The sequence below is a fragment of the Diachasma alloeum genome, unplaced genomic scaffold (genome assembly GCF_001412515.2).
Source record: "Diachasma alloeum isolate Michigan unplaced genomic scaffold, Dall2.0 Dall_scaffold_00651, whole genome shotgun sequence".
NCBI classification, from domain to species: Eukaryota; Metazoa; Arthropoda; class Insecta; order Hymenoptera; family Braconidae; genus Diachasma; species Diachasma alloeum.
The window spans coordinates 564878-636966 of NW_021680783.1; the positions used below are offsets into that span (position 1 = coordinate 564878).

Below are 72089 nucleotides of genomic sequence, written 5' to 3' on the forward strand. Positions count from 1 at the left end.
AAAAAAAAAGATTCAATTCCATCGATTCATTAGCGAGAAATTGAAGAAAAAGTTTGAAAAAATTTGTTACATACATACACACATACGTACGGGCGACGTTTAAAAATTGCATTTTCGGACTTTCTGGATTATAATAAGTCGATATAACACAAAATATCGAAAACTTTTTTTTGAACAATTACAATGCTTCCATTCGGAAGCAAAAATGGTATAAATTGCCAGATTTCGTATTTTTTTCATTTATATCATTGAAGAAAAAGTAATACTTCCGAGTGGAGGATTTAGCTGCTCTCCAATCGCACACTAGATCAATTTATTTTCATTGCAGTACCTCCATAAACCGTTTTACCAAAAGCTTGGTTCATTCTCGACGAGAGAATCTGGTGGTTGAAATTCCACGTGGGGATGCAACTTCAGACATTTGCCGCCATTACATTCGTTTGAAAAATAACTGCAATTTTAGTGAAGAACGACGGAATTTATTATTAATAATCCCCTGCTCCTAATGAAAACAACTCCACGTCATCTGGAAGTATAATTTCCGGTCTTTATGTTGATATTTTTTCAGCTCAATCGAGACAAACATTGTTTTTTAATTAAATTTTGAAAAAGACAATTTTGGGGCATTTTCAGGATTTTAACATTTTTTTTCTCAGAAACTAGGGCATTGCGAGAGATTTGGCCACCGGATTTCCAATCTGCGTGAAAAAATCTTTCAAATGGTGGCAGTCTCATCCATGTGCCAGAACAAGTTCAGATTTTGTAGGACTGTGTAATTTCCAAGTTTACTTATGAAATGTCAGACGAATTGATGCACATCAATTGATATAATTGATATAATGATGATTAATGTGAGAAAACCACCCAGCAGTTTTTAGTTCCCCTTATATTCAGTTGGCACGAGCGAAATTAATTCGTGTGTTCTGATTGCCCACGATCTGAGGACTTCTCTTGCCATCCGATGCTCAATGTGAGAACACAATCCAGAAATCTAGTTTCTATAAATCAGTTTTTTTATTGTAATTAACATATGAGACCAATCAGGGTGCTCATCCTCCAGGGAGAAGGAGTCCTCCCCTGGAGAAGTCATTATGCGACCTTTTGGCTCAAATTCGGAAAAAATTTGAAAATCTCCGTTGAAATAATGAAAAAAAAATGTCCCCAAAAGTTATGCTCAGATGATTCAAAATCATCTGAAACGTAGAGATTCACTCTCCCCTGGAGAGATCATTATGCGACCTTTTGGCTCAAATTCGAAAAAAATTTGAAAATCTCCCTTGAAAAAATGAAAAAAAAAATTTCCTCAAAAGTTATGCTCAGATGATTCAAAATCATCTGAAACGTGGAGATTCACTCTCCCCTGGAGAGGTCATTATCAGACCGTTTGGCCCTTTGGAAAAAATTCAAAAATCCCCCTTGAAAAAATGAAAAAAAATGTCCCCAAAAGTTATGCTCAGATGATTCAGAATCATCTGAAACGTGGAGATTCACTCTCCCTTGGAGAGGTCAATATATGACCTTTTGGCACAAATTTTCGGGAACATACAAAAATTTGTCACACGCTCATTCCTGACACTCTGACTATACGGTGACGTCACACGCAAGCGCATTGAGTCAGAGAGAGGCTGGTGTGCGTGCGAGCGGCGCTGACATATACTCATTATGTTCTCTCGCACCAGGGGTTCTCCGTCAGAACCTACCTACGAAAAGAAAGCCGGCAGAATTACTCACCATGTGTATACATACCTGGACGCAACTCAAAAACTGCATCATCGAACTTTTTAGACTATATCTAGTTAATCTGACAGAAAAGAAATAAACTTAAATTGAAAATATGTGGACGTCCGCATGAAAAGGAACCACTTTGTCGATAGGAAGTTATGTATGTTCTGATATTATTGATAACATTCCTCACATTTTAAGCCCAAAATGATCCTCTTAGAGTAAAAAATAACGTTCCTAAAGGAGATGAAAAAACCAATTTAACATTGGTGTAAATGGGAGTTGGTGAAACGCGAATATCTCGGAAACTAAAATCGACAAAAGCGGTCTTTTTATGTGGACATCTGCATATATAATCTTTCAATTCGGAAGGGAAAAACCCCAATACTAACACTAGTTGAGAAATGGAGTTTATGACACAATTGAAATTTTATATTAGTGCATTGGGAAGACGGCGGCTTCCACGTATGGAAAAAAATAATAGAAAAACCTTGCGAATTAGTTGAACAATTCTATTGGATTTCTATACAACTTTCCATTTATTTTTGACTGAATCTATTGAAATATTCAATGGAAAATATTCTGTAGAAAAATTCAATAGAATTCGATTTTTTATACAACGTATTCTATTGAGATATTTTCTGTAGAATTTCCTCAGCTCAAGTTTTTTGCGTTTGATATTCTCGATGAAATGAGAAGAAAAATATAACGAAAAAAGCGTAAACAATTTGAGCCGAGGAAATTTTGTAGAAAATATTTCAATAGAATTAGTTGTACAGAAAAATCCAATTCTAGTGACTTTTTTTATAGAATATTTTTTATTGAACATTTCAATAGAATCGGCCAAAAACTAGGGTTTTCCATTAAATCTTTTCTCGCGTGTCGACAGGAAGCGTTGACTCCAAGTTTTCCCACGTTTATCTCCTTTGACCCTTACATCATTACGACCTTGGAATCACTACGCTCGACTCGTCCGTTTGAGAGGGTTTTTTCATTCAACTCTGAAAAATTATGACATGGGACATTCAATTACATCCAATGTCATTGGATATCCCATAATATTCCTACAATACATCTATTGGTTTATCACTAATTATTTACTTTTAAATCATCTTCAACTGAAATTCATTCCTTCGAGGTGCACAGGTTTTTCATATCAATTTTACTCATCGCTAACTTAACACCTTAAATATATGGAAAATTTGGAAGGTGAAAATCTTAATTATGAGGTAAAAGATAATTTCCGCAACAGAAACGGATTTATTCTCCCTGACGTTTATGATTCCTTCAAAACAGAGGCTACTTTAAGTACTAAAACATACTCAATAAACGATGTGGTTCAGAAGAAAGTTATTATTTAGCAGGGAATGTGAAATATTTACAATAAACTTGGTTCTTCGAAGCTTCGACTAGGTGATTTTCTTCTCTGCCGCGATAATACTCGCGGAAACCCTGGAAAATAAATATTTATAAAAGACTTACATTCACAAGCGAATATTCAATTTATGTAGATTCTCATAATGTACAAATATTTGTTAAACTTCAAATAGTTTTCTATTTTACAAAATATTAGAAATGAATATGGAAAAATGTCAACGTTATTGGAATAATGTTTTGTTCTCCAGACGAGAAACGGAATTTTTTTATGCGAAAAGAAATTGCCTCTTCTATGCAATCAAATAGAATGTAATGGATGTTCCACAATTCTCGTTCACCCTTTCAGTGGCTGAAAGAGGCTGAAATGCTGAATCGAAAATTCCTTCCCAATTTTCGGCGTTCGCTTTGGTATCAAGCGCGTCGGACGCGTAAGGGGAGACTACTGTGGGTTTTAAAAATTGCGGGCTATTGGAATGCGATTTCTGATGCAATGAAGATCGATTATATATGTCTAAAAATGAATAATTAGTGCAAAAAAGTGAATTGTTTATTGTTCGTTTGCACCACAGACGCGTAAAATATTAAAAATAGTCCGGGCCTCCAATTTTTGAGCTACAGAGGTTTCTTTTTCTTCAAAATTTTTGAAAAAATATGTGCAATAATAATTACGAACTAGTTTTACAAAATTCAACTCCTACACAGCTAATTTCATTTTAAAAATAAAAAATAACACTATTCGTGTAAAATCGCCCGAAAAATGTTTCTGGATGAAACGAGAATATATTTTAAATATTTTACATGAATGGTGCAAATTTTTATTTTAAACAAAACAAAATTAGCTGTGCAGGAGTCGAATTTCAAAAAAATTATTCGTAATTATTATTGCATACATTTTTTTGAAAAATCTTGAAAAAAAAGTAACCTCTGTAGTGCAAAAATTGGAGGTCCTGGACTATTTTCAACATTTTAAGCGTGCGCGGGGCAAATGAACGATAAACAATCAATTTTTTCGCACTAATTATTCATTTTTAGACATATATACTTGATCTTCAATGTATGAGAAATCTCACCCCCATCGTCCGCGACTTTTAAAACTCATAGTAGTCCCCTTAACATCACTCAAATCTGATCGCTTTTGAGGAATGGATAATGGTAAAACCGATATGTAATTGAACCTACAGTATCCCTTTTGCCAATGTTGTTTGTTTGGTTAAATTATTATCCAGTTTCGGAAATATGCAATTTCGAGAAGAGCTGTCTATTTAGACTAGGGTCGCTGTCTGGCAGGGACCCTGTATATTGAGAAAAAAACTTACTTTTGCCAAGTATATTTACTAACTACAAGAAAATTTACATATCTTATGCACATATTTATATACATTTACTTGTGACAAGTAAATATACTTAGCATAACGATTTTTTTCTCAGTGTACGTGAGGGGTTTATCCGACGACAATACCTCTCAAACGTTAGTTCCTATGGATTTCCGGAAAGAATTCTAAATGACTTAATTTATTGCATTCTCATAAGTTATTGAATTTTTATATCCTCACATGTTGTGGATGAAGTCAACAATAACTGTTTGAATCAAATAAAAACTGTTCTAACTGTTCTGAAATTATAGTAGCCCAGGGATTTCACGATTTTCACATAAGACCGTGAGAGGTAAATAATGGTTTTTGAACATTTTAATTTATAAAAACGAAAACGACGTGTAAATAGTAAAAAAATACGATTCAGAATCTCATCGGGTTTTTGGATAATTGTTTGTAGTTTATAATAATCTTGTGATGAATGACTTCCTAAGGGAAGAGGTACTTTAATAACTCGTTAACTAAGGTTCGACGTTCAAAATATAAGAGGAACTTTCGACTTAGAAATTCAACTGCAGCCCGGTGGCTTGGCGCAGTGGGTAAGTTCGTTGCCTCATATGCGAAAGGTTCCTAGTTCAAATCCCGGCCGGGTAGAATGGTGCGATCTAACCATTTAAAGTCTTGATGATTATCATCGCAGTATACCGTAACCGGGTCAAAGCGATGTAAAATAACGATAAAAAAAGAAAATTCAACTGCTTCACCTCCTAAAAGGAAGAACAGGAGTTCTGGGATATCGTGTAGAACAGAACACCATTGAGAATTAGAATGTAATCAACCAAGATTTTCAAAAAATTCTAACGACGCAAAAATACCGGAGAAGTCCATCACAATAATAAATAATGCTTCACTTACTTGGAAGTACAATGTTCTTTTGACCCTCTCTTGTTGATGAATACTTTTTCGATTTTCCTGAACGGTCCCTCGATGACCAATGCTACTATCAAGGATAACGAGAAGGTCAAAACTACGTCAGGCACGAAGTCCCAAAACTGTAGGTGAAGAAAAACGAAAAATGATGTGGTTTGAGATATTTCAACCATACGAGAGAGGACAAATTTACGTCTATCGCAATTTTGCGAATAATTTTTTATTCGGAATTTAACCCTGGTATGGTCACCATACGCAACCCTGCGACTATGGTCACACGGTCTCCGCGGGCATTTGCCGCGTGTTATTCAGACTCCAGCGTTGCCGAATTCACTCTACACTGTTCAGGCGCGTTTAGCGAGTTCTCGGTAACGTCGCGTAACGGGCAATTTCATTTAACATAAAAAAAAATTCATCTGTTGAAAATAATTTGTTCTCTTGAGAAATTTCCGGAATTATGTTGTTCTAAAAACTGCAAAAATTTTTTGGCCACTTCAATTGAATAAATAATTTTTTTTTCTAATTCTTGCGTTTAGATAGTCAGTGGCAATTGAAGAAAAATGACGCGCTGCGGCGGTTCTTAAATATGGTGACCAATTTAGGGTTAAGAAATGTTGCACCGCTGATATATATTTTCATTAATTCATTTGACCTTTTTGAGATTAAGGAATGGGACCATAACCACCAAGACAAACCCTTAGTATGAATTTTGGAATCTAAGAAGGAATTCGAATAAAAATTTACAGCCGGTAGTAGAATGTATATTTACGACACTAGGCTCGATAAATCGCGATTCTAACCTCGCTTAGCTCAGTTATAGCGCGCGATTTTCGAACCCAGTAGCTTAAAATATTGTACGTCATACGGTGATGAAAGTATTTTCGGCCGGGGATTGGTATTAGCTCTTCCCCAAACTCGTAAAAGTGAAAATCACTACGGAAAAATATTGTTCACGACTATTGCCATGGGGTTTTTTACTCGCATGGAGTTGGCGTCCAAGCCGAAGGCGAGGACTGGCCAACCACACGAGTAAAAAACCCCATGCCATGGCAGGCGGCCTGAATATACTATACGCCTGAAATATACTATACGCTGGTAGGAGATGAGAAAAGGCCCAGGGTAGGCCGAGGATGGCGCGGTGCTGGCCAATATTGGGCCAGCCTTGGCCAATCTCGGCCCATTCCCCATCTCCTACCAAGATATCTGATGACATAATGTACTATTTCGTCACAAGCCTGGAATAGTATATTGCAGGGCGAGTGCCATGGGGTTTTTTACTCGGGTGGTTGGCCAGTCCGAGCTAACTCGGAGTTGGCTCGGACTGGTCAACCACGCGAGTAAAAAAATCCCACGGCACTAGGCGTGAACGATATTTTTCCGTTGTGATTTTCAGTTGACGAGTTTGGGGAAGGATCAATACCAATCCCCAGACGAGGAAAAGTGAAAATCAGTACGGAAAAAATTTTTATGCCACTCATGCCTGAAACCGGCTGGATTACACACTCGACGCTTCGCGTCTCGTGTCTAATTCAGCCGGTTTCAGGCTTCGTGACATAAAATTTTGTTCAGTACTTGTTGGGAAATTTCGTCCTTAACGTGTGTGGTTACATCACTCGCCTTCGGCTCATGCTGTAAACCCCACACACGTTAAAGACGAAATTGCCCCACACGTGCTGAAATATACTATTTTGGACGAGTGTGAGAGCTGCAGATCGAAGCGAACTGAATACTGCAATCACACGAGTCAGAATAGTGTATTTCATCGAATGACGAAACTAATTCTCATTCTCACGTAGCGCGAGTAATTCTTCTGGAAAACTTGATGAATTCGTTTGAATGCTGGGAACCTTGAAGGAACTACCTGATTAACTTTGAAATTCAAGTGGTATTTCACGTATGAGAAAACTAAATTGAAAACCTTAGCGAATTCGCTAGAAAATTCTATTGAAATTCTCTGGAAATTCTATGAGGATTCTATTAAAATTCAAGGGAATTCTCGTTAAAATTCTATATTTGTTTTTTGCGCAGATTCTATTAGATATTTGATAGGAAAGAGAATTTTTCTCTTGAGATTTTTCTATTGAAATTGTTGGGTGCGGATTTTCCAAGTTTTTTGTGCTATATTTTGTTTTGTTTTGCATTACAGGATCCGAGTGAAAAAAAATTCGACGTATCGTGACGTAATTTGCAAAAATCAAGTTTTCCAACTTTTTTTTTCGAAAATTCGTTATTATGAGCATCTAGAGATGGAAAAAAAAATTTCCCTAAAAATATTTTTATAGACAGTAAAAAATGAAGAATTTTAACACTTAATAAATCAAAATCGAATGGGTACAACTCGAGTTATTGAATGAAAACGAAAAAGCGAAAAAAATCATATCTGCGAACTGGGCTGTCGAAAAAATGTGAAAATAATTTGAGAAATAGTTTATCAATCCCCCCCCCCCCCNCCCCCCCCCCCAATTGTAGAAAAAAGCGCCATCAAATTCCAAAAGGGTGAGGGTCAGTGCTTGACTTATTTGGCGTGGAGTCGCTCATATTTATATAGAAAAATTGAAATCTATTGACTTTTTCCTATTGAATATCTAATAAAATCTGCGCAAAAAACAATTACAATTTTGATGAGAATTCCCCAGAATTTTAATAGAATCTCCATAGAATTTTTAGAGAATTCCAATACTATTTTTTAGCAAACTCGTTAAGGTTTTCTATTGAATTTTTCCATGCGTGTATCTTGGTAAAACTTATTTTTTGCGTCAGTTGGCGGACAGTGTGATGAAACAGTTGTTTCATAATACGGCTGTGTGATATTTGTTAACATTTTACCAAGTAATTTATCATTTAATCACTACTAAAATGATTAATCATTTATTCATCCACAGACATCATCAATAATATATTTAAAAAAAAGCTTACCACATTGTGGAATGAGAATGTTCTCGCCTGTCTAATGACACCCACATCGTAAGACTGATTGATGTTGTGGATTAGATAAGCACCGTATGTTAATCTCGCTACGGGCTGGACCCAATGGCCTTTGAAGAAACTGTGGTAAAATTCTGTTCAAACAAAAAATTGAATAAAGATCCTGTCAATCGGATTAACGTTATTAGTCTCAAACTGCTCGGCCGGTTGCGCCTATCCAAAATGCCAACCTTCAATTTTGTAAGAGCTATAATCATACCAAACTTAAACTTGCTATCCTCGTTTTTTCTCATATCATTGTGCGTACAAGAATGAAAAAATTTTAAAAACGAAAAAACGGGAATATCGCGAAAACTTTATCTGAACGGATCTATCCATATATTTTCCGGACTGACCTTCACTTTTCCTCGTCCGGTGATTGGTATTGGTCCTTCTCCAAACTCGTAAAAGGGACAATTACTACGGAAAAATATCATTCACGACTAGTGTCATGGGGTTTTTTTACTCGCGTGGTTGGCCAGTCCTCGTCTTCGGCTCAGACGCCAAGTCCACGCGAGTAAAACCCCCATGGCATTCGCCCTGAAATATACTATTTTATCGATCCAGACAGTGGCTGCCGAGACGAATATTTTGAAAAATAAATGAAATCGATGCAGTAGTTTTTTAAATAGGTAGTAGCCCAGGGATAGTAAAAACGAAATGTAAACAAGTTGTTATATCTCAGGAACTACTAGGCCGATCGAGTTGAAACAACGCGCCAAAGTTGAACCCATTAATAGGTGCAAAGAGCCAAAATTTCAGATTTTTATCTACAAATTTCACCGTATTTATGTTGAATTTTCTAAAAATTAATCATCAAAAACCCATTGGTCAGATACATACTGTAATGATTAGGCTATAAAAAATGAAAAAGGGACGGATTTATTTATTTTTAAATACACGTGGTGATTAATATTTCCGTTCAGGCTTTAGAATAACATTTTATCATTCGAATAACGAAACAAAACACATACATGAATATATCAGGAAGACGGAAGAGGATCAATAAATTAAACATTCGATTCTGTTACAATACATACAGACATGGCTCCGAAAACATCATTTCTTCACGTCTCATAGCTTTCTAAATCATTTGCAGTCAAAAGTAGAAAATCTAAAAATCGGTCAAAAACAAAGCTTCCATTGGGAAACAAAAACGAAAAAAACTTGAGCGGAGAAAATTTTATAGAAAATATGTCAATAGAGTAAGTTGTATAAAAAAATCAAATTCTATCACGTACAAAAATGTTCATGGCCACGGCATGGTCTTTTGGCCGCTTCCCATGGCCTTTGACCTTTGTGCCCCTGCGACCTCCTGGGACCTTTAAGGTCATAAGGGCCATAAGGGTCACAAGGTACAACAAGATTACGAGGGTCGAGAGGGTCAAACTCCCTTACTTGATTATTTGATTATAAGTTTTTTGTTTTTCATGGCTATGCCATGGCAACGTCCCTCAGCAACTCCATGGCAAAGGCCATGGCAACGTCCCTCAGCAGCGCCATGGCAACGTCATAGCAACAGCAGTGCCATGGCAGGCGGCCAAAAGAGCATGGCCACGGCCATGGCGCCGTCATGGCCGTGGCCATAAACATTTTTGTACGTGATTGACTTTTTCGCTAAAATGTCTTCTATTAAACATATCAATAGAATCGGCCAAAAAATCATAGAAAGTTGAATAAAAATCCAATAGAATTGTCTAGCGAATTCGCTAGATTTTTCTACTAAAATTGTTTTGTGCGTAAATATGAATGACGGTAACCAATAATGGAGAACCCGGGCCAAAATTGCAATGGAGTATACTGAGAGAAAAATTTCTCAAGCGATTGATGAAAAATAACATTTCTCAAATAAATATGATTCAGATATTTGGAATTTTTTTCTCAGTGTATTTACAAAAATGAGAAAATATGGATGTGATGGGTGACCGGATTTTTTTCCCTCGGAAAAAATTTTCCCGTCAAAATTCCCCCGGAAAATTTTTCCCTTGGAAAAAAATCCTTAGCCTAAATATTTCCCCGGAATATTTTCTCCGGAAAAATTTCCCTGAATTTTTTCCCCGAATAATAGTGATGGACGCACTTTAGAAATGACAAATTAATTCGAATTATGTGAGGAAATTGTTTCGTACCCTTGACTATTTATTTTTTGTCGTAACGTATTTTATTTATGATTGAAAAAGTTGTATTGAATGCAGATTGTTCTCTGTGTCAGACAATTTTTTAAAGAATGATTGTTTGTCAATATTATTTCATTAATAAATTGGGATTTGGTTAAATGAGGATGATTTTTGGATTTTATGTGATTGAGTTGTGGTTCATCGATTTTGAAGGAAAACTGAATTGAAAAATTTTATTTTTTTTGTCATATGTTTTTGCCGATTGAGAGATATAATAAATTGAGTTGATATTGGTAATGTGTGTATGTGTAATCGTCATTTGAATCCATAAGGGGAATTAATTCCGGGAATTTACTTTCGAGAGGATTTTTTTCCGGAAAAATTTTTTCCAGGGAATTTTCTCCGGGGAATTTTTTCGGGGGGAAAAAAATCCGGGAACCGATGTGATGCGTCTAACATTCATTCCATCTTTCTTTCATTCAATAAACAGATTGACACAAGAATTTACCTAATCCTTCGCCGACTGTTAGCAACACGACAATCGCAACAATAGAAACGGCGAATGCAGGCCTATGCAGACTCGCATAAAGTGCACTCTCAATCGCAGACACATTTACATTCGGATCATAGTATTTATGACCCAAATTTTGTGATGTGACACCCAGCACTAGTACCAACAGCATGAACAACGTACTCGACCAGGACTGTGGAGAAGAATAGATCGTGTAAGCTTGTGAATTTAAATCAGTAGCCGTTAAATTTCAGGTTTTCGATTATTTACTTGAGAAAGTCTCCAGGGAGATCGGCCGTGATCATAGATAATAGCGCCAGCGAGAACACCGACGAAATACGCTGCAATACGCTCATGCGTTTTTACGTAATGGTCAGTGAAGTACGGATCTTCTCTCACCTCGTGCATGCTGGGAAAAAATTACAATCACCAATTTCAGGGTGAAATATGGAATTCTCAATTTGTTGAATTGCATTTTTCAATTTCGAAAAACAAATTTGTTGATTTGATAAACAGAAATATGCTCCTCCGAATACGAGACGGAGAGTGAGAGAGCAATAATAAGGAAATATATTTGAATAAATAATGAAGGAGAAAGAGCAGTTGCATGTCAACTGTTGTAAAAATGAAAAATTGCAATTTCACTCTAATCTAGAAATGTTATGCTCTAGTTATTCTAAATATTATTATGTCATAAATCCCTCATCTATTATGCGAAAGATGATTCAATGATCCTAACACTCAAGATCCATTCATAATTTTGCGGAATCACTTCGAAAGTTTTAAGTAGTGTGAACATACTCCTGTTGAATTGGTGAGTGTAACGAGGAACAATGGATTTAAAATACGAAGAAAAAAATTATACTATAGAAACTTAGTTTTCATTCATAATTTTTTTTATGAATTCTAACTGTGGTGAGTATAAAAAAATTGATCGATGATGTTAATTTTTTAACAATAGTCTCCGGTTTGACTAGGGTATTTCTCTCTCCATGGCGTGACGAGCGCTCAACCAGTGCAACGTTGCCATATTTACGTGATACGCCATTTCGGAGCATTCAGAAACAAATTATTTATGAGACAAATTTGATACTGTCGGTAAATTTCACATTGAACGTGGAAGTTTCGTTCATTTTTTCTGTTTTTTCAAGATTTATTCAAGATTTTAATCTTCGTCTTAACCTTGCAAACGTAATTTCATGCGCGAAAAAATTTAATCGAAAAACCTAGCAAATTTGCTAGACAAGTGTATGGATTTCTATTGATTTTTATATTAGCTTTTGGCTCATTCTGTTGAGATATTGTCGATAGAATCTCGTTGGCTGAAATTTTCCAAGTTCTTTTCATTCCATTTATCATTCCGTTTTATCTACAAAATTAAACAAAAAAACGTAAAAAATTCGAGCCGAGGAAAGTGTATGGAAAATTCAGTAGAATCAGTCGTACAGAAAAATCGAAATCTATTGACTTTTTCTATAGAATATTTTCCATTGAACATTTCAGTAGAATCGGCCAAAAGCTAACAGAAAAATCAATAGAAATCGAATAGAATTGTCTAGTAAATTCGCGAGGTTTTTCGATTAGTTTTTTTCGTGCGTGAATTTTTCCGAAACTCATGAGTATCAAAGATATTTTCAAGATAATCCACGAATCCATTCTCCCCTTATTGTTTCAGGACTTTAAAAAAAAATGGAAAAATTCCTTATCCACATTTGATTCATTTACTCACAAAGGCAATCCCAACCACATGGGCTGAATACTGTAAATATACGTTACGCAGAACGATATAACACAGCCGGCAACGATCATTGCAACGAGGAAAGGATATCCCAGTCTCCTTGGTAATTTCCAAAAAAAATAAACAGCAAAGAGCGCAATTATGTACAGGTGATAGTCGACAGCCACGTACCACGATTGGAACATGCACTATAAAAGAAAAATAAAGGAAAGAAAATGCAAGGGATTAAGTAATAAGAGAATTTTCCATTCCACATTAGCATTTTATTGCTGTTCATTGCGTTTGACTGACATTTTATTCACTCTTGTGCAAAACTCACCATTTTCTCCGTGTTAACGTAGTTATTGATGTAGAGAATATTGGTCCACCAATTTGCCGCACAACCTTCACTTTCTAAACCAATCTTGTGGGACCAGTAGGGACCAGTGCTCAAGTGTGGTAGAATTAGGGCGATAAATGCTATTATCGCAACATATGATGGCGTCAATCTGGAAAATGAAAAATTGTCAGTGAAATTTTTTTGAGTTTCTGTTTTCGAATGGAACCATTGCAATCGGTCAAATTATTTTATTCATTATTTGTTTATTGCATCAACTATATAATTAGGTTTTTGGCGTATATGAAAAAACAATTAGAGAAAAATTACCGAACAAGTCAAAGAATCGCGGAGCGAGTTTGATTTTCAGTAGTGATTCACCCTATATCGGGGAAAAAGTGCGAGACGAATAGTGAACTCTCCGTTGACCCGGAAAAATTTACCGAACGTGAGGGTAATTTATGCCGAAACTTTAAAATTCCCTGCATTCCATTAAAAATTACCCCAGTAAACGCGAATGATTGCTCAATATTGCGTATAATTTTTATGTAACGGAGAATGATTTTTTCAATGAAATTTTACTTCCATTCATACCCCTGACCTTCAGATGGGTACAAGAAAAGAATACACCAGGGAGCATTCGACAATTACGTCACGCTTTTTTTTAATATTTTGAACGACCTCTCGCTCCTCCTAGGCCAGTCAAATAACGACTTCTTCGGCCGAAATTAAGGATGATAGAAAAATGATAAAAACCATGAGATATCATGCAGAAGAATGATATGAAACACATACTAAGTTTTTGGGATTGTAGCAAACCGAGAAATTGTTTTAAAAAATTCAAAACTGCAAAATTAAGCGTCCACGCGACCTTTTTTGCTTTACGCCGACGAAACCGTGATAGATAGGATAAAAATGCATAGGACTCAATTTGTAGAGCATGAAATTTCCTACAAAAAAGGCAGTAGCGGCATTTTCGTAATTTCAACCATCCAGCCGCCAAGCGCGTTCAAAGTTGAACTACGAAAAAGTTGATTCGCCGCCAACGCCGAAAAGTCCATTTTAGTTGCAAAATGCAAATAATTTATGAAAAAGTTGATTAAGAAATGTTGACCCTTCCCAGAATGCCTCCAGGAGAGGAAATTTGTTTAAAAACCTTTTTCGATTTTTCAGGAGTCCCCATTTTTCTCTTTTTTTTTCATTTTTTAACCAAAATTTGCCATAACATAACTTTTGATCCAGTTATCTTATTAGAATAAGAACAAACGGTAATTTTTTCTCGTTCTCTCCTCTTCATTTTCACTTTTTTGACCTTTTCACTCAACTTTCATATTTAACTTATTATTTGTTGATAAACTAAAAAAATTGCTGTTTTTTCAATATATAATCTGACTGGAAAAATTTTTGATCAAGCTCGGTAGCTTTATCCCAAACTTGAGTCATTGTGATCAATCTTGAATTTTTTCATATTTTTCTTGGCATTTTTTAACGTAGATTTTTAATAATAAAAGGAAAATTTTTCGATTTTTGTCATTTTTTCAATGTCTAAAAATTCTTTGATTTTTTTTTAATTTTTTGATATCTTGGTATTTTTTCATATTTTCAATACTTAGTGAGCTATGAATTATTTTAGATTTAGGGAAATGTCGGGCGCGCCCCACTCCACACGCTTGATCTCCCCATTCTCCACATTCTCCGCATAGCGGAACTTCTGCAAACGTTTCCTTTGCTAATTTCCTCCAAAAATATGAAAAAATTACCAAAAAAATTTTTGTTAACAATCACATCCCGAGTGGGTTCAAATAATTTCTGATGATGCATCCGTAGAGAGTTCTTTCTTGTATAATAATTCCAAGGAAACTTTATCTAGCCCTGGCGCCTACAAATTTTGACTCTTGTTTAAATTCAAATTGAAAGATAAAAATTTTCATCAATCTAATTTCTCATCAAATTAGTACTATAAGTACAGAGGTGTAAAACAGAAGCTCCCATTGAGTTTGTGCACTATTGATTGTTAACCTTAGATTGGTCACCCTATGAGGAAACCCTGCCGCGCGTCGTTTTTCTTGAATTACAATGGACTGGCTAAACGGAAAAATTGAAAAAAAATTTGACTTTGTCAATTTAAGTGTCTAAAAAATTATAGTAATTTTTAAAACAAGATATTTCCCAAAATTCCCAAAGAAAACAAATTATTTCGAACAGATGAATCATTTTTTCTCATGTTAAATGAAATTGCCCATGACGCGACGTTGCCGGAACCTCGCTAAACGCGCCCGGGCAGTGTAGAGTGAATTCCGCAACGCTAAAGCCTAAATAACACGGCGGCGAATCCCCGCGGAGGTGACCAAGTCGCAGGGACACGTTAGGTGACCAGACTAGGGTTAACGAAAATTTTTTTGTAGTTTTTTCATATTTTTGGAGGAAATTAGCAAAGGAAACGTTTGCAGAAGTTCCGCTACGCGGAGAATGGGGAGAGTGGGGAGATCAAGCGCGTGGAGTGGGGCGCGCCCGACGACAACATTTCCGTAAATCTAAAATAATTCATAGCTCACTAAGTATTGAAAATATGAAAAAATACCAAAATATCAAAATTTTCCAAGAATTTTTAGACATTGAAAAAATTACAAAAATCGAAAATTTGTTCTTTTATTATTAAAAATCTACATTAACAAATGCCAAGAAAAATATGAAAAAATTCAAAATTGATCCCAATGACTCAAGTTTGGGATAAAGCTAACGAGCTTGATGAAAAATTTTTCCAGTCAGATTATGTATTAAAAAAACAACTATTTTTTTAGTTTATCAAGAAATAATAAGTTAAATATGAAAGTTGAGTGAAAAGGTCAAAAGAGTGAAAATGGAGAGGAGAAAATGAGAAAAAATCACCTTTTGTTCTTATTCCAATAAGATAACTGGATCAAAATTTATGTTATGGTAAATTTTGGTTGAAAAATGAAAAAAAAGAGAAAAATGGGGACTCCTGAAAAATCGAAAAATGTTTTTAAACAAATTTCCTCTCCTGGAGACATTCTGTGAAGGGTCAACATTTCTTAATCAACTTTTTTATAAATTATTTGCCTTTTGCAACTAAAATGGACTTTTCGGTGTTTTCGGCTTTTTCGTAGTTCAACTTTGAGCGCGCTTGGCGACTTGACGGTTGAACTTACGAAAATGCCGCCAGTGACTTTTTTGTAGCAAATTTCATGCTCTACAAATTGAGTGTTATGCATTTTTATCCTATCTATCACGGTTTCGTCGGCGTAAAGCAAAAAAAGTCGCGTGGACGCTTAATTTTGCAGTTTTTAATTTTTTTAAACAATTTTCCGGTTTGCTACAATCCCAAAAACTTAATATGTGTTTCACATCATTCTTCCGCGTGATATCCCATGGTTTTTATCCTTCTTCTATCATCCTTGATTTCCAAACCGTAATTTGACTGGCCTATCCGTCACGGGCGTATAACCCCCGTCAAATTGAAGATAATGCTATGTATGATGGCTCATTTTGAGGGGTTTTTCATGTTCTGTGAGTGTGCCAAACGGCGATTCGATGGCTTGAAACCCCGTTGAGATAATGGGGCCAATTTGAAAAAAAATCATTGACAAAAACTCGAAAGTTTCAAAAAATCATAACTCCCTCAATTATTAATATTTTTCAATTTTTTTAAAATTTTTGTCTAAACGCTATCTTTTCAGAAAAAATTGAGGCGAAAATCCCCAGCAGCTACTTTTTGCTTCCGAATGGAAGCTTTGTAATCGATCATTCTTACGATCTTGTAATTTTGCCTGGAAATGATGTATAATGTTATGCAACGCGAAAATATGATGTTTTTAAGAAATGTGTGTGTGTGTGTATGTCCGTATGTATGTGCGGATTTTTCGGATTTTTTGTTTTCAATTTCAACAAAACAAGCAGGGGTTCAAGCCTATTCGACAGAAGGGATGCGACCGTTACTTTTTGTCTTATAAGTCTTTTTCTTTCTTTTATTTCTACCAATTCCATTGGTAGTAAGCTTCCGAATGAATCCGTACCACTTCCCTGTTCCTAAGACAGGCATACATACGATCGAGATAGAAAAAATCGAGACGAATATTTTGGAAAAAAAAATTGAATCGGGTCAATGGTTGATGAGATATTAAGGATAAACGAAATTCAGATAAATTACTATATCTCAGGAACTACTTATCCGATTTAGCTCAAACACAATACCAAGCTGTAGGATTACAATAGCTAGCTATCCTACCAAATTTCAACTTCCTATCTCGATTTTTTCTCGAGCTAGCGTGCGTACAAGGTTTTTACGCAAAAAACAGAAAAACCGCAGTATCTCGAAAACTTAGTATGAACGGGTATACATATTTTGAGTGATCGAGATAGAAAAAATCGAGACAAATATTTTGAAAAAAAAAAAATTCGATCGGGTGAATAGTTCTCGAGATATTAAGGAAAAACGAAATTTCGATAAATGACTATATCTCAGAAACTACTGGACCGATTGACTTCAAATTGCACTCAAAAATTGCGCACTGATAGTACCTATTTTAATGCAAAACTGCAGATTTTTATGGATGAATTTCACGGTATTAATGTTATTTTTTCTAAAAAATAATCGACGAAAACTCAATCTGTCACACACAGATGTACAGACATTTTTTCTAAACATCATTTCTTTACGTTTTATAACATAGATTCTACCAATTCCATTGGTAGTAAGCTTCCGAATGAATCCGTACCATTTCCCTGTTCCTAAGACAGGCATACATACGATCGAGATAGAAAAAATCGAGACGAATATTTTGGAAAAAAAAATTGAATCGGGTCAATGGTTGATGAGATATTAAGGAAAAATGAAATTCAGATAAATTACTATATCTCAGGAACTACTTATCCGATTTAGCTCAAACACAATACCAAGCTGTAGGATTACAATAGCTAGCTATCCTACCAAATTTCAACTTCCTATCTCGATTTTTTCTCGAGCTAGCGTGCGTACAAGGTTTTTACGCAAAAAACAGAAAAACCGCAGTATCTCGAAAACTTAGTATGAACGGGTATACATATTTTGAGTGATCGAGATAGAAAAAATCGAGACAAATATTTTGAAAAAAAAAAAATTCGATCGGGTGAATAGTTCTCGAGATATTAAGGAAAAACGAATTTTCGATAAATGACTATATCTCAGAAACTACTGGACCGATTGACGTCAAATTGTGCTAAAAAATTGCGCATTGATAGTACCTATTTTGATGCAAAATTGCAGATTTTTATCGATGAATTTCACGGTATTAATGTTATTTTTTCTAAAAAATAATCGACGAAAACTCAATCTGTCACACACAGACGTACAGACATTTTTTCTAAACATCATTCCTTTATGTTTTATAACATTCTACATCATTTCCAGGCAAAATTAGAATATATAAAAATCGGTCAAATACAATGCTTCCATTCGGAAGCAAAAAGGAGTAAAGTTGAAGCTAAAAATTTGAAATTTTGTGGGATAATTGGCATTGTTTAGGAGCAAATCCAGACGAAATTTCAGCTCGATCGGTCGAGTAGTTTTTGAGATATAGCAGATTTTTAAAAAATCTTTTTTCCTCCATGTCTAAAATACTACGGGACTAAATTGAATTTAGTTGACGCCAAAATATTCTTTGTGATTATTTATATCAACTTATAATATCTCAACTTAACTACGGGCAACTAGGTAGTAATTGGCATTTTCCAATTTTTTGTATATTTTTTATAAAATCCTTGTAGTCGCGATAACTCGAGAAAAAATTGAAATAGGAAGCTGAAATTTTGTACGATTGTAGGTTCCATCATACTAAAGGATGGTATTTTGGCTGGGCCGAATCAGATGAGTAGTTTGGGAGATATTTAATTTTTTCAAATTTTTTTTGAAAAACTATTTTCCGCAATATCTCTTCAATGGCTGGTCGGATTTCAACTTTTTTTTTTAAATACTCGTCCCGATGTCCTCTATCAAAATCAATCATAGTACATTAGAGTACAAGGGCACAAATTTCGTTTTCAACGAATGTGTAGTTTACAGGCCGAGCCGAAGGCGAGGTACACACATTCGTTGAAAACGAAATTTATTACCGAGTGCTCTATAATATTTTATGTTAAGTCGTGCAGAAGTCGAGTTTTGAGCAGGCTGCGCGAAGCGCCGAGCCGAAGGCGAGGCCTATAATCACATTCGTCAGAAAATACTTTTGGACCGTGTAATGAATGCAATTTTTCGTCAGAAGGCCCGTAAACCGCGATCAAACCGAGCGAAGCGAGGTTAGAATCGCGGTTTACCGGGTCTTCTTACGAAAAAATATTAATAGCCTCCCTCACAAAGTTTTCGAGATATGAGCGTTTTTCTTTTTTTTCATATGAAAGGTTATTGTGACATAGCATATGACGCGTAGATGTTGGAATAAAAGTCTGAAATTTTGCCTACTTGATAGTATTATTGAGCCATACTTGCGTATAAAATGTGGGGCTGAATGATTCGATACTTCTTGGCATAGGGCAATTCATAAAAAAAAAATTTTTCTTAAATTATACATTGCAACTTTGTCGATGATTCCTGCATCGTAAAGGCTTAATTAGGCATGGGCAACGATAATTATGGTCTATTTTCCTGTTTTTCCGTCCTATATTCTCAATAGTTAATAAAATATTCTCATAATTGTGACAAAGATAAATTCGGAAGCTTACTACCAATGTGATTGGTAGAAATGAAAATAATAAAAAAAAATGAATATATGCCTTCTGTCGCATAGCCTCTGCCAGGCTGCTTGTTTAGCCTACAGATTTAGCGGGGATCTGCTCGAATATGGGTTAAATATTGATCTTTTTTTCATAATTTGCCAAATCAACGGATCAAATAGATAGTTCATAATTTTTTTTCTCATTTGGCATTGATATTTTCCGAAATGAATGATCAAGCAAATTGATATCGGGAGAATAGAAAACCTCTGCCATGTGCCAGTTTCTGCCAATTAGGAAGGCCAGTTGAGAAAGTTGACTTCCCTCAACATTAACAATAACGACATTTCGACAATGATCGAAAATTTCCAATCGAAAATAGTATATTTCAGGACGAATGCCATGGGGTTCTTTACTCGCGCGGAGTTGGCGTCCGAGCCGAAGGCGAGGACTGGCCAACCACACGAGTAAGAAAACTCTATGGCACTAGTCGTGAACAATATTTTTCCGTAGTAATTTTTACTTTTTCGAGTTGGGGAAGGGCCAATACCAATCCCCAAACTCGTAAAAGGGAAAATCACTACGGAAAAATATCGTTCACGACTAGTGACATGGGTTTTTTTTTACTGACGAGGCGAGGAAATGGAAACGGCGAGTGCGATAGGAAAAAGCCCATGACACTCACCTTGAAATATACTATTTCAATTTTTGTTTCAAGCATTTTTTGACGCGTTCCACACGACTGCAACAAATGTATGAAAAAAGTATGCGAATCTCTGTTGATGAAACGCATAACCATATTTTGTCATATGCAAATAATTTTTAGTTCACAGAAAAGCATCTATAACTTTGAATCCGAATTCGCGGGCAAGATTTAGTGGAATATCCCCTATAATTCTTTTTTTTAATGTAGTCTATGTGGATGAACTCTATCGATTGACATCAATTAAAATCAAATAATCATAGGGTTTCAGAGATATTCATATTTCCCCACAAATCAATTTTTCAACGATCACTCAACCACACTGAGAAAAAACATGATTTTTGCCAAATATGCATTTACTTGAGAGAAGTATTTATTTTTTCAATACCGTATGTCTCCAACCGAATCATTTCCAGGCAATTCTCATTAGGTTTCAATTATAACAATTATATTGCTCTAGAAGATGACCATGTTAGTTATGACCGTGAGGGAACTCCCTTAATGATTACAAACAGTAAAAAATTAATCGCAATTCTTCTCTGTAGAAAATAAGAAATTCAGAAAAAAAGAATAATCATTGGAGGAGTTCATGCAAGGTCATGTGCAACATAGTCATCCTCTAGAGCAACATGATTATCATAATTGAAATAATAAGGCTCACCTTGGAGTGATTCGATTGGAGAAATACGCCTTTGAAAAAATAAATGCTTCTCTCAAGTAAATCAATATTTACCAAACATCATTTTTTTTCTCAGCGCAATCATAATTGGAAAGTATCTAATTATGACTTGAAAAAATGATGTCAATGGCCTCTCCATTCTTTCGGAATATAATGAAAATGGCGCCATTCATTGTTGAGTTACAGCCTTTTGTTTGCAACTTTTGCCATCACCAGCAAAATCAATGGAATAACGGTTTGAAAAAATTGAAGAAATATTTTTTACTAATTACCTGATGTATCGAATGAGGATATTAGCAGTAAAATTGATTTTCCTCCCAGTGTCCAGTTCTTTTAATAAATAATAAGCTATCAGTAATCCTCCAACAGCGAAAAATCCATCGACAATAATTGGTCCGTTGTAAAGAAGTATCGAAGAAGGTACAGTGTAAGTCTAAAAAATAAAACCAAACATACGTGAATCATTGTATTTTGGTCGAAAATTTTCTCCATTTCAAAACAGTTCTCTTGATATTGCTTGATATTGTTCATCAATTATTAATTAATGAGCAATATTTGAAATAGTTGTAAATAAAAAAAAATTATTCACGTCCCAAACGTGAGACTAGAAATTTGAAATAAATTCATGCAAGTTCCTTATTGTAATATTTTGAGATGGACTTGGGCCAACTGAGAATGACGGGCCTGGAGAAATACGCCCCTAAAAAAATAAATTCTTCTCCCAAGAAAATAATTCATTGGCAAATTTTTTTTCTCACTGTAGATGGTATAAGACAATCTTCACGCAACTCGATGTGACGGGGGGATTTTCTAATCAAGTCGCCTTTCGACTCGAAGACTATATATGCCAACTAGTCTCGGTACGGGCTCACGGGGTCTTCGACCATTTAGAGATGTTCAGGAAGGGATTGTGTAAAATGTCTTTTTAATGACCGAACACCAGTTAAAAATAAGACGAATGTAATAGGGAACTGGTACGAGTTCACCGAGTATTTTTCCACGATACCCTCCCCCCCCCTAATGAACAATTAATTTTTTTGCATTAATTATTTGTTTTTAGACATATATAATCCATCTTCAATGCATGAGAAATCTCATTTCAATAGCCTGCGGCTTTTAAAACTGATAGTACACGGAAAAAAAAGAAACGGAAATACTGAAATCGCAGGTATTTCGCCTGAGATTCGTACGAAGAGGATGCTTCGACAGTAAAACGCTGGCGTTTCACCAATTTCCCACGTATATAAAAACACAACTGTTTTGTGAATTGAATCATATGGTGATCAGTACATGATTCACATTAAATAGGGAAAAGACAGGGGATTCTCAGTATAATTTATAAAAGACAGGGGAGTTTCAGTACAGTCAATAATACAATTGTTCAATCGTTGGCGAATCACCCCAACATCAGCAGACATTAGTGATGTAGGGAATAAGTATACCATGAAATCTAGATATATGTCTATAAAAACGAAATAGAAATTTTTTCTTTTCTATCCCAGTCCCCATTAATGTGTTCCTTTCGTTAGTTTTTCCGTCCGTGCAGAATAATGCCTTGCGTAAATGTGATAGTTTTTCCGAAATTCTCAAGCTTTTCATGGAACATTCGACTTCCCATTGAACTTCCTAATAATTAACGCTAAAGAACGGAATATTGTCTTGCGCTGCGCAAGGAAAACGACGAGATATATCTGGCGAAGCGGTCCGCTCATACGAATCTCCGGCTAAATACCTGTGATCTCAGGTTTTCCGCAGTTTCCTTTTTTTCCGTGTAGTCTCCCCTTAATGAAGGGCCATGAAAGGAAAATAAAAGGGGGAAAAATTAGTGCTAGCATGAGTTTCCGAGAAAGAATCGTCGGGGAAGCTGTTGGGCTCTGTTGGTCGAATGTGAGGAGAGAGGGGAGTTGCCGTTATCCATTGAATAAGGCCCTCATAAAGATTGGGTTAGGTTGGCTCGAGTCATTCTGTAATTGGTCCAGCGTTCGATCACCCGTGTGACGTCATTACCCACTTCAAAGCGTTTGATATCTTTAACTTTCAACAATCAATTATTAATTATCGAGCAATATTTCTAATGTTAGAGTCGAAACTTGAAGATGAGAAAATTTAAAAAAATTGATGCAAGTTCCCTATTAAATAAAACGAATAAATCAATACGATATCAAACTAATAATGGGTTCGGTTGTGCACTCGATTCTGTAGATTTTTAGCGAAGAGTGGACATTCCTTCGATTCCAACTCTTCCGGTACTCTCCCTAAAAGCCGTTGCTAGCCTAAAATGCTTGACAAGCATTCCCACGGTTTTGAGTCTCTAACACATTTTTATTTTGTCACTGACAATGTCTCTATACCAAAAAACATCTTCATCAGCAACGCTGGGTTTAGGTTTCACCGTAAGACTACTTGTATTTCATTTTGCAATTCTGCGGTGAATTCGTAAACTAGGATAAGTACATTTTTTTTGAAAATTCATTTTTTTCGTTAAATCGCTTCCCAACAATTTGAGGAAACCATTTGGCAAAAAAAATTTTTTTTTTTTAAATGCACTTTTTCTAGTTTACCAATTTACGACAGAACTCTTAACAAACAAAAATCACATCATTCAATATTTTAAAGCCATTATGAAATCGTCGTGTAAATATTTCCTATGACAACGATGTTTTTTTCATAAATGCATTTTATCATAAGAAGTCGAATGTACAGGGTGACAAATGGGAAGTATTTCTTTCTTTGATGAATTGTACGAATGGAGTGACCTCTCCACATTCATTTGCAATTGGTTTGTATTGCATTGTAAATTTCCGGTGATAATAATTACCATCTTAATAGAATGGTGAGAATTATTTGAGAGCACATCAGGAATTTTCATCAATAGATAATTCTAATGCAACTCAAACACATGATATATCGTATTTCGATACAGGTAGTTTTTTTTTACTTAGTTATTGATATAAGTGCGATGGATTTTTCACAAGCGTGATGTTGGAGGCCCGAGGCAAAGCCGAGGGCTGCCAATCACAGGAGTTGAAAAATCCCCGTCGCACATGTATCAAACTGAACGGTGGCTTTTTTCGTTTACAAGTAAAGGAAAAGGCACTTTGCGGCACGATGCAAAAGTAGCAATGGTGACAAATAGTATATTTCGATACAATTGCGAAAAGTCTTTTCGTTTACAAGTTTCGACTTTTCGTTTACTAGTAAACGACTCCTTCCCCGCGTTCCTTTCTTCATTGAATTATCTTCAAGGCCCACAGTAGCTGGAATGCTTACATGTTCAAGGTACTCTGGATTAACCATAGGATTAGCATAATACTGCATGTATCTGTGACCAAACATTGCAGCGCACATGAAGAAGAACCGAATGAAGTGGATGCTGTCCAATCCTGGGTGCGAGTACGATACTTCCATGATACTTTTCATATTCCTTCTCGCTGAGAAGCAGAGCAGTAGGTCCGTAGCAAAGCCCCCATCGTATGTGTCTTTTTCGTGCTTTATTGCATTGTCGTACCACGTGCTTATACAAACCAAAGCAACTAGTGTCAGAATGATGTAACTGTAATTAAGAGAAAGCCTCCATTAAATATTCATCTTCAGTATGAAAATTTTTGTCTCTCGTATATCCTTTCAGGTTTTTACGATTTGTTCCCTTCCCACCCCCCAACTCCACGTATGAAAAAATTCAATAGAAAACCTAGCGAATTCGCTAGAAAATTCTATTGGAATTCTATAGGAATGCTATGGGGTTTCTATAGGATTTCTGTGGTAATTCTATTGAAAAATTATATTTGTTTTTTGCGCTGATTCTATTAGATATTCGATACGAGAAAGTCAATAGGTGAGTATGTCACTAATAACATAAAGAATGGGAACAATCTAGAATAACTTGATGAAAATTCAATTATATTTTTCAATTAATAGTCGATGTTATCTTCTTCATGTTGATAGCAATTCTAATCCACTAACTCGAGTGATATTCCGGAATTAAATATCCAATGTAGATAAATTATCAATTTAAAAGTGAATCCCGAAAGAGTCCGTGTGTAAGCAAAAAATTATTTATTATTTTTCAGTCAAAGATGGTGCAACGAAGTCTCCTCAATCATCAGAAAAAGTGATTTCATATGTTACCCCATCAGTTGAAAAAATGCGGAATTTTTTTCAAACCTGAAAATATTCCAGAAAGACTCAATATCATACCAATTGGAGATGCTTAATAAGAAGACGTCCTCTATGAATGTCTGCGTTAAGGGTGCACGTCTACGATACACAAGCAAATGGGGGCTTGTGTGAGCGCGTGTGTGTATACCTCTTTGACGGCCATATTGGCAAAAAACAGCGCCCTCAACGATATTTCCTGTTCCCAATAGACCTTGGCAGAGGTCGAGCAATAAACGTGAAAAAAATTCTAAGAGAATTAGAATTTAGAGAGAAAAACTTCTAATTCTCTCAATATCATACCAATAGACCTTGGCAGAGGTCGAGCAATAAACGTGAAAAAAATTCTAAGAGAATTAGAATTTAGAGAGAAAAACTTCTAATTCTCTCAATATCATACCAATAGACCTTGGCAGAGGTCGAGCAATAAACGTGAAAAAAATTCTAAGAGAATTAGAATTTAGAGAGAAAAACTTCTAATTCTCTCAATATCATACCAATAGACCTTGGCAGAGGTCGAGAATTTCGGCGCATCAACTTTAGACTGGCATGTGTTCCCTTTAATACTTGTGTGAACAACAACTTGTTTTTCCTCTCCTATCCTCTTCAAGGGCTCCTTCAAGGCCTTCTCCACGTCTTCCGCTGAACATGACGATGGCACGCACAAGGCCAATTCCAAAGTGTACCTTCTCACTCGTCGGAAGTCACCTTTTTCCTGTAAGATTCAGTACCATTCATTGATGGAATTTTGTTATGTGTGATTTCATGAATATGTGATTGATACGAGTCATTTGAATCCAGTCGGGTTGTTAGCACATGATGTAATGCAGTTTGTGTAAGACATGTAAATTCGTTTGATTTCATTGCCATGGTCAACTATGTTTTCCGGTTTTCAATAAAATAAAATATTTCCTATGAAACATTTATATTCTTTATTGCCATAAAAAAACGCACCGAAAAGCTGCGCGATTTCTTAATACACTGAGAGGAAAAATTAGCTCTGCCGAAAAACTATATGTTCCACGTGAGAATATTTGATGGAGTGGAACGGATTTACTTGTGAAGCTAAGGGGAGATTACTATTGGAGTGAGATTTCTCATGGATTGAAGATCGAGTATATATGTCTAAGAACGAATAATTAGTGCAAAAAAAATAATTGTTTATTGCTCATTTGCCCCGCAGGTGCTTAAAATGTTAAAAATAGTCCAGGGCCTACGATTTTTGAGTTATAAAGGTTTTTTATTTCAAAATTTTTGAAAAAATGTGTGCAGTAACTATTACGCATTATTATTTTTGAAATTCGACTCCTACACAGCTAAATTTGTTTTGTTTAATATAATAATTAGCGTCATTCGTGTAGAATAGGCAGAAAGATTATGCTCCAAATATTAAAAATATAATCTCGATTCTTTCAGAAACATTTTTTGGGCTATTTTACATGAATGGTCTAATTTTTTATCAACAAAATAACGAAATTAGCTGTGTAGGAGTTGAATTTCAGAAAACTAATTCGTAATTGCTATTGCACACATTTTTTCAAAAATTTTGAAAAAAAACTGTAATTAACAAATTGGAGGTCCTGGACTATCTTTAACATTTTAAGCGTTTTCAGGGTAAAGGATCAATAAACAATGATTTTTTTCTACTAATTATTCGTTTTTAGACATATATATTCGATCTTCAATGTATGAAAAATACATTGAAAATCTCCCGCGATTTTTAAAACTCATAGTAGTCTCTCCTTAACCAACTTGATAGAAAGAAATTCAATATCTCTCACAAAAATTAAATTTTTGTCGTGATCATTGGAAATATCCCAAGAAGAAGTCGATCTGTTGGTAACACCTCTCCTTATTACGGGATAGTGATGTTATTGAACAATTCATCATTAATTTTCATTATGGGGACATGCCATTATTGATAATTTGTTATAGGGACAATTCATCATTGGGACAATTTATTATGTAGACATTTCATCATTTTTCGTTTGTCGTTTTTCCTTTTTTTGCTAAATATAATTATTCTTCTGTATTTTTAGTATCTTTTTATGTTGTAGACCTCTCTATCATTGGCGTTATTCTCATTGTTGTGGCAACGTAAAATTAGTAGTAATCATGATTTTTAATATCAACAGTTATTTGTTTTTTTTTATTTATTATTTGAAGGCACTTGATCGATCATTGAATGAGTATTTTAACAATAAGTATTATAAGTTTAATTTTTTCCCCTCTCTTATCAGTACTTATTTCCCTTTTCCCCCTCTTCCCCCTCCATTAGTCTATAATTTAGAATCTCTTTTTCGCTCCTTATTGAATTGAATTGTCCGTGTGATGAAATGTTCGCGTGATGAATTGTCCACATGATGAATTTGTCGGATGATGAGATGAGCTGTGATGAATTGTCCTGTAATAAAATGGAATGATGAATTGTCCATTGTTAAAGAGAGGTAGATTCCATCTGTTGGCAGGAAAAAGTATAATCTATTGTACGACAATCATTTGAACTGAGAGAATTTCATAGGTTTATACCATAGAATGAATACATTGACGAGAAAAGAATATTTTTTCCCAAAAAAAAAGTTGTCCCCTCGAAATTATTTAGTTTTGCCAATAACAAGAAAAGTGTTATTTCCTCTTGAAATTATCATTTATTCCATGGAAATTATAAGTATTTATTGGACAAAGATACATGGAAAAAATATAAAATTATTTTTTACTATGTGAATATAGTAATCGAGGACCATTCGCCACACTCAAAATTTACTGTTGAACGTAGTAAAAATTGCGAGTCGGTATAGTAGAAAGTGGTAGACTAAAAGTAAAATTTCATTTGAGACGAGTAAAAATTCGGTTAAGATAAATCAAATTCCTAAGTTATTTCGGTATGGTTCTCGATTACTATGTTCACATTGTAATTTTTCAGTTTATATTCTCTCCGTGTATACACTACTCAATCATATTCACCTGGCAAACGCGAAGCCTCATATAATTCTCTGTAGAACGAATATATTTACCCGAAAGATATAAATGTCTCCCGAGAACAATTACTATTACGAAAATGATGGTGTTTTAGTGGAAAATTAATTTTTTATCGACAAGTAAATTAATTCAAATCGACAAAAGATCCCTTCAGGGGAACATACACTTTTTCGGCAGAACTAATTTTTTCTCTCAGTGTAGAATCGGCAAAAAAAATAATAGAATATTCAATAGAAGTTCAGTTCTTTTTAAAGATTGAAAAGACGTATATGAAATGAAAAAAATTGAAGTGCTTGGCATTTGACTCGGGTGGGTATCGAAGCCCAGGACCTTTCACTATCCGAGCGAGTGCTCACTGAGCTAGGGTAACCAGACCAATAGATGGATACCTAGATACCGACCAAAAGATAGACGATTTCGACTTTTTTTAGTATTCTATAAAAAATATAATAGAAATCATATTACAAATTTCCATTTTTGATAATAAAACTAATGGATAATAATACGATGATTTTCCGAAAAAAATGTATTCAACCGTGAAAAATCCGAAAATGTATGGGAATTACATGATTTTCAGCAAAACTGAAATCTCGCTTCAAAAAAAGTTGCCAACTTGAAGTACTTGAATATCCTCAACTGAATGAATCAGAGGAATGATGACGATTTCTGACATTTCAAACAAATATAAATTCCGGGAATCCATGTCTTTTCAACTAGGCGACATTTCAACTGCTCAGATTTAAATACACGCCATACGGATGACATTATTATTAATTATTGCCTAGTTGAAAAGACTGAATTCCCTAAATCTCTCAAAACGTCAACAATTCAAACAAAATATTAAAGCATGGAAAATCCTTAAAAAAACAACTATTAATACTAAATTATTGATCTCTTGTAATTGTTAATATAAAAACAAATTGAATCTTTGTATGATATTAATCATTAATGTATTAGTTCAGTGGTTAAATTGAGTTGGGTTACATTGTCTGTTGAAAAGCAAAGAATAGAAACAATATTATCGAATGAACTATTAATACTAAATTATTTGTCTCTTATAATTGTTTATAGAAAAACAAATTGAATCTTTGTATGATATTAATCATTAATGTATTAGTTCAGTGGTTAAATTAAGTTGCATTACGTTATCTATTGAAAAGCAAAAAATAAAAAAAATGGAAATAAAAAAAATGTCAGCTAATTAAAAAAAAAAAGTAATTTCACAAAAACTAGGTGATATGTTGTAGTTTAAAATTTCAATTAAAATGTCGTAGTTGAAATGTCACCTAGTTGAAAAGACGTGCCACCAAATTCTGGGGAAAAATTCGATTTCCAAATAACTTACTGATTTTTATATTCAAGGTAAATAAGGAAAGTCTTCCGAATAAAAATCTAAAGATACAAAAATGATATGATATAGGACGAGGTCACGTCATCACGTGCCATTTTACGCTATTTAAATAACGCGTTTTGTCACAAAAACCATGACATTAAAATATCATCGTTGATACTCACCTTGACAGCCTCCCATGCTGACTCATTGGGATCAAAATTCAGGGTGAATGGAGCCGTTCTGCTTGGCGGTGAATTTATCTTCTTATAATGAATCTTTACGAGACAATAACGACCATTAATCTCCTCAGGTTCTAATCCAGCATCCTGACGTGGAATTTTAGCATTCAATTCATAACACTCGTCGAAATTTCCGTAGTGACGTGTGTGACCTGCTATTATACCCTCAGGATACTTCACGGAAGAGTCAAACACTAGAAAAACATGATTTTCCTTTCATAGAATTCATCACTTGAAAATGCTAATTTTTTGTTTTTTCATGACCAATTGAAATTCTTTGACAAACCTTTCTTATTTACGAGCTAAATCTGTGATGAATTGACACAAAGATTATACATAGTAAGTATGGTAATATCAGTGATTGAGCGATTAATTGAGTGATGAGTGATTGTGCACTAGACGAACATGAGTAATGATATTGAACCATAAAGTGGGCACTCATACAATACTTAAAACTCGAGAGTTTTGCTGTTACCAAAATTTACTCAAAGAGAAAAGATTTACTCAAAGAGAGCAGGTTTTTCCCTCAATTGAGGTTTTCCCTTGGTTTTCGGCGAATGCGGTGCAGGGGGTTGGGAGGTGGGAAGGAACAAATCCACCATACACGGACGTACGGGGTACGCGGACCAGCCGAAATTGAGCCTCCAAGAGACCAAGTTCGCCTGTGTGTGGAGGGTCACGGACCAGGTCCGGCAGACCGGGTCCGTGGTGTGTGGTCTTTCAAGACGGCTTGAAAACCGGGTCCGTCGCCTACCAAAATTGCCTTCAAGTTCGTCCGTGTATGGTGACAACGGACCCGGTACGCGGACCGGGAGCATTTGCGCATGCGCCATCCCCGAAGAAAAAAAGACTAGAATCTATTTTCCTTTAATAATATTCATGTTTTTATAATAAAGTAATATTAAATAATTCGTCAAATATATTCATCATTCCCCTTGACCCAAATTATGAATTTATTGATTAGAAATTGAATCATTTTGCACGCGACAAAGAGTAATTCCTAATTTCTATGGAATAGATCTTCGATGGGATTCTTATAGAGAATTTATCCAGAATAAAGGAATTATTTGTTTCTCCTGAATAAAATATTTCCATTGAAATACATATATGAAATTATCCATTTACAGTGAGAATATTGTTGAAATGCATACGAAATATTAACTTTTATTTCATCTTTCATCATTTTTCATCATTTTTGAAGTAAAAACAAAAACATTCGATAATCGGAATACTCTTAATCGAAGCGATTCATCGCGGAATTATTTAAAATCATATGAAGGTATCAATATCGCAGACATTCTCGTCGTTCCGTGTATGGGGGTGTACAGAATATAGACCGTATTCGCACGGACCGGGTCTGCGTACGCCGTGCACCTGTGTATGGCGGCCTTAAGGACCTAAAAAGGTACACGAGAGAAAAACAAGCAGGGGACAACGAGCATATGATAGCGCGCCATGTGACAGTGAGCATGCCACTGAGGGATGTCCTATTTTTTTCGCCATCAATACATTGATGGTGGGCTTCCAAAAGGTCTGAAATATTACAAAAGTGTATAGCTTCACAACACTAACTACTATCAAAAATTTCCGATGATTACGGCCGCCTCCATGGGTGTTATCAAAATTCCAATGTTTCGAATACTTCGTATGAGGGTATATAATATATTTTCTGTCCAAATTTCAAGTGGATATCTCGATTTTTGCACAAGCTTGAGTGTTTACAAAAAATTGGATAGATCGGTCTGAAATTTTGCAGAGTTAGTCCTTATTAAGACCTATAATCTGATCAAATTTTAGATTTTTTGGAATTACTTTAGCCACTTAACTACTGAATTTTCTAAAAATTGACCAGCGGGAAGGTGGCGGTGGACGTGGTCACATACATACCTGGTCGCCAAACTTCGTATTTTTACGTTTCAGACCATTCAACATCAATTCCAATTAACATTAGAGAATGTGAAAATCGAAGGATTGCAATGCTGCCATTCGGAAGCCAAAAATAATAATGGTGATTATGAATAAGATTTCTATTTTTCTTTAAAAAAAACTCGTGAACGAGAAATTGTTATTCATGTGTTTATAGAAAAAGATTCAATCTTTTTTGTTTTAAATCTAAACACAATAAGAGCGAATTATTAACTCTCTTTTTAATGGATGAATGACTACATAGCAATCATAGATAATATGCATAAACGACTGGCCAATTTATGAGCGCGCTCCGCCCTTTGCTGGTAATTATAATTGATCCTAGGCCCGGTTTCACTAATCCGTGTTGAGAAAATACCGAGTTAATAAAATAAAAATATTATTTTGTAATGTTTGTTCATTTCTAAAAAACTTATCTGCATCTAATAATTCATATGGAATAGTTGACATTAAATTATATCGAAATTTATATTTTGTGTTCCAAATGAGAGAATCCTCGTGGATTTCAGACAGGAATGACATTTATCAAATACTCTAATAGCGAGAGAAATTTCTCAGTGTAACAGAGAAGTGAACATATAAATGAAATTACATAATTCTCTGATATAACTGATGTGTAACATGATCTGCATCTACCGCATCTAAAGTTCACTATCGTCTTTGGAAAAAGGCTGTTTGACAATTTCACCCAAAACTCTGGATTATTTCATGATTTCGTAAATATGATACATCAACATTGTGAAATATTTTTCTTATTCTTCAACGGAATTCCATGAAGAGTCGGACTTTGATTTGAGTAACTGGAGGAAGAATTTTGAAACATAATAGGATTTGATTGATTTCCCTTCAGATTTAAGCACGAATCGTAACTTTCCATTTTTTTTCTTCTCAAAATCGTCCTTGGACCACAAGTGCTATCAGATTCGAACACTTTCAAAACGATGATTAGATCCCAAACAAGGGGCTATTCACAGAGTTAATCGTCGTGGCACTCGCTCGTGTAATTACTTGTAATCTTCGTGAAATCAATGAAATGACTGTAATCACGTGAATATCATACAGAGAGAAAAAGTTCTACACTGACAATGAGAAAACATATTTCTAATATCTGAAACATATTTACTTAAGACAAGTAATTTTTCTTCAATCCCTTAATTCTCCTAGACATCGGAACTCACGTGACCCGAGAACGGTCTCATGTTTTAAGGTATATCCCAAGACAATCGAACCCAAAAGTTAGTCCCTATGGATTTCCGTAAAAAATCTAAGTAACTTAATTTATTGTATTCTCATAAGTTACTGAGTGTTGCCATTCTCATGTGTTGTTGCTGTTGCAGAAGCCCGAATTTGATTATTTATTATCTCCTAAACTATGTAGTACAGTTAGTTAACATTTTTTCAAAATACCTGGGAACTATTATAAACATTATCTAGGAAAAACATAAGGCAATCTTAAGAAAAACGTGTTTTCTAGGGGTATACCTCAAAATATTCTTGTATTTAAGTATGATTTTGTCACAAACCAGCTCACTCAAATCGCGTAGAAGAATCCTCATCTTCAAGTATTTATTATTTTCACGATTTTTTATGCACCTCCAATGTTTCCATTAGAAATGTGAGTGACAAAAATGACCGGTCAAATGACTGTCAATGACCACCGTCATAACCGGTAATTACCGTGCCGAGAATCTGACCATAAAAAAATTATCAGAAAAAAATTATGTTTGGCCATAAGCATGAAACGACCGAATAAATTTTAATTGTCAAGTTCTGTCCGATGACCTTCAATTTCCCTGAAATTTCCAATACATTTTTCAGAAATTTTTATCACATCTATGTTTCACTGTAATTTCAAGGAATTTCATCATTGAAAATTCTGAATTTCGGGGAAAAATCAATGAGAACTTTAAATTTTGAATCAATTATTCCCTGAAAATTAATAGAAAACCGGAAAATTCCGATAAACATATTCTACAATTTTTAATTGTTTGGCACTGAATATTGATGTTTTCATTGAAAATTCAAATAACTTGCAGAACTCTCGTCTTCATAGTTCTCAAAATTTTGGAATTCGATTAATTTTTTAGTCATATCTGATATTTCGTGATTTTTTTTCCCTTAAATTCCATTCAGTGGCACTGTCCTCAAAATTACTAGTCAACGGTCCATGAAATTTCATTTTTATAACAATGTATCAGTGAGAGCGAGGCCACTGATAATAATTAATAAATAAAATAATAATTAATAATAATTCAATTCCAGTAAAACGTTTTCCGATCGAACCCTTAAAATTTCCAACTATACACTGAGAAAAACGAACAAGTTCTCAAGCAAGTCTTATTTGGGCCAACAAAATCGTTAGTTGAAAATTATAAAAAAAATAATTGTTTGGTTCAAATTTGAAAGTCTCAAACATGAATAATTGCTCTGCTTTCAACAACAACAAAATATTTGGCTCAAGCGGCGGATCATTCATACAAGGCGGTACTTTTTCAGGATATAAATATCATCTGAGGGAAGTTCATCAAAATATATTTTGTCCTTAAGTTACAAGATTGCTGTCATATCATTATTTTTATTTCATTCAAGAATTCATTTTTTGTCTGTGATTATTAAACAACCGAAACGACAAACTACACTGATAGAACGGATTAGTTATTGTTAACGAATGGATTTTGGTTGGAGATTAGGGTCTATTCGGTCTCACCAAATGTTCATTCGTTAATAGTTAACGAATGTATATTTGAGGAGCCTTGTTTGACTTGACTTGCGCCATTCAAGTGAACCATTCGTTAACTATTAACGAATATTCATCTGGTCATATTCAACTCTACCATTCGTTGATAGTTAACGAATCTCGTTTGGAATAAATGAATCATTCTATCAGTGTACTATTCCTCGTTTCATATAAAACGAGCCTAACATGCCAGGAGCAAACTATACACGGAAACATCGAATAACGAAAAAGTAGTGCTAGAAATTACATTTCTTGCTTGCACAGAGAAAGATTTTTTTTGAAAAGACTAACTCTGTTTTGCAATAAAAATTTTCAATCTCGACGCACACGTCGCATGTTCGGCGCAAAAAATCTTTTTTGATAATTTTTAGCCAAAGATTTTTTTGGCACAAGTCAGACTTGTTTAAGAACTTTCTTGTTTTTCACTCAGTGTATAGACGATTTTTGATCATTTTGGCTCGTGTCTGCCGCGGCTTAACTGCGACGGTCATTCTGCATACAAAATTCCGTAAGGGTCAGTCATCGGTCATTTACGTCCGATGTGACCGAAAGGGGAGAAAACGGTCATTCTACACCTCTAGTTTCGATATATAATATATTCATGATGTAAAGCGGAACGGTAGTGGTAAATGAGAATAAAAAAAAAAGTTCTTTTGTAAAAAAAAACACTCGCCAAGAACGGGTGCGACCGTTGGTCTGTTTACAAGAAGTTGTGAAGTCCAGCAAAAGCTGTAGTGCCAAGTACAGATTAATAAAGTCTAAATATCTGACGCAACTCATTTAAAAACTAAAGAAGTAATGGAAATGATAAACATGATATTCAAAAATTGAGATGATGAAAATTTGAGGTGATGGAAAAGGTATTGTTCCGCCACTCGCTGAACGTAACATCACTGTCAAAAATATTATTCGACACATATGAGACAGGGATTTTCAGCTGGTGTGATTGGCAGCCCTCCGCTTCGCCTCGGGCCGCCAACTTTACAGTCGTGAAAATTGCGTCTCACTCGCATCGAAATATACCATTCTCTGATTCTATTTAAAAGTTCCGCAGCTTTCCTGCGCTTTTGTTTCAATAGAGAATGTTCATTAAAAACTACTTTCGAGACAAGGTTGATATAATTTCATCTTTCTACTCCTTCTTTCTTCTGTCATTTAAAAAAATCGATCTCATTAAAAAATTTTCTAATAGTGCTTTTAGAGACACGCACGAAAAATGTTTATGGAAAAACTTAGCGAATTCGCTAGAAAATTGTATTGAATTTCTATTGCAATTTCATTGAAAATTCTATTAGTTATTTTCCGATTCTATTAAAAAATTTCACAACTTATTCTTTTGATACATTTTCTATGAGATTCCGTGACATAAATCTTATAATTTTTTACCCATTTTTCTTCTCTCATTGAAAAAATAAAAAAAAATTTGAACCGAGGAATTTCTATAGAAAATATCTCAATACACACAGAAAAACCAAAACATAAATTGCAGTTTGCTAAACTAATTCACGCTGAACGTCATGAAAATCGGAATTTGGGCTTCAAAAAGGCGTATTTTATAGTAAAAATAAATACGTAGATTACGATTTTACATTTTTATTGTACGTCTTTTACGTTTCAATAAGCGTTTTTCACGCTTAAGAAATCGTAAATCACGATTTTAATACAAAATTTATTTTACCATTTACTTATGCATAATTTAGGAAAAAAACATTGTATTTTAACTTGTTTGTCTTCGACATTAATTACGGATAAGTAAACGTAAAATATAGGAACAATTATCGTAATTTACGAATACGAAACCATGAATTACGCTTATGTAATCGTAATTTACGGCGATTCTGAGCGTAATTCATGCCTTAACTTCAAGTGTAAAAGACGACTTCTTAAACGTAATTTACGTTTAGGTTTGTCTGGGTGTCAAATAAGTTGTATACAAAAATCAAATTCTATTCACCTCCTCTATAAAATATTCTCCACTGAGCATTTCAATTGGAAAAACGCACAGAAAAGCAGCGAATTTTTTTAATAGAATCAGCGAAAAACTAATAGAAGTCGAAGTTCAATAAAATCTTCCAGCTAATGCGGCATGTGCTCCCCTAAAATTTTTTGTATGTGTTATATGGAAATTCTGGGCATTTGGTTGTTACTAGTAAACTTGTTTAGCACAGATAATTTTTTCTCCCGGTGCAGGGTGAATAGTCTAATTATGGAAGACTGAAGACTCGTCGGAGGTTCAGACAATGGTTTAAAAATTAATTATTATTTGAAAAAATAAAGAAAAATACTGGTCGAATCCAAATTCACTAGGTTTCAGAAGAAAAAAGAAAAAACACATTATGTAATGAGAAATAATTGGGAAGAATGAAAAATTATGTTCAAGTCCAAAAGACCTATTACGGGATACTTTTGCTAAATATGGAACATCGTGCTCTCAATTACGGAACATTAGAACTTTGTGAGACGGTGAAAGGGCAGGAACCCGAAGTGATAAAGATATTTTTGTAGAAAGATGTCAACAAGTTTAGATTATAATTGAATATTGGAATTCTGATGCAAATTTTATTCTGCAAAGAAACTCTTACTAGCGGAAAAATGTAAAAATGAGTAATGCGATCACATAAACGCATAACTCGATTTTCTGCGTATATGAATTTGTCAGAACAATTTAACAAGGAATAGAAACTTAAATGTCATTATATTTTCCACTTATCGATTATTTATATACTTTTGACTGAACCACTCCGGCACGTGCCAACCGAAAACATCCATATTCCATCGATTGGAAATGCCACGAAAATCCAACCCAAATGGCGGAACACCCATATATTTGTAGAAATAAGAACTTTCCGAAAAAATGAATGTGAAAATATGAAAAAATGAAGCTTTTAGGATCAATATTAGTCTGGATTTACGACAGTTGATGATTAGTAACCCAAGTAACTTTGTTCGACACATTACCGGTCACACTGTCACATCTAACTACTTACTCACCTACCGCAAAATGGCAGGTCGACCACCGAATATATTCTCATATCATGGATGGAAATATCGACTCAATTTAAAAAAATCGAGTCGATAGATAGGTAAATATTTTATAAATCTGGCAAGATATTCAAGTGTTCCGTTAATGGGGGTTGGGGGGGGGGCGCAATTGGACTGTTCACTCTACATCAACTTTCCTCCAGGAAGATAAAACAAGTGGGAAATTGCTCTTGTATTGTATAGAGTATAGTTATTTTTGCTAATAAATAAGCAATATGCTTGCGAAAGGTTATTTTGCACATCATTTCCTTCTATCATGTGTAATTCATTGTTTATTTCATTTTATTAAATTGAAGATTTCCTTTTCCCAAATTTTGTTAGATTTTCAATTTAGTTGAATGTTATTAGCATCATTATTCTTATTATCCCTTTTCTTCTGTACAAACGATCGTCTTTTGTACAGGGAAATTCATGAAAAATTCAAAATTTTCAGCAATCATCATCAAAATCAAATCAACCAATATAGCTATCGTAATCATCTTTTAAGTTTGACTTAATGGCATGAAAACAAAGATTTTAAGCTATGATTGAATTTATTTGGAGCATGATATTCGAAGATATCCCCGGAATTCTGATTTTCAAAAAATACAAAATTTTTGAAAATTTTCGAATAAATCGAAATAACGATTATTGCTATCGCCTTCATCTTCGAACTAGGTTAACTGGACATCAATTTTTTAAGCCGTCATTCAATCAATTCAGAACATTTTTTTAGATATCATGGGACAACCGATTTTTGAAAAACTTCAAAAATTAAAAAAACTAATCGATGAATTAAATTTTAATTAATGGCAATCGATACGGTTCAACAATACCTACATTTGAAAAAAAGATTCAATTCCATCCATTCATTTGCGAGCAATGGAAGAAAAACTTTACCACACACACACATATATACATAACACAAGAAATCCAAAACTTAAATTTGAGCAATTACAATACTTCCATTCGGAAGCAAAAATTGGCAAAATCACCACTTACTTCGCGAAGCCCAAAGTGTTCCATTCCTCAACTCCCGAAGATATCTAAGCGAGTGTCTCTTGCACTCCCCCTCCGGAAGTGTCGGAGAAGAGGCAAACAGCACCGGAAGTAGCGGAAGATTCAGAAACCAAGGCACTTGAAACTCCCCATTTCCCCCCAAATCCTCCGAAATTAAAATCCTCGGGGTAACACTTTTACTGGACTCATTATCAGCATCAAATCCCTCAGCTATTTTCGACACCAATTGGTCAACACAGCCGCTGGCATTTCTTTTGCAATAGTCCTCAATAAAATCTCCACTCGCGCATAAACATAAAAATAAAATTGCAACAGGAGCCGGTATAAATGCCCTGCAGTTCATTTTTCAGGAATTCCTGGCACAAGTATTATCACCATAAAATTAAATTTTCATTTATTTATACACATTAACCGGTGTTCGGTGTATCGTTACCCCTTTCGCACTGAGTCCACCGTACTCGGGACATCTGACTTAAGTAGATGTGCCTATGTTAACAGCGAGAAGGAGGAAAAAAAAGAACGTCCTCAACCTTTGATCTAGCCGTACTACTAAGTCTCATCGATTCCATTCCCAAACTATTTCGTCGATTCTAATCACTACCCTCGATAACAAAAATATGCCGAAAGTAGTGTGAATCTCATAGATAAAAATGTCCCATCGATAACTTTTAAGCGTCTATGATAGGCTCACTTGATCAACACTAACAAGAATGAATCGGAGAAAAAATAACACGTGCGAGTGTAATGAACTGGTCGAGCTAACTTGTTGTAATGCCGAAACCAAGTGAGTGCCATTCGTTGCTGACTACCTATACTTTGGAATGCATTTCACTGTGCCGGTAAACGGGGAATAGGGAGAATTAAATTGTCTGTTTCGCAAAAATTAACACCGGGAATTTGACGACTGTCGTAAATTGTTTTTTTTTTCGTTTCTTCACTTTTGGGTCTATTGTTAGGGAGGAGGATAAATAGGTAGTCATTTTGTGATTAATAATTTTTTATTATCTTGCTGTACAGGCAGTGGACATGAGTCATTCTGTTTTGAATAAATGTTTTATTCATTGGGGAATTGAAAATAAAATTTACGGAGAATTTTTTATTGGCGCCTTGTCATTGTCCGCGCCAATTTCAAGGAGTTAATAACTTTGGGAATTGCGGTGGCACTTGCCGGTGTAGGGGAGGGTGTGCCTGTACCGCTCAGCGGGTAATACCGCTCACCCGATTTTCTCCACAACCATCAACTTGAAAATTTCTTCCTGTTCCTGATCATGAAGAATTTGATGATACGATGTGATTGTCGGAAAAATTCCACTTTATTTACCACTTTAAATATGAAAAAATACGTACAGAAGTTTTGAGGTCTGTAAAGACCTCAAAGTGCACAATTTGTGGACTTTTAATTAAGGTTTTTGATAGTTTCAAACGCTGAATTCTCATATTAAACTATGGTTATTCGATTCGTGGTACTTTCGTGCGTAATTTGAGACCAATTCGAACTCAAAACTCCACTCATGTCAATAATTATCAACAATTTTGTTGACGCCGAGCGGAGCCGGTAATACCGCTCATAGGATCGGCCACGTAGTTGCTCGACAGCACTCGAGTACAGGTTAGTTTGCGGCGCGAGCGATACACGCAAAACTCTATGAGCGGCATTGGAATCGTGCCGAGCGGTATTACCCGATGGCGGGTAGTACCGCTCAATAGGCTCTCGTTTATTTTCAATCAATTTTGTGGATTCTAAGGAGAATTAGGCGTCTACACTTCGAGAATAACGAGTTCAATAGTTAAAGAAGTCTCACAATAGTTATTTTCATCACAAGGTCCACAATGGTATTTTACACAACAAGTGAGGTAAGTCGGACTTTACACGCGAGTGCGGCGAAGTAGTTTAGAAACAGAACGATTGTAAATAATTTTAGCAATTTGATAGAATTATTTAAAATTGTCTGTTTCGCAAAAAATAACACCGGGAATTTGACGACACTTGCCGGTGCAATCAATGGAAACTAAAGATAAATTCTACCCTGTGGACCCGATTAATATCTTTTTCCAACTCAAAAAAAAGTCATTGGAAATTACTGGAAATCACTAATAAAAGTATTGGAAATCAATTAAATCAGTAATCATGGAAATCATTTTAAAAATCATTGTGTCACTCAAAATCGTGGTTACAGACCCCTTGAGCAATTTCCGTTGTTTCTTCTCGTCCATTTTGGGTTGAGGTTCTGGGGGCGAGAAGAACCAGTGGGCAAGGAGTTTAGAACAATTGTAACTAATTTTAGCAATTTGATAAAATTATTTACAATTGTCGGTTTCGCACAAATTAATACTGGGAATTCAACGATTGTCGTGAATTTCTTTTTTTCTTTTCTTCTATTTTGGATCTATTGTTAAGGAGGAGGATAAATAAGCAGTCATTTTCTGATGAATAATTTTTTAATGATCTTGCTGTACAGTCAGTGGAGATGAGTCATTCTGTTTTATATGAATGTTTTATCCATTGAGAAATTGAAGAAAAATTTACGGGAAATTTTTTATTGGCGCCTTGCCATTTTCCGCTCCAATTTCCGTTGCTTCTTCTCGTCCATTTCGGGTTGGGGTTCTGGGGACGAGAAGAACCAGGGGGCAAGGATTTTAGTCCACAGCATGTAGAAACCTCGAAGTGGTGCCTAAATACAAAACAGAACAACTGTAAATAATTTTATCAATTTGTGCCTCAGAGTGTCATTAAAATCACTCTGTTTTAAGATTTCCTAATTTTGCTTGGAAATTATGAAAAGTGGGCTGAAACGGAACAATACGAAGCTTAACGACAATGTGTGTATGTGGGTGCCCATCTGGTGATTCAATTTTTAGAAAATGGAAAAATTAATGGACTAAAACTATATCAATATTTTTTTTACTAGCCAACGAGATTAGTCTCTACCATATTTTTTTTCGCCTTTTCCGACTTTAGGATTAGATTAAGTTAATTTGATTCATTCTTATTCTTGATATATATATATATATATATATTTTTTTTTTTTTGACAGCTGTAAAACTGCACCTTTTGCGGCCCTACCGACGAATAACCCCATCAAATATCTTCGAATAATGAAAGAATACCCATCAATTCGATTTCTATCCTTGCCTTTTGATAGAATGATGAATGTAATGAATGGCATTGAATAGCAAAAATCACGAATCGGAGACTAAAAATTTTTGAAAAAGAGATAATCGGCTAGAAAATGGAAAATTATTATTTTTTTAAATTTTTGTCGGTGGAAACTTAAAATGACTGTTTTTCGTTCAAATATGGGAAGCATATGAATATTTTCAAGATTAATGATCACATTTTAACGAGAAGAAATGGAAAAATGCAAAAAAAGTGGGCTTGAAGAAAAAAAAATAGTTTTTCACCGTCTCCGGAAAGTTTTAAAATCGATGTATTTTTTCGAATAATAAAAGAATACAAAAAAGGACATAAATTTTATTTCTATCCTTGTGTTTCGATAGAATAAATAAAATGACTGACAAAAATTAAGAATTAGAAATTAAAAATTTTATGTGATTATTATGATGTAATAATATTCAATACTTTTTATTGCTAGTTCTACACGTATAAAAAAAATTTAATGGAATAACTTTGTGAATTCGCTAGACAATTCTTTTGGGTTTCTATTGAACCCTCTATTAGTTTTTGGCTGATTTTATTGAAATATTCAATAGAAAATATTCCATAGAAAAAGTCAACAGCATTGGTTTTTTTGTTTGATTTTCTCGATGAAAAGAAACGGAAAATAGAATGAAAAAAAACGTGAAAAATTTGAGCCGAGTAAATTCTATAGAAAATATCTCAATAAAATAAGTTGTATAGAAAAATCTAATTCTGTTTACTTTCTCTATAGAATATTTTCTCGTGAGCATTTCAATAGAATCGAGCAACGAAGCCCACAGAAAATTCAAAAGAAATCCGCTAGAAATGTCTAGCGAATTCGTTTTTCTATTAAATTTTTTCGTGCGTATAGTTCTCTGAAACTTCATCAATAGGGTGAGATAAGTCGACTCAAGGAAACATGAATCGCACAGCAAAGACCAATGTCTGAATTTTACACACCTTTGGTAGACATTTTTCAGACACTAAAAAACGTCTGAATAAAATGAAAATTTGTCTGCAATTTGTTTGAATTTGCCTAAGCATCTTAATTCATGTTTGGAATTTAGACAAATTATCATTTTATTCAGAAGTTTTTTAGTGTCTGCAAAATGTCTACAAAAGGTGTATGAAGTTCAGACATTCGTTTTTGCTGTGCGACTGAGTAAACTTGATTAATTTGATAGACAATTGTGAACCACTTTTTCTTGCACTTACCAATGTCCACAACCACCAGAAATAATTCGATATGAGAGACAATACTTGACATCCTGCTGTGAGAATTATAAGGTCCTTAACGTGCCTATGAATTTCAGAAAGGTAGTGATAAAAACAGGGGGATATTTAATATCGACAGATAAGGAGAACCTCTTTAGAAAAATTTCAATTACAATATGGGAAAAAGAGCGGAGTCTGCCGATTATGAAAGATTCGAATGTGGAGTTGAATTTACTGAGTAAAATTTATGGGAATTTCTGGAAAAACTTCATATAAATATGCTGTAAGAAATTTAACCCTGGTCTGGTCACCATACGCAATCCTGCAACTTTGGTGACCTTCGCGCGGACTCGCCGCCGTGTTCTTTAGGCTCCAGTGTTGCCAAATTCACTACACACTCCCCGGGTTTCGGTAAGTCGGTAAGTATAAATGATTTTCTTTTATCAATTTTTTTCGCTACTGTGTATTTGTTTTTTTTACTGACATGGAATACCAGGATTTTCCATTCATTGACTTGAAATTTGATTTTCACACACATAATATAGTGACGAAAAAAAATGTGAGCATTTTTGAAAACTCAAATTTTTCAATTTTGTTTTGCTCAGAATTAGTAGAGACAATTATATTTTAGTGCGAGGCAAATTGAAGGCCATGGCATACCAATAAACTACAATGTAAATTTTTTCGATCATTCATTTTGCAAAAGTGCCATACTAATCATCAAAAAAGTTGAAAACAAATTGTACTTCATTGGTGTGTCATGGCCTTCAACTTGCTCTATACTAAAACATAATCGTCTCTACCAATTCTGAGGAAAAAAATCGAAGAAATCTAAAAATTGGAATTTTCCAAAGAGCTCATATATTTTTTCTCGTCAGAACTTTTTTTTATTCTCAGAGAAATTCGACTGGAATCTAGCATGTTTTGTACTCCGTAATACTGAAATCCACTGTTAATGAAAACCAGAAACTTTATTTTCTCTGTGAGTACAGTAGAGGCTTCGCATAAGATACCTCTCTATAAGATACCTCGCGCTCCGTGCGCTCGAGGCCTACCCCCACTCTCGGCACTTTTATCGCCTCCCGAATGTTTATGTTCCGTGGGCTTTTTATAAGATACCTACGGCCCCGGTCATTTTTCAACGGGAAGAGAGTAGTTATAAGGATCAAATGGTGTTAAAGGTCCCGGTAGCTTAGTGAAGTTATCATGAGGGTCTAATCACCTTAAGGGGGGGTCACACCACTTTTTTCAAGTAATGGAAATAAGCATCGGTCTTTTTTTCACTTTTCCCATAGAAAAATAGTAATTTTTCGTCTGTAATTATTCTCGAATCCACCAACAATCCTCCAACATCAGCTGCCATTCTATCACGCGGGATTATGTTTAGAGAGAAAAGGGAACGCGGGCGATACAAATTCAAAATATTAAACAAATATAAATTGATTAGTTATTGATATTCATTCAGTAATAATGAAAATTTCATTGAATTCGGGTGCAACAAGCGAGGTATCTTATTTGAAACCCGCTGATCATTATTGTTCTCCTCTCTATGGGCGTAGTGGGGATATAGGGGTTCCCAGAATTCCACTCTCTTACTGTCCCTAAGGTATCTTATACGAAGCCTCTACTGTATTCCAAAGTCTTTCTCTCCATATATTTCGACCAAAAATCCCGCATAAGTCTAAAATACCAAGGTCACGAGGTACTCACTCGGCAATTCCGCCCTCCATGTTGAGATCAACTCCGGAATCCAGTAATTGTCCAGATTCACCGAACTTCGGCCGCGCCATGTATGCCATAAATTGATAACTAGCTACGTACGTTACAGCGGTAAGAACAGTTAATGACTGAAAGAAAAACATTGATTATTAGAATTAATGATTAATAACTGTGATAACTTACCCTCTCGTTTCTCTGTCGGACATGAAATGTTAACCAGTCAACCCATTGCTTCCACATACAAAAAATTTCATAGAAAACCCTAGCCCAACGACCTGGCGCAGTGGGTAAGGTCGTTGCCTCACGTGCGTGAAAATGTAACCATCGAACAAAAATCATTCCTCATCAAATCATATTCCCGAAAAGAAGATTCAGCTACTGCAGCTATAAGAGCATTTCATTCTAAGTATGGCACACACACTGGAGTGTCTGATTCGAGTCTCAAACGGTAAATAAAGGGAATGAACCAACTAACCAAAAAAATTTGTTTTCTTCTTTTGTTGAAAATTGACGCATTTTTCGACCAATTATGGGTATTTTCAGGATAATTAGGAAATTTGATCAGTACGGTACACTAGACGATAGAAGGCAGGAGCATCCTGGTCCTTCACGTACTGTAACTACGGATGAAGTGGTCCGCACAACTGAAGAACATTTCAAAAAATATCCAAATGATACTCTTCGAGAGGCTTCTCAAACCTTGAAAGTCTCAAAAACTTCACTTCACCGCATCTTGAAAGTGTTTTTAAACTTCCATGCTTACAAAATTTCTGTACATCAAGTTTTAAGTGAGGAGGCGATGGTTTTTGGGGGACTGAGTCACCTCACGTTACTGAAACCAAGTCCTCACACCCGAAAAAAGTCACTGCATGGGCGGCAATTACAATAAAAGGTATTTTCCTTGAATTTATTGAGAGTCCGACAATCAGTGCTGATATTTACTGTGAGTTTTTGAAGAAGAACTTCTTTCCTTGGGCACGAAAAAATCAGTTAGTCAAGAATTTCTACTTTATGCAAGATGGTGCCGCCCTACACAGGACTGCTGGAGTATTTGAAATACTTTTTTCCGTTTACGGCACTCGTGCGTTAGGCTTAGATTACCCTAAGTATGCCCATGGGAGCATGGAATGACCGCCTTACAGTCCGGAAGTAAATCCCTGCGATTTTTACCTATGGGGTTTTCTCAAGGACAAGTGCTATGAGAAGCATCCGATGACGGTGGGAGAGCTGCAAGACGCAATTAGGGATGCCATCCGAGGTGTTGATACAAACACAATACAGCGCATCTATACCAGTTTCGAACGCAGGATAGAGTTCTGTAGTATAAGTCATGGCGGACACTTGAAAGGAATTGTACNAGGACAAGTGCTATGAGAAGCATCCGATGACGGTGGGAGAGCTGCAAGACGCAATTAGGGATGCCATCCGAGGTGTTGATACAAACACAATACAGCGCATCTATACCAGTTTCGAACGCAGGATAGAGTTCTGTAGTATAAGTCATGGCGGACACTTGGAAGGAATTGTATTGTAATTTGCCGAATGTTCCTTGTACAATAAAAAAAGAACAATTATTTATATTTTACTGTATCCAAGTAATTTGCAATTTACTTTGGTCACATGCTATGGGACACCTTGTAGTATTCAAACCGCTTGACCACTGCCCGAGTCGAAATTTACCAGGTCTCCCAACGTAGTTTCAAGATACACTGGTGGGTTTAGGACGTTGAAAGTACGTTGTCCAGAGTACAGGCTCAAATGCACCGATTCAACCTACTTTCGACGTAAATACCGTCTCTTTTTTCCAGATTGTACGTTGAAATTAGGTTGAAACTAAACGTATCCCCAACGTTCCTCCACCGTACATTCTTTCCTTCCTTCTTCCCCCTGCCCTCTTCACATTACCGTCACCGCTAAAAGAAGTTAAAATGTTACATCACTTACATTTATTTCTGTCATTCCGGCTGAATTTACATGAGCTGAAAATTCCCGTCTCAGATGTGTCGAACAATATTTTTTGACAGCGATGTTACGTTCAAGCGAGTGGCCGAACTGGGTGTTTTCGTTTACAAAAAATAACCGAAAAGTCTTTTCGTTTACAAGTAAAAGTGAAGGCCAGCACGGAAAAGAACTTTTCTAGCGCATATGATTGCAACCCTCGCCTTCGGTCCGGGCTGCAATCTCATATTATCCAGAAAAGTTTTAGGCCTTAAGTCAAAATCCACTATAATCTAATGATGCAACGTTGATTTAAAATGAAAGAACAAAACAATCAGAGGGATCAAGCGGAAGGGATGTCCGGCGTAGCCAAAAGGGTCAAGCATTCTTATACAATTTGAATTTCTCTTTATTAGCAACTTTCTTTAATTAATTTTACATCATATTAATTTTCAATTGCATTTATTAAATTTGTCAGTTTACACTCACCTTAAACTAATTTGCTGGCCAGCAATGCTTACTCTATGCAATAAATTTCTATCTTACCTACTATTATTCTACCTAACACCTAAGTAACCTTCTCTTGGTTACTATCGCCAGAGGACGAGGTCCAGAAGGTCGTCCAACACACTGATGCTTCGGACGCCCCAGAGAGACACCAGAAGGCCCATAAGTGAAGACAACTGGACGAGAGTCAGTGTGTGGCTTCCGAGAAGGCACCACGACTGTCTCAGTGGTTCTCCTGGACGACCTGTGGAGATCGTAAGCAAGCCTTTTCTTCCGCCTGAGAAAGCGTCTGGCGGTGGCCCTCAGTCGAGGGTCACCTCGGCAGACATTATGCCATCCCCGGGATACTCGAGCTGCCTTCACCAGCGATTGAGGATCAAGCTGCCTGAAAATAGACTGTACCACTTCTACTGGTAGATTTGCAATTGGATCCATGTTGGGTTTGCCAACACCGAGGAGGCGCATGAGCTTTCCAAAGAATTCCATGTTGCTACTACTGGAGGAAGTTGCAGAATGACAGCCGTTGGTAGAGTGCCCCGGTTTATACCTGTNCCCCCCCCCTTCCACCTGCCCCCCACTCCCTGTAGTGTACCGACCACTCAGGGGCCTTCGAGGACGACCAATAGAATTTTATCATCACCGAATGATTGATTTTTTACTGACAATGGATTCTTACTATTGGGAGTGAATGACGGAAACTGTTATCAAGGCAACAGGAAAATGTATAGAGTTCCCTAAAACTCTTGATCAAAATTTCAAAATATTTGAAGATAGGCTAACAGAAAAAGCGAGAAATTCTGCGTTGAAAGCTCCGCTTCGCTTTTTGGCTCAGGGCAATATTTAATCATTTATTAATTGATGACATTAAAAAATTTAATGAATTCTAAACATTTTTTTGAGTTACCGTGGGACAATTTATTTTCGGCCAAAACTTTTTCTCCGAATTCCCATAAGAGCCCATGTTAAAATGCATTTTTTAGAAAAATTCCTGTGTTCCACCCATTCTCCTAGGCTATCTGGGATTTTGGATAGGGGTTTTGAAAAAATCAAAGAATGTATTTAAAAAAATCAACAATTTCTTGACTTTTTTTTACTCCACGTGACCACGCCATAAATACCTTAAGTCTAAATTCAAAAAAATTTCAATGGAAAACCACTTGACTTGCTTCGAGAAGTGGCTTTAGTGTTGTGAATAAATTGCCCCTCATCTTTCGGACAGGTACAAAATCTTTCGATGAAAGGTTTTTTTTCTCAGTGTGAGATATTTTTTTCTTCTCAGTTTTCGAGCCGTGAGTTTTTTGACACAAGTGAAGATGTACTGCTCGAAAAACTTTTTTTTGTCAGTGTGTAAATCAAAATCCGGACTGATGAAGAAGTATGTTTACAGGCATACTACTTGAAATAGATGGAAAATCTACCAAAACAAAGTCTAGAACTACTTGAAACAGTATTTTTCAGTTTTGGATTTTTATTTTTTCGTTGTAATTCTACTGAACCATTAAACTTCACTACCATTTTTCCACCCAATCAATCCTACACGTACAAAAACTTTCTATTAGTTTTTGGCCGATTCTACTGAAAGGTTTAGTAGAAAATATTCAATAGAGAAAATCAATTCAATTAGATTTTTCGATATAACTTATTTTCTTTGAATATTTTTTGTAGAATTTCTTCTCCTTAAATTTTCCAAGTATTTTTCATTCCATTTTTGCTATAGAAAATATTTCAATAGAATAAGTTGTATAGAAAAGTTGAATGCTTTCAACTTTCACATTTGTCGACAACCGACATCGAAGGCGGAGTGGGCCAGACGCAAGTCTCGCCCGAGTGCGAAAGGTTGTGAGTTCGATTCCCAGTGGAACCAAAATTTTTTAACGGGAGGCTCCGGCGAGCGGGAGGTTGCTAATAGAGTTACCACCTGTACCGGCATGGGTTTCCTGTGGTTTCCTGTGCTACTCCTATGTTCTACAGGAGTGCGAATGCGGTACAGTATAGAATCCACAGCCACATACATAGGGTGGGGTAGAGTGTCGAAATGAGATCTGAAAAAGGGGACTCAAAAAGGCCGTAGCAAAAAACATTCCTCGATGATTTCTTGTTCACGTTGACAAGTTGTGACACGCGAAGTGTGTCCACAATGTGTGGAACGTCCCTTTTTCACAAATTGTGATGAAAAATATGGTTCGATACTCATGTGGGAATAGTATATTTCAAGACGAGTGCCATGGGGTTTTTTCATAAAAAACCCCATGGCACTCATCAATCCACGCCATAAATACCACTATACTTCTTCTACTATTTCTTCTTCCACTATTTCTTTGGTATACTAGTACCATGGGGTTTTTTCGTAAAAAATCCCATGGCACTAGTCGTGAACGATATTTTTCCGTAGTGATTTTCACTATTACGAGTTCGGGGAAAGACTGATACCAATCCCCGGACAAGGAAAAGTGAAGAGCAGTACGGAAAAAGTGTTTTTTGGCTCGTGGCATTATATCACTTACTTTCGGCTCGTGCTATAGGGGAGGGTGTCCCTGTACCGTTCAGCGGGTAATACCGCTCACCCGATTTTCTCCACAACCATCAACTTGAAAATTTCTCTCTGTTTCTGATCATAAAGAATTTGATGATAGGATGTGATGGCCGGAAAAATTTCACTTTATTTACCTCTTTAAATATGAAAAACCACGTAACGAAGTTTTGAGGTCTTTACAGTGCAAAATTTGCAGACAATTTGTTTTTGATAGTTTCAAACGCTGAATTCTCATATTAAACTGTGGTTATTCAATTCGTGGTACTTTCACGCGTAATTCGAGACCAATTCGAACTCAAAACTCCACTCATATAAATAATTATCAACAATTTTGTTGACGCCGAGCGGAGCGGGTAATACCGTTCATAGTATCGGCCACGTAGTTGCTCGACAGCACTCGAGTACAGGTTAGGTTGCGGCGCGAGCGATACACGCAAAACCTTATGAGCGGCATTGGAATCGTGCCGAGCGGTATTACCCTATGGCGGGTAGTACCGCTCAATAGGGTCTCTCTTTTATTTTCAATCAATTTTGTGGATTCTAAGGAGAATTAGGCGTCTACACTTCGAGAATAACGAGTTCGATAGTTAAAGAAGTCTCACAAATACGTTTTTTATACTCAAGTTGAAATATAAAATATAAAACTGGCATTTCCCGTTCGGTGGGCGGTACAGACACACCCTCCCCTAAACCTCCCACACTGATAGAAAGAATTAGTTATTGTTAACGAATGGATTTGGTTGGAGACGGAGGTCTATTCGGTCTCACCAAATGCTCATTCGTTAACAGTTAACAAATGCACATTTGAGAAGTTTTCATCGATTCGATTTTCACTTTTCAAGTAAACCATTCGTTAACTATTAATGAATATTCATTTGGTCATATTCGTCTCTACCATTCGTTAATATATTTCGAATCTCGTTTAGAATAAATGAATCAGTCTGTCAGTGCATGATCCAAAAAACACTTTTTCGCACTCGTATCGAAATATACTATAAAATTTCTACTGATTTCCGATGATTTTCCGAAGTCATTAGAAATCACTGCCGTAAATGGAAATTACCTGATTTCCAGTAATTTCTGGTGATTTCTTCCTTAATTTCCAGTTGAGTGGTTCAGTGATTTCCCAAGTGACCAGCTCCTGGTCATCATATGCAGCCCTGCTACTTTGGTGGCCTCCGCGTGATTTCAACCACGTACAATGGTTGTTGCAATATACTACATTTTACGATAAAAAAACACCCAATGAGCGGAAAAAAGTTTCCGGCGCACTTAAGAAATACAATGAAAGGTAGCAATACTCGTAAACACGTCAAAAAATGTTGCAATAGATGAAACGTGACTATATGTACCGATCTATGACTACAAACAAATGAAGGAAATCGGAAAAAAACAAGAACAATAAAATGATTGAAACATCATGTTCGCACAATTCAACTGCAAAAAATTTCATTCAGAAAATCAGATTACTAATAAAATTAATGAAAGAGTATATTAGTTTCATTCTTACTGGTAGAGCATTTTTGTGAATGTTTCAGATTTTTTCTCTTACATTCCTATAAAAATTGCCAGAAAAGGACTCCCCATTGCGGATTACGAGAATGGTTTCATAATTTCTACTGAATATTTCTCTCCGTGCACCTAGTGCTTCAAAGGGTACGGATTCTCTAAACAAAAATATTATTTTATCCCGATAACACGAAAATAAATTATAACACATTTACTTGGATTGCATTTATTATTTTAAATTTCCCAGTTATCACACATCATCCGTTGTTGACCAAATTTATTTTTAAACCAATATTCAGGGAAAGGTAAAAAATTTTAACGTCAGGGTAATATTCGTTGTCAACGTTGGAGCAATGTTGGCTGCCAACGTTGGGAATGAATCATTGAATTCTATTTCAAATAAATCGTTATAGAAATTCCATTTGAAAGCAAATTGCTTATTTATTAGCAAAAATAGATTGACTATGTTGTAACAAAACCAAATTCCCACTTGTTTAATTTATTTTTATTTTTTTTATTTTTTCTATTTCATTGGTTTTATCGAAGTAATTCTCGATTTGAAACTCCTCCTCTAGCCTCCCTCCCCTCCTTTCTTTTTCCTCTCATTGTTATCTGCGGTATCATGGCCGTCTTACTCTTAGCTGTGCCCCATTCGAGCTAGGACTGCACGGGAAACCATGTAAAACCCCAGTGGCACAGCCGGTCGATTGTGCAGTGCCCTAATATATCCATCTGTCACACTCTGACTAGATGGAGACACTAGGCCGCTACACCGTACCTACCGCCCGCAATTTTTGTGCGAGCGAGGTGTTCCTAAGCGGTCACCCATCCAAGTACTAACCCAGCTCAACGCTGCTTAGCTGGATGTCCGCCGGAGCAACACCTCACCCACCTAACCATTACAGTCGGTCTTGTTTAATTTATTTTTCCTATTACACCCAGTGACCCAACTGGATTTCATTCACATTTATATCACGAGAATGATCGCGCGCTTGAGCGCGCGTGTTAAGGGGTAACGGAACCGACCACAAAAAGAGGTTTACCAAAAACAAGTTTTCTTGGATTCTATGCAATGAGAATCAATGAAACTTTTTCCCCATATTGAAAGTAGCGGAACGCATCGCTCTGTTCTCATACTTTTCTTATTTATGCAAAAAAAAATTGCAAATTATTTAACGGCAAGGACCAGGGCAAGGCCGACACCATTTTATTTGTAGGAATTTGCCAAGTCATGGTAGAAAAACCGATTTTTTTGTAGATTTTTCTTAGCCGATGGCTATTTTCATGAGAAGAGAGCGATCGAGTGAGGTCCAAGACAGAGATTTTGAGTGCAAAAACGTATTTTTGTTGCGTAATTTTCGTAAAAACTTGTTTATGATCATTGGGTGGTATCCAGGAGATAACATGTCCTTTACAGGGCACCAATTGTAAGAGGGAAGTATTTTTACGAGTCAAAAGATAGAATGTAGAATGTTTCCATACCATTATTATTTATTTGTATCCATTTATTTATATTTTACGGGCTTTTGTACTTTTCACGTACAAAATCAAAAAAACCACGGAAACCTGCAATACCGATAGGGGGGACCCCTAACCTCTACGTGCGACGGGTTCCGTTACCCCTTAAAGACAAATCGTGACACGAAAACCGAAAGCCGACCGAAGTCAAACACGTGCGGGCGGATCCGAATGTTCGACCAATGAAATTCGAGGAATGAGCATTACGCTACAGCTTACGGCGTATGTTCTTTTTAGAATACGATCCTACTTTAAGGATTTTATATCGAGTTTATATATTTTTGTTTTCTGTTCAATATTGCTTCTTATTAAATCCAGCGCGACTATTGTGGCATTAATTACAAAGTTTATTGAGTAACAATCCGTCGCTAATGAAGAGACAGAACAGATTTTGTAAAGAATTTCCTAGAATGTGTAAATAACGTCTCGAATCTTATCTTCAATTCGCAAAAGATAAATATCATAATGCGATTTTTAAACACGACCCTGAAACATTGTCTTTTATTACTCCGAATTCAGCCCGTCATTAAGAATTTCGACAACCTAGAAAAAATTGGTACAAGGATACTAGCAATAGTGCAGATCACTTCATTTGAATATTACGAAGGTTCCATGTGTTGATTCGAAAGATACGAAAATCGCGGAATTGAATATTCATGAATGTCATATCAATATTTCTCCAAAATGACGGATTTCGTACTGGTTCCAGCCATTGCAGGATATTCATGCAATTTTCGGTATACATATGAAAAAATTCCATATGAAAACCAAATTCGCCAGAAAATTCTGTTGGAATTCCCTAGAAATTCTATTGGGATTCTATTAAAATTGTAAAGAATTCTCGTTGAAATTCTATTTGTTTTTTGCATCGATTCTATGAGATATTTACTAGGAAAATGTCAACAGATTTCGATTTTTCTATATGAATATTCTTTGGGAATTTTTTCTATAAGAATACTTGGGCATGAATTTTCTGAGGTGTTTTTCACTCGGAGCCCTGCAATGCAAAACAAAACAAAATATAGCAGAAAAAACTTGGAAAATCCGTTAGTTTTAAGGATTTTTAGAAAATCCTTAGTTTTAATTGAAGAAATCTTCAAGAGAAAAATTCAAACAGAAAAATCAAAATCCATTAACTTTTTCTTATCAAATATCTAATAGAATCTGCGGAAAAAAAAAGAATTTTAACGAGAATTCTCTAGAATTTTAATAGAATCCCCATAGAATCCCCAGCGAATTGGCAATAGAATTGCCAATGGAATTTTCTAACGAATTCGCGAACCGAATTCAGTTTTCTATTGAATTTTTTCATAGCTGTAATCACACAGAAAAAAAGTTTTATTTTTCTTTTAATAAATCCCAAAAAATTATAATGTAAGACCTACTGATTATTTTTCTGTCTAATAGACGTAATAACATGGAATGCCCCATAGATATTTCAATATAATGAATTCTTATAGAGCTTCAATAGAAATTCAACAGAATTTCCCAGCAAGAGCAATTTTTCGATCAACTTTTTCCTCCGCTGAAAGCGGGAGGACGCGTATATTTGGCTGATTAGAGATATGCCTAACTGACACCTGAGTATCTTTGAATTTCTTTCCAAATTAATTCCTTCTGATAGTTTATGTTCTCGAGACGCAATTATACCACATCATTTCCGAGTCTCCCACACGAAGAATGCTTGGGAGAGAAACAGAATCGAGCAGATTATTCAAAAGTACACTCAGCCTTGAAGAAATCACTCGTCTTCACTCAAGTGTTTTCTTCCTAAAATCCCTTCCATCAGCCTTGATCGGCCGAGAGATTTTAGAATTTTTTATTCTGTCGTGTGATTACTGCAATCGCTTCAATGATACTCATATATCCTTGAATTCTCCGTAATACTAAACGTCATTATTATCTTAAGAATTATCTTAACTTCTTCCGCATTTGTTTCTCACAAAATTTCCCTCAGCATGCGGATGGAAATTATTCATTTCTATCCTTCATTAAACTGACAATACTTCTTTGAAGATCAAACTATCCTACACTGTTTGTAGAAGCCACGACTTCGCTTAAATAACATTAGAAGCCACGTTGAAGTCTAAATAACACGGCGGCACATTTCCACAGGGTTCATTAAGATTTCAATGTTTTCTGAGGGTTTAATATCAAGATTCAAATTCAGACTTACCACGTTTAAATGATAAAATCATTGGAAAATGTCCGGAAACTTAGGGTCAAATTGGGTTCGAATGAAAGTTCTCATGTTCGAATAGAAAAGTAGAAAAACGTTATCACCGGAGAAAAAAATAGCCGAAGTTCTTGGATATCTTTAAGGATGTATTACACCCTTTTCGCCAAAATTCACGTTTTTTAAAATTTTTCTGGCAAATTGTTGATCGGATTGACGTGAAAAAATATACCGTTTTTGCGTTTTATCATTACTTAATGACTCACGAAACTTCATGATCGTGCAATCATTTTCCTGCGTTTTTTCTAAAACTTTTCGGAAATTCACAAAACTTTAGAAAAAATGCAGAAAAATGATTCCACTACCATGAAACTTTGTGAGTCAGTCAATAATGATAAAACGCAAAAACAATATACACACAGAAAAACCTAAACGTAAATTACGTTTTGCTAAATATAAATTACGTTTTGATAAACGTAATTTACGCTTAACGTCAATATGATGTCTGGTGGCTTTTTTCCGTCATGAAAATCGGAATTTAGGCTTTAAAAAATAGTTATTTTCATCACAAGGTCCACAAAGTATTTTCTGACTAATGTGATTATAGGCCTCGCCTTCGGTTCGGCCAATAAAGCCACATTCGTCAGAAAATACTTTGTGGACCTTGTGATGAATGCAATTTTTCGTCAGAAGACCCGTAAACTCGCCTCGCTCGGTTAGATCGCGGTTTACCGGGCCTTGTGACGAAAACGTATTTTACGGTCGAAATAAAAATGTAAATTACGCCTAAACAAAGCGTATTTTACGTTCATCAAAACGTAAATTATGCCTAAACGAAGCGTATTTTACTTTTATCAAAACGTAAATTACGCCTAAACAAACCGTATTTTACGTTTAGCAAAACGTAAATTATGCCTACACTGGTAAAAAAAAATTAAATTTCATGGACAGTTGACTATCAATTTTCAGGACAGTGACACTGAATGCGATTTAGGGGAAAAAAATCATGAAATTACAGGTTTCACTGAAAATTCAGTAAAATTACAGAATTTTAAGGGGCATAAAGACGAGTATTCCTTAATTTATTTCTTCAATCTAATAAGAATATTCATTGTTAAGGGGAGACCACTATGATGAGTTTTAAAAGTCGCGGGCTATTGGACTGAGATTTCTCATACATTGAAGATATAGACTTGTTTATTGTTCGTTTCCCCCGCAAACGCTTAAAATGTTGAAAATAGTCCAGGGCCTCCAATGTTTGAGCTACAGAGGTTTCTTTTTTCACAAAATTTTTGAAAAAATATGTACAATAACAACTACGAATTAGTTTTTTTAAATTGAACTCCTACACGGCTAATTTCATTATTATTTTAATAAAAAAATTGCACCATTCATGTAGAATAGCGTGAAAAATATTTCTGAAAGAATCAAGAATATATTTTTAATATTTTAAGGATAATTTTTCTGCCTATTTTACATGAATGGCGCAAATTTTTATAGTAAACAAAACGGAATTAGCTGTGTAGGAGTCGAATTTCAAAAAACTAATTCGTAATTGCTATTGTACACATTTTTTCGAAAATTTTGAAAAAACCTCTGTCGGTCAACAATTGGAGGCCCTGGACTATTTTCAACATTTTAAGCATCTGCGGGGCAAACGAACAATAAACAATTAGTTTTTTTGCACTAATTATTCGTCTTAAGACATGTATAATCGATCTTCAATGCATGAGAAATCCCACTCTAATATCCCACGACTTTTAAAAATCATAATAGTATCCCCTTAAATTGCATCAAATTTCCAGTTGTTTTCCCCCTAAATCGCATTCAGTGTCACATCCTGAAAATTCAAGATTATATTTACCATAATTTTCTGGTTTTCTATTCATTTTTAGGAAAAATGGAACGGAAATTTACAGTGCTTTATTTTTCCACGAGATTCTGAATTTTCAATGACAAGATTTCCTGAAATTTCAGTGGAATTGAAACACGATAAAAATTTCCAGAATTTGGCACGGAAAATTGAGACAACATTTTTTAACAGTGTAAACAAAGCGTCTTTTACGTTTATCGAAACGTAAATTACGTTTATCAAAAATACGAAAAAATCATGGTAATTTACGGCAACTTTGAGCGTAATTTACGACTACAAGATCGTAAATTACGTCTATGTGATTGTATTTTACGACGGTTTTGAGTGTAATTTACGATTTATAATCATTGTAATTTACGATTTCGCAATCGTAAATTACGCTCATAATCATCGCAAATTAAGTTTATGTAATCGTAATTTACGGCGATTTTGAGCGTAATTTACGCTTTAACTTCAAACGTAAAATACGTTTTCGAAAGCGTAAAATACGACTTCATAAACGTAATTTACGTTTAGGTTTTTCTGTGCGTATTATTTCGTGTCAATCCGATCAATAATTTGCCAGAGAAATGAAAAAAATGCGAATTTTGGCCGAAAGGGCGTAGTACATCCTGAACCGCTCACGTACGGCGTCGATACCATGCATCGACCCATAAGCTTGTCCTATCGGCCGGGGTCAATGCATGATAGCGACCCTTTTCATCAACAGTAAAAAATTATTTTCTCGAATTCTAAGAGACATATTGACATTTGGGAAAGATATTTGGAAAGTCAATGGAATTGTCTCTGCAGTGGACTATTTTTTTCTCTATGAACAAAAGTTGTAGATGAAGATTTTACATCGAACCGATTCAATCGTATTAAATCATCTCGTTTATCGACAAACTTTTCCCCAAAAATTTTGAAATGTTTACTGAAAATACTTTAATGATCCTTCTATCGAATGGCAGAAGTTAAATTTCGATTTATTGAATAATTTATTTGTTATAAATAAATTTAGCGTGTTCGAAGACTTCGGTAACCAATTGTCGGCAGACATCGAAATTGGTGTAAAAAATTAGGAAATTATGGAATAAAAAAAAGTTCTTAGGGAGTTTATTTCAAAGTTCAATGCCGTCAATGCATTTTATTTCAATTTTTTTCGTTCAACTGTTTTCAAGTTATCGCTCATTGAATAACGGAGTTGACGCGCCGTAAGTCTCCCGTTGGGACAAGCCGCGTTATATGGACGCCGTATGTGAGGGGTTGAACCTAGACTAGTCACCCTATGAGAGAAACCCCGCATCGTTTTTCTTTAATTACAATCGACTGGCTAACCGGAAACATTCAAAAAAATTTGACTTTGTCAATTGAAGTGTCTAAAAAATATTATAATTTTTATAACAACATATTTCCCAAAATTCCTAAAGAAAATAAATTATTTCGGACAGATGGATTATTTTTTCTCACGTTAAAGTAGCTCTATCCTTAGGAGGTTATATTTCAATTCAAAGATTTTTAAAGACTACAACAAATCGCCTAAAAACCTGTGTGATTCGGAATCGTAATTTTTTTCCTCATTTAATTGTCGTTCAAGCTTTTATAAATGAAAATGTTGAAAATTCATTATTTAACACAGGGGCTTATGTGAAAAACGCTAAATTTGACACAGCTCCGATTAAAACAAAGATTAAAATCTTATTTTTTTTCCTAAAAACGATAAAAAAAATAATAAAAAATATTGGCACCTGTTAGATAACGATTTATCGTTTTTTTTTATTATTAACAATTTTCAACCAGAATCACGGGAGACTGTGAGCAGGAGTAAACGTGGCAATGACGGCTCGGTCAGCTGTCACTTGGCGGGACCTCTCTCACCTCTCTGACCAGTCACATTATCCTACAGTGGTGCCACTAATTTTTCCAAGCTAGTCAATTGAAAATCTATTTATTCATACTTTTATTGAAAACTAATAACGAAATAATTCTTATGCTTATGTTCTTTATAAATTATTTTAATAATTTAGACATCAAAAAAATTATTTTTAGAATCTTTTTTTTTTCAAAAGCACTCAACGAGTCCAGCCGTAGGGGTAGAGCTACTTTAAATGAAATTGCCCATGACGCGACGTTGCCGGAACCTCATTAAACGCGCCCGGGTAGTGTAGAGTGAATTCGGCAACGCTAAAGCCTAAATAACCCGGCGGCGAATCCCCGCGGAGGTGACCAAGTCGCAGGGTTGGGTTTGGTGAGCAGACTAGGGTTAAAGCAGTATGAATACACTCCAAGTGCAACAAGGCAAGATAAATTTGAAAAGTCAAAAAAAGTTATTCATCACTGATAGAAAATTAATTAATTAAATTATTGCTGACAGAAAATTGTTTTTACAAAAGGAAAGTCAAAACGAAAGTCAAATTTTGTCTGTTAAAATTTTGTTATTGTTGATAAATAATTTCATTCCAAACGGGGGGGAACTCTTGCAACATTTCTGGCTTGACTAAAAGACATTGCAAGCTAATTATCGCCCACAGAACGTACGAAGTTTCAAACATGAGCAATTGCTCTGCTTTGAAAAAACGAAACATTTCATAAAGTGAAGTTAATCATGAAAAATCCCTTCTCAAAGAGTACTATTTTTTTTAATCGTTATTTTACATCGCTTCGACCCAGCTGGGGTATACTGCGATGATGATCAAGACTTTAAATGGTTAGATGTCACCATTCTACCTGGCCGAGTTTTGAACTCGGAATCTTTCGTATGCGAGGCAACGAACTTACTGCGCCAAACCACCGGGCTGTAAGATTACTGTTACATCTCCATTATTATTTTATTTAAGAATTCTTTGAGTACCGGATAACTAATACGAAAAACGACTCTCCCTTTGTTCCCAAAAAACGCACATTTTAGTGTACAATAATGAATAGATTGTGGTAGAAATTAAATTTCTCGCTTGCATAGAAAATAACAAATTTTTCAAACAACTAAATCCATTTTTGTGATACAAATTTGATATCTCACAATTTTCAAATGTTGAAAAATGTTTTGAATGTTTCATTCGTCTCATTTTCAACTTGCGATTTTTGTGGTTCAAACAAGACTTTTTTTCCAGAAAACAATTTTTGCCAGTGCCATCTAAAATTTAACAGGACTTCGGCAATTTGTCGACATACTGTTTGCTGGGTTAAGAACATCTGTTTTCGGCTCTGAATGTAAAATGATTAATTTTTTTTTATCGTTATTTTACATCGCTTTAAATGGTTAGATCGCACCATTCTACCCGGCCGGGATTTGAACTTGGAATCTTTCGCATGTGAGGCAACGAACTTAAATGAACGATGAATGATTAATTTGATTTTGACTTACTATTGTCAATGTTGTGAACGAGAAAAATACAAGCATAGTAACGAGATAAACTCCGCAGGCAATGAAGACCATGTTCCTATAAAAATTCAAAGTGGAAACATTCTCCTCGAGAATTTGTTTGGCTCCTCTCGTCGCCACTTTTGTGCTCTTTGTTGGCGGCTGAAAGGAAAAAGTAAAAATAAATAAATAAATTCGTAATAAATAGAGGCGAAATGAGACGATCAGAGTCCAAATTTTTTTAAGGTTAGTCACTCAAACGTAAGGATGATTTAAACCGTGACGAATGCACCAGGAATATCACGTCAAATTTCATCATTCACCGAGACTGACATTCGAGTTTTTATTCAAAATTGACACAATAACGAATTTGTGAATTGGAGCGGATGAATGACAGTTTGGAGCGAGGAATGAGTGTCAACAACTTACAGCCATTTTCGTGCAGGTGGTTGCCGGTGGGGGGTGGTGAGAGTCAACAGGTGATAATTAACACTAGTAATGATGATTTTGTAGAATCAATCATTCATGTTACCACTTTTTTCATCCACGTGGATGATTACGAGACGCGGCGGGATTGACACCAATTGACACGAAGTGCGGGTTTGGTTGGGATGTCAGGAATGTTGATAACTTTATCGGTAATGCCATTCTCTACTTCATCGTTGGACGTAGGGGTGGTTGGGGTTAACTGGACACTTGACTTTTTTTAAAATGTTAATGACGGGTTGAAATGTTGATAAAATTTAATAAGTTTTTTTCATTGCAAAGAACAATTCTTTCCCTTTGTGATGAGCCTTAACTGAGCTCAATTCATAAATTTCTTTTTCAGTTATGAGTAATTAAAACAAAAGTCTAGTGTCCATTTTACCCCACTCTCCCCTACACGTTCAAAAAAAATCCCGCAAAAGCTTTTGGCAGGGATGGCCATTAATCTTCCAATTCTTCAATATTTATTAAAAGAATTTCCGACTTACATTGGTCAAGGTTTAAAGTTACTAATCGAAATTGAATAATAGTAAAATAATTGATAATCTAAATTTCCAATTGATGATGAAATAAATATTTAATAATATGGATCTATAAATTTTCTATTAAGTAAATAATACTAAATTTCTACCGATGGCGGTGGCTTTGTGGTTAGAGTGTGGGATTCGCCTGCGGGAGACCCGGGTTGGACTCCCGGCTGGGGGGGCCAAAATTTGTGACACTCTAAATCTCACGATTTCATTGTCGAGCGAGTCTCAATTGTACCTGGGCAGGTTTTTCCCTCAAATGAGGTTTTCCCTTGTCCTTCGGCAAATGCGGTACAGGGGGTTGGGACGTGGGAAGGGAACAAACCGTAAAGACCCGAACGGGTATGCGAGAAGAAAAAATTTATTACTAAATTTCTTATAAGGGATTTCTGATTATCCAAATATTTGTCAATTTTTCTAACTAAATTACTGATTAATTATAAAATTCGGAATTTGAATACTTAAATTGATGATTACCTCAATAATTAAAATTTAAGAGTGATATTATAACTAATTGACTATTCAATAATTTAGCGGTAGATAAAATTTATGGATATGGCTATCCCTACAGTTTGGTACAGACCATACTACAGATTCAATCATTTTTAATCATCAAATTTGTCGATTAAATTGCGTGAAAAATAATTGAAAAAAATCATGAGTATTCAGCGTCATTTAAATTACATTTTGTACAAAATTGATAGGTCTTTAAACATTTGTTGTTTATAAGTAAATAATTGAAATTGTTTCAAGTTTTGAAAACCTTATTTTTTAAAGTAAGAAATCGATTTACAAAATTGATTGTTTATATTGTTTTTATAAAATCCCATGATTTTTATCTAAAAGCACGCGTTCAACGTACAATTAATGAAAATATTGAATTTTATTCACTCGCTATATTTTAGAAGATTTTTCATTTGATTTTTTTCCAAAAATGATGAGAATTTCACGGAGAATCTGATCAACATCAGTAATTCTTCTTTTATATTTAAGAAAATTATTCTGCAGGCATGGATGTTCCAACTTCAATAATAATATGATAATAATCTCTGGTTTAACATTTTACATAGGCCCCGCTGATCTCCCCTATAATTTCTGGTAATAAAATAGAATATATGAAGCCCACCATTAATTATGCATTCATGAAATATGAAGAGGATTTTTTCTCCTCAGCTGAAAAAAAATTTCCTTGACATTTGCATATAAAATCACTGGTTTCTCATATAAATGCTAAATCAGCCGAAATGTCAGATATAGATATGACTTATTATGTGTTCCTACATATATTTATTTTATTTATTTATTTATTACAATACCTGCTCTGCAGGGAACAACGGCCTATAGCAGGGGGGGGGGGTTTACATCATTTACAGTATGATATATTCCAATAGCCGTACAATCGCAGGAAGTCACAGGAAGCTGCTAGATTGTTTTTTATTATTATAATTATTATTATTTTTTAAGTTTAAGTTTAATGAACTATTTACCGCTTTACTAATTAGTATTCTAAGTGAAAATCCCTTATTTTCATAGCAATTTTCAAGAAACAATGTAGTTTTTTCAAAATATCTCCATGATGGAGGTCTGAGTCAAAATATTCGACCAGGGCTCTTGTTTGCACGTCATCATTTATGACAAGTCCGCTGACATTACAAAGGTCGCTAAACCAGAATTTGCGCGGAATTACATAAAAAGGACAGCGGAGTAGAACATGAGTAAAGGTTTCGGGTTCATTCAAGTTACAAATTTGACAGAGATCATTTGGGAGCAATTTATAAAACTTTCCAGCTAGCGAGATCGAACTGAAACGGGAATTTGACAATCTAAATTGGATCATGGTTCGTATGGAAGCCCATGGGGCACGGATCAACAGACAACCGGCGGTTTTGTCGGAGGGAGCTCTAGGTATGGCCAATTGCGCACTGGTCGATCCAGCTGCCTTTTTTAAGTCTCTAAGTCTGTAAAAAATAGTAAGTTTTTCTACCAAGACCTCCTTGCAACCCCGCCAGTAGTTAGGACAGTTTGAGTCCCACATATGTTCAGCATCGATCTCGCTTAGCAGTAAATTGAATTGGGCAATCCAGTTTCTTTTTATGAAAAGTTTTAAGTTCTTAGTGGATAGATTTTTTGGTGCATTTCTGTAGAGCTCGTACATATACGAATTCCACAGAATAATTTTATGAGAATTTTAATTTACTTCTTCACAGTGCTGACACTGGAAAACCTTCTAAGGTAGTTAACAATTATCCGAGTGAAGTAATCAAATCTGGAATTAATTGATGGTTTTTCCAATTAAAATTTTTTGAAATTTTTTAACTTCAAAATTTGTTGTTCTCTTCTAAGATTTATAGAATTCTAGTAGAAATTTGAGATGATCTATCAATCAAACATTATCATTCTAGAAAACCACACGGGAAAATTGATAGAAAATCTGAGAATATTCGCTGCGAAAATCTATTGGATTTCTACTGACAAATTCAAGTTTTCAATTGATTTTGGAATTCTACTGTTGCAGATAATTCGAAAGAAATATCGATTCCGACCAATTCATAACTAAAATGAAAATAACAAAAATGAAAATTTGTCTGAAAAAAAATAGAAATGACTGAAAAAATAATCGTTGTACTCCCAATAATAAAAAAAAGTTGATAAAAGAAATTTTGTTTTCCTTGAATTGCGTCAAACAGTTGTTTTTCGACTGTTTCATTTTGCCCCATTCTCGCCTAAATTTTTAAAACTGATAAACTATTATCCCAGTAATCACCAATACTGACTGATAATGGAATACAGAATATGAATTTTACTGATGCAAATTTATTCAAAATTATTAATTAGTTTATAATGGGGAAAATTGTATTCCCACATTACGATTTTACCGATTTCTGATTAGCAAAAACAGCTATCGTTCTTATTATAAAAATCCAAATCGACTTCTGGTGATAAAAATGTAGTATTCGAAACTGGGATTCCGAAATTAAGGGTCGTGAGGGTCAGATTAAAGGTTATGAGGGTTAGAATAAGGGTCACCAGGGTCAAAATAAGGGTCACAAGGGTTATAATGAAGATCAGATTAGGGATCCAAATGATGGTCCTAAGAGTTCGATTAAAGATTACAAAGGTCAGATTAAGGGTCCAAATAAGGCTCATGGGGGTCAGAAACTAAGGGTCCCAAAGATCAGAATAAGGATCATGGGGGTTGGCGAGTGAAGCGAGCAGGGGGCCTAGCCCGCGAGGAATATAATAAAGACAAAAATAATTACTCATTAGTTTTTATCAATTAGTCAGCAATTGAATAATGACACTGACGTAATTTCTACTTCGACCCTTACCTGTTGACAATTCCCTCCAGCTCATTCTTTTCGCATTTCAAATCTTTGAGGACAATGCATGTCATTGTTCCATGAACTTCAAACCGCGTTTTTATCTTTACTAAATATTGAATCTTAAACATCCAGCGAAAATGCAAATCATTCTCATGTGTTTGGTACATAAAAAAACGAGATTTTTCTTCTCAGCATTCGAGGAATTTTTATTGTGGATCTTCCACGCAAATCAGGATAATCATTTACATAAGAAAAATCCATGAAGATTCAAAAAAATTGTTTTTCAATTTCAATAAATATGAAAAGTCATGAACAGCTTTATCTTCAACTGTTGAAAGTCTTCGATCTCTCTGGTATCGAAGCGCTGTAGAATTATCAAGTGCAGAATTATCATTTTCCCAACAATTAATAATTATCGTATAGTTTATTTACAGTAGTTTCGTTATAGATAAGTAATTATAAGGGTTCAAAGAACCTCGAGATCACAGTGCCGAATTTCTGGATGATTTTTCTGTAAGAAAAAAAAGAAATCAATTGACTTTCATTAAATCTGTCGTGAAATCATTAAAAAAACAATGAATCAAGTTGTATTGTATCATTGATCAGATTTACCTTGAAAATTCTTTTTTAAATAAATGTCGACAAACTTTTTTGTAACTGTTAAAATGTTCAACAAAAAATATCGTTTGACACGAGTCAATACCAAGATAATTAAATTGTTAACAATAGAAATAAAAAATAATTGAGGAAAATTTACTGGTTATTTTTTATCACCCCAGTGGTACAGTAATAGCTAATATTTACCTTCAGCTTCAATTCAATCCTATCGATTTCACCACCCAGCATATCAACGATATTCTCCCCGTGCTTCAGTAAAAATATCTCTAGTTCATCAATGCTCTGCATTTTTTTCACGTCCTATAAATATAAAAAGACAGTTTTTAAAAATTAATTCCTGGATGGATTACCTTGCAAACGTCATCTCTATTATTTTTCCATTTTAATTATCTTGAATGTAATAAATTTGTTGCTCATTCTTTCGCCGCGATTCCCGTAAAAACCACTGAATGGATTTAAATGGTATTTTTACTATTGTATAGTTTAGGGGCCCCAATCGGCTTTAGGCTGTAAGTTATTGCACTACGATGCATAATTTTAGTATGCAGCGTAAAAATTTCTAGAAAATTCTAGAGCATTTTGGAAAATTCCGGAACTTTCTGGAAAATTCTAAAATATTCTCGAGGTATCAAGGTTATTTTTGAGATTTCTACGAAGTTTGAGGATATTCTCCGTTTTTATAGAAAGTTCGAGAAAAGCCTTTGAGTTCACAGAGAATTCGAGAGAACTCTTGAATTTTCTGAAGAAAATTAAAGGCAATTTTCGTGTTTTCTATAAAATCGTTTTCGTGTTTTTTAAAAAATTCTAAGGAATTTTCCGGTTTTCTAAAACAATTTTTTTCATCCAGTTGAGCAATTTAATTTCAAATTCTGATTGACTCGCTATGTGGCCCGGCTTCTCCCGGGCAGAATAAGAAAAAATTTAACACCCTGATTTTTGAAAATTCCTGCAATAAAAAAAAACACCTCAATATTTTCAACTTTTCTAGAACATCCATTTTCCAATTTTTTTAACGTTCTTTTATCCTACAATCATAATTTTTGGAGATTCCAGGGCTATGCAAAAATAAATGGCATTTGGTCAACATTGCAGATTATCAATATAAAAAAAAAAACAATTGAGATGACGTACGAAAGGTAGTACCCGATCCTTAAATAACGATTTCAGTTTGGAGAGAACGTGACGGATGATGTGAAGGAAAAATTAACTACCTCGAGCATTGTATTCAGGTCATGCTTATCAAGATAAGCCCTCGTTAATTCTCGTCCATCGAAATCAATTTCTGCTTTGTATCGAACGAGACTGTTTCCCATGTCTATTCCTTTGACATCATAAATAGCTCGAACCTACAAATAGAATAGATAAGAGCAATCATGAGAAAAATGTACAAAAATTCCGGATCGAATTCCAACCAAGAATTTCGACCAAAAAATTTTTCCCCAAAATCTCTGTTATTTTCCCTTTTATATTCACAGCAAGCTCATTTATACAAAATGATTAACATATCAATAGCATGTTTATTTGTACACAATTGGAACAAAATATATGCAATGATTGGCGGAATAATTCCATCATTAATGGGAGAAGAATATCCATTTGAGCTGATTCACTTCACAAATGTAATTTATTTAGGGAACAAGCAATGATTCAGGCTATTATCAGATCAGAGATCACTCTTTCTCCAGAAAAATGCAAAATTAACAAGTAAGATGAATTGACACGTTTCCATTTTAAGTATTTTAAGTATTTGGATTTCTCTTGAACAATTTTTTGGAATGGCTACATTTATTTTGGGACAAAAATTTTTCATCTCAGGACACTTCAAATGTTCAGCTTGGGATTTTTTATTCTTGGTAATTTTTAAACTCATGATTTTTTAATTAAAAAAAATTGTAACAGAACATGTTTTATCTTTCATTATATTCCAAAATGCTCACCATAACATCAGACTCCAGTTCAGCATTAATTTTATCAAGACTCTCCTGTGGAATGCTCCTCCCAATGAGAGCAGCAACATTGGTATAAATAATGAATGAAGCAACGCCCCCGAGAAGGCCTCCAACGAGCAACGATCCAACAGCATCAAAGACTGGATTTCCTAGGTAAGAAGTCAGTCCCATGCAGCACCCAGCAACTGTCACCCCCATAACTGCAGCTAAATCCTCCATAAGTACAACATTGACCGAAGGATCTTGTCCAGAGAGGACGTAGTCCTTGAACGACTGACGTTTCTCCTCAGCTCCTTTCCTCACTGAATTAATCGCCACCAGGAGAGTCGCTCCTTCAGACACCAAGGAGCCTCCGAGAATGAAATAGGCCCAGTAGAATGACTCCACAGGATCTGGAAAGAGAATCCCATGGATTCCGTGGTAAATCGAGAGGCCAGTGCCAACGCAAAAAATTCCAACGCCTGATATTAATGAGGAGACGTATTTCATGTTTGTGTAGCCGTAAGGATGATCTGCATTTGGATTCTGCAAGAAGAATGGTAAATCTTTAGTTAGTGATAATTATCCTTACTGATGATACGGAATGCACTAAATTTCATGGAATTTTTGGTAGTATCACATCTTTTCAACTAGGCGTCTTTTCAACTACGACATTTCAACTGTAATTTTAAACTACGACATTTCAATTGCTTTCTTTTTTAATTACTGCAGTTTTGTTGAATTTGCCAAAATTTTTAACTTTTCATTTTCATTTATTTACTTTTTTGGTTTTCTTTTAAACACACTTTTAGGAACATACAATCCAACATACAATCAATGTAATTTAATAATAAATATCATGTAAATATTTTTAATCAAAAACTTACAAATAATCTATTTACAATCTTGTTTTTTGTTTATTCGAAGAATGTTTTTCGAAGGATGTGAACCTTTTTAATTTTGCAAAGCCTGTTTTCCATCTTATCTGTTTGATAGTTGACATTTGAAGGAAATTCGGGATTGATTTACTGAGAATATCATATTTTGGTCGTGTATTTTAATTCTAGTAATTGGAATGTCGTAGTCAAAATGTAACTAGTTGAAAAAGTGGTAGTTGAAAAGTCGTTAGTTGAAATGTCGCCTAGTTGAAAAGACATGCATTCATTTGTGGTAGGGGAGAGTGAAAGAATGAAACAGCTAAAAAGCGACTATTTTACGTAATTCAAGTAAAAAAAATTGTTTTTTATCAACATTTTTTTAGTAATTTTTATTTATTAGCTTTTTTTATTATTGAGAGTACTGATGAGAGTAATAATTTTCTACTCGGTAGAAAAGAACATTCGGTGCGGAAAAATTACTGATATTGGAAACTCCTTTATAGGGCACGACTATCTCCACAGATGAATCCCACTCCCCTGTTAGATATCGATCTCAACGTCCATTAGTTAGCTTGTCCCCTAACTCTCCAGCAGCCAAACTAAGACCTCGTCATCACTGAGTCTATGTTCTCTTCTCATTCGAAACTCCCGAAGGTTTTTCATATATTTCTTATATGGAGACAACAATATTAATAATTTTCACTAATTTTATCCACAGTTCTCTTTTCACGTGATATGAAATATTTTATCTATAATCCAATTGATTAGATTAGGGCGATTACACTTTTTTTTCATTCGACTGAAATTCAACATCACATTTTCTTTTTTCTTCCTCTGGGTCTTCCCCTGGGCCATTGTCATTTCAATTAACCCATTGACAAAATCTTCTCCCAAAAACTTCTCAATAGTTTTGCATTCGATGGAATAGAAAATTATTATTGTAATCAGTACTCTCAATCATAAAAATAAAGGTAAAAGTTAATAAACAAAACTTAAAATGAAAAAAAGTTTAAAAAAAGCTTACAAAAAGTTGACAAAAAAGTTTTTATTTGCTTGCATTGTGTCAAACAGTCTTTTTTTCGACTGTTTCATTTTGCCCCACTCTCCCCTAATTGAAACTTCTAATGGATAGCTTTTAAGATCGTTTCTGCTTCCAAAGGAAGATCTTGTATTTGACCGATTTTTCGATTTTCTAATTTTGATTGCAAATTTAGAATATTAGAAATTTAGAAATTTAGAATATTATGAAACGTCAATGTGATATCATTTTGGCTATGACTATCAATGAATTCCTACTTGGCGTTGAAAAATCGCTTGAACGCTTATTTGAATTCTGATTGAAAAAATTTCAATTCTTCAATCAACTACAAACGATCGCAGAGAAACTCGTCGGCGTAAATTTTCTAAGTTTCTTTGTTCGACTTTTTTAATGAGCCGAGAAAAAAATTGAGTGAACAAAACGTAGAAAATTTATGTCGAGGAAATTCTATAGAAAATGTCCCAATGGACAAAGTTCTATCAAAGAACCTAATCCTATTGATTTTTTCTATAAAATCGATGAAACACTGATGGAATTTGTAATAGAAATTTGATCGAAATCTGTTTTTGTATCAAATTTTTTCCACAAACTTCGCACTATTCACAAGACACTTTTAGCTTTAAAATGATATAAAATTGGATGAAGTGCCTTCCTTCGATTGAAAACGTTGAATTAATCCAATGCATGAGTATCGCATCATTTTTTATGCAGTATCTTACCTGAACTGATTTGTGAATACCATAAGCCAATATCAGTTGATTAAATGTATCAGCAGCGGAATGTATACACTCCGAAAACATACTGTGGGAGCCAGTGTACACCCAGGCGACAAGTTTGAATAAAAAATTACTAGCGTTTCTGCAAACAGATAAAAACAAATAGATGAAAGTAATTGTGAAAAGACACCAATAATTTTCTCTGCTTTCCAAATTAAGTGAATTGAGGTATTTACATTACTACAGCTGTTAAAACTACTCTTCCGGACCTGCCGAAGAGACCTTCATTCTCGTTATCAATGGTCTCTGGTTTATTACCTAGTTCTCGTCTGTAATCACGTAGTCGTCTTTTGACTGTGAAAACATCTGTAAATAGTCATTCATTCGATTATTAAAATCCACAGAAATCAAATCAGAAGAGTAATTTCAGTAGTGAAAGGGTCAAACGAGTAGAATCAGTCGTGAAATCTTCATGAGTAATTTATTTTGTCATTCTCTCGGAAAAGAACGAGAAGTTCTTTTCAGAGAGAATAGCAAGAGTTATTTGTATGAAATTTTTCCCGTCACGTAATCATCAAGATAAATCGCACAAAACGATTTTGTCGAAAAACAGTATTAATTCGATAGAAAATTCTATTGGATTTCTTTTGAATGTCTATGCAAAATTCTATTAGTTTTCCGATTCTATGCCGATTCTATACTGAGAGAAAAACGAACAAGTTCTCAATCCAGTCTTGTTTTTCGCTCAGTGTAGTGAAGAATTCCGCAGCCTTATTGCGGGTAATTTTAAAAAAATCACAATAGATACTATTTTATGGGCAAAAGCAGCAGAATTTCAACTTTCAAACAACTTTTTCTCTTGAGAACTTTTTTATCGAAATTCCTCGACACGAATTTTCTAGAATGTTTCCACTCAATTTTTTTCTTTTCTTTCCATTCAAAAATTTTAACGAAAAAATTGAAAAAATTTCAATGAAAAATATTTCAATAGAATAAGTTGTATAGAAATATCGAATTCTACTGATTCTTTCTGTTTTCCATTGAAGCTGCAGAATTTTCCAATGGAATCGTCCAAAAACTAATAGAAAATTCAATAGAAATCCAATACAAAAACTTTTAATAATTATTTCGTCATCGAGGACAATGAGTTAAGAGGATTCAATCTATTTCACCCTTTATCTACAAATCCCATCTAATTTTTTTGTCAATTTACTTTGTTGATGAGTTTTTAATTCAAGTTCTTTCTTCAGTAACTCCTTCAGCAGGGTTTCCCTCGAGCCCCAGACTTCTATAGCCCTAAAATAAATAGCATAATTTCATATACCCTGAATGAAACATCGGATTGATAAAATTACTTTCGTAGAAATAATGGACGCAGGGAGAAACAAACCAGCTTACTTAGCTTCGACATCTTTTCTCCAGTAAACGGTGATTGGGGGTTTGTCTTCATAAGGTGATCTTCGTTTTGTTTTTGGAAGAGACTCCAAATCCGTTGGCTTCAGTAAAAAATCTGTCATTGCACGAACTGGAGTGATAAAGTTCCTTTCTAGGGATGAAGCTGAGTGATCCACTCGTCTTTTGGCTGAAAGCAAATCAAAATGAAGGTGAAAATCATCTCCAAAATGCAGTGACAATTAATTAATTTAATCATTCTGCTTATTAATTAATTTGAGTCATATTAAGTTGTAATGAAGAATGGAGTTCAGTGTTCAATTAATTTAAAAAATGATGAGTCCAGATACTTCAGGAACTATAGAGTCTAGCACAATTTGTCAGAAGACATTATTTGTAGAAAAATTCGAAAAGTGATAAAAACATTGTTTCGTTTTGAATTTACAATTTTTATTTTCATTCTTTGATTTTTTATGGGTGATTATATTATGATGGGTATGAGAAAAGTCTCGTTTTACAAAATCAAGAGACGTCTTCTGAACAAAATTTTCTGGTTTTCCAAAACAGTTTCTTCATATTCTTTCTAATATCTCCCATTCTCTAAATGATACTTCAATGAAAATCTAAAAAGAAATATACGTTTTTTTGTTCGATAAATAGATATCTGAGGAAAAATTAGTTCTATAAAAAAATAATTCCCTGCATAATCACTTATTTCAAGGAAATGTGAACACACAAATATTTTTGGGTAATACATAATTGTATTTGAAATGACTAGGTTTACAAAACAATGTCCAAAAACCTTTTAAGAAAAAATTTGTTATTCTACAAAAAGGAAACTCTTCAAATTTTTATTCAATAAAAAGGTATCTTTTAGAAGAGTGGATTCAGGGGATTCATTTCTTCCAAAGAAGCACAAAAGTTTTTGAAAAAAAAATTGTAATCTATAAAAAATCTCATTTATTTGTTTCCAAAATCCAACCTTTCAAAAAAAAATTAATCCTCATGTCTACAAACCTTTCTCTACACCTTTTCTCACCTTTTTCTAGAAATATATATTTTTAACAATGTATTTTAGCTATATTATTAAATAATATATTGTTTTCCTCGATAAATAGAAATCTGACGAAAGAGTAGTTCTATCAACAATTAATTTCCTGCATAATCACTTATTTCAAGAAAATGTGAATACACTAATATTTTTGGATAATAGATAATTATATTTAAAAT

At 34.8% G+C, this 72089-nt stretch overlaps 3 protein-coding genes across 3 annotated transcripts in view; all 3 read right to left on the reverse strand.

The window, feature by feature from the left end:
- Positions 1-2962: 2962 nt before the first annotated feature.
- Positions 2963-39240, reverse strand: LOC107043976 (nose resistant to fluoxetine protein 6). The gene is made up of 12 exons (XM_015265704.2): positions 38468-39240; positions 29725-29975; positions 25728-25945; positions 24346-24628; positions 21348-21508; positions 12992-13160; positions 12664-12860; positions 11205-11343; positions 10932-11127; positions 8259-8401; positions 5328-5464; positions 2963-3174 (listed from the first exon to the last, which is right to left on the reverse strand). The coding sequence occupies exons 1-12, from the start codon at positions 38826-38828 to the stop codon at positions 3132-3134; spliced, it is 2298 nt and encodes a 765-aa protein (XP_015121190.1). The 5' UTR covers positions 38829-39240; the 3' UTR covers positions 2963-3131.
- A 1670-nt stretch (positions 39241-40910) lies between these two features.
- LOC107043981 (transmembrane protein 208) lies at positions 40911-60557 on the reverse strand. The gene is made up of 5 exons (XM_015265709.1): positions 60382-60557; positions 59956-60114; positions 44550-44686; positions 42840-42924; positions 40911-41157 (listed from the first exon to the last, which is right to left on the reverse strand). The coding sequence occupies exons 1-5, from the start codon at positions 60385-60387 to the stop codon at positions 41023-41025; spliced, it is 522 nt and encodes a 173-aa protein (XP_015121195.1). The 5' UTR covers positions 60388-60557; the 3' UTR covers positions 40911-41022.
- Positions 60558-64693: 4136 nt separating this feature from the next.
- Positions 64694-72089, reverse strand: part of LOC107043977 (zinc transporter 9) — a gene marked incomplete at its 5' end in the record, with an annotated part of 8331 nt that continues 935 nt past the window's right edge. Inside the window, 8 exon segments of the mRNA XM_015265705.1 lie at positions 64694-64799; positions 65093-65206; positions 66118-66252; positions 66844-67380; positions 69471-69609; positions 69704-69833; positions 70681-70763; positions 70866-71049. Of these exon segments, the coding sequence (XP_015121191.1) occupies positions 64755-64799; positions 65093-65206; positions 66118-66252; positions 66844-67380; positions 69471-69609; positions 69704-69833; positions 70681-70763; positions 70866-71049 (1367 nt within the window). The 3' untranslated portion in view covers positions 64694-64754.

Bases quoted from the DNA above. Each gene is read 5' to 3' on its own strand.
- LOC107043981 (XM_015265709.1), bottom strand. The intron at 44,687-59,955 runs GTAAGTCAAAAT...TTTTTCTTTCAG, and splicing joins CGTTCACAACATTGACAATA to TCATTAACTGTTCTTACCGC. The intron at 42,925-44,549 runs GTGAGTACCTCG...TGAAATTCATAG, and splicing joins ATGGAGGGCGGAATTGCCGA to GCACGTTAAGGACCTTATAA.
- LOC107043976 (XM_015265704.2), bottom strand. From the start codon at position 38,828: ATGAACTGCAGGGCATTTATACCGGCTCCTGTTGCAATTTTATTTTTA. The intron at 25,946-29,724 runs GTGAGTATCAAC...TGAATCTTACAG, and splicing joins CAGCATGGGAGGCTGTCAAG to GAAAAAGGTGACTTCCGACG. The intron at 12,861-12,991 runs GTGAGTTTTGCA...TTTCTTTTATAG, and splicing joins ACGTTAACACGGAGAAAATG to TGCATGTTCCAATCGTGGTA.